Source organism: Arvicola amphibius, chromosome 4, assembly GCF_903992535.2.
Source record: "Arvicola amphibius chromosome 4, mArvAmp1.2, whole genome shotgun sequence".
Lineage (NCBI taxonomy): Eukaryota > Metazoa > Chordata > Mammalia > Rodentia > Cricetidae > Arvicola > Arvicola amphibius.
Window position 1 is genome coordinate 38,234,467 of NC_052050.1, and position 71,475 is coordinate 38,305,941.

General features: G+C 43.0%; 2 protein-coding genes, 1 non-coding gene and 1 pseudogene across 4 annotated transcripts; 1 reads left to right on the top strand and 3 right to left on the bottom strand.

Annotated features, from left to right (window-relative positions):
* Positions 1-8,014: 8,014 nt before the first annotated feature.
* LOC119811438 lies at positions 8,015-14,034 on the bottom strand (annotated as a pseudogene).
* Positions 14,035-24,941: 10,907 nt separating this feature from the next.
* On the bottom strand, positions 24,942-36,411 carry LOC119812728 (schlafen family member 9-like). Its single transcript, XM_038327597.1, has 5 exons — positions 36,255-36,411; positions 32,568-33,634; positions 28,035-28,187; positions 26,315-27,038; positions 24,942-26,145 (listed from the first exon to the last, which is right to left on the bottom strand). The coding sequence occupies exons 2-5, from the start codon at positions 33,625-33,627 to the stop codon at positions 25,347-25,349; spliced, it is 2,736 nt and encodes a 911-aa protein (XP_038183525.1). The 5' UTR covers positions 33,628-33,634; positions 36,255-36,411; the 3' UTR covers positions 24,942-25,346.
* A 22,361-nt stretch (positions 36,412-58,772) lies between these two features.
* Positions 58,773-71,183, top strand: LOC119812749 (schlafen family member 9-like). Of its 2 annotated transcripts, none has more exons than XM_038327639.1 (5): positions 58,773-58,876; positions 62,586-63,652; positions 67,949-68,101; positions 69,087-69,810; positions 69,980-71,183. In XM_038327639.1, the coding sequence occupies exons 2-5, from the start codon at positions 62,593-62,595 to the stop codon at positions 70,776-70,778; spliced, it is 2,736 nt and encodes a 911-aa protein (XP_038183567.1). In that variant the 5' UTR covers positions 58,773-58,876; positions 62,586-62,592; the 3' UTR covers positions 70,779-71,183. The 2 variants fall into 2 exon arrangements, with proteins under 2 accessions (XP_038183567.1, XP_038183568.1); XM_038327640.1 differs by lacking the exon at positions 58,773-58,876 and adding an exon at positions 59,386-59,478.
* LOC119813893 lies at positions 64,335-64,501 on the bottom strand. Its single transcript, XR_005285327.1, has one exon. It is a non-coding gene; the product is annotated as a U1 spliceosomal RNA (small nuclear RNA).
* Positions 71,184-71,475: the final 292 nt, after the last annotated feature.

Genomic DNA, 71,475 nt, shown 5'->3' on the forward strand with positions numbered 1-71,475 from the left:
GCCAGAAGCACCATTCCTTTCCCCTTGTGGATCAAGACAGAGAGGCTAGGCAGGTAGCTGTCAGCCCATCAGCTTTATTGTTATAGAGGTCTTTGAGAAAGTGGCTTATGTGTATAGCAGCAGTGAAATTTATGGGATGAATGGGGAATTAGCTAGGCTTCCCCCTCACTCTCTTAACTGGCAGTGCTAAATAACCAGACTTCTCTCCATAGAGACAGCTTTTATCCTTCAACTTACCATATGACTGAGAACTCAGAAAGAGCATGTGTTTAGTGCTGTGAGCTGGTTTCAGAGGAAGAGGCTGAGCAAGCATGCCCGATTTCTCTTTCCAAATCGGCCAGTCAGATAACTTTTCCCTGGCCTGGCCTCTTCAGAGGTTTTTCTTTTGCAAACCTGGCACACCGCAAGGTACTTTTCTCAACATAAACTCTAGGGCTCTGTGTTGTCTAATAATGTGACTGGAAGGGAGGACAGCTCAGGGAGAAGAGTCAATGGGAAAAGGTGGGGAGAGAAACAGCAAACCACCAAGGCACAGACTGCTCAAAGAAATGCCTACTGCCTGAAGTGGAGCTCAGGTGGCAGATGTTGCGCTGTCTTTACACAGGAGCAGAGGTGGCTGATGTAGTATCCAGAGTGAGAGGGATCTGTGCCCCAGGTAGGTGGCAGGAGCAGTTGAGACTTCAGCTCCACTGTCGATCACTGACTGTGTAAAGTCAGGTCTAATGATCTTGCCCCAAATACCAAAGAGATGCACCTTTGTATTTCCCTCTTAAGACACAAACACTTGCAATTCTCTTCTTTAAAACCATTTTTTTTGTTCTTAATTTTCATCCAAACCAGTGAACAGATAGATATCCTCCATCAGTGTTGGCAAATGCAGAAACTGTACAAGGGAGAATATCTTTAACCCATTGCAACAACTCGTTTCAAATAATTTACATGCAACATTTTTGGATTCTGTAAAGGAGAATGCACATTACTTTGGTTTAAAAAATCAACCAATTCTTGCCCGTGGAATTCTTCTTCTCGTGCCCGTGGAATTCTTCTTCTCGTGCCCGTGGAGTTCTTCTTCTTCGTGCCCGCCCGTGGAGTTCTTCTTCTTCGTGCCCGCCCGGGGAGTTCTTCTTCTTCGTGCCCTCCCGGGGAGTTCTTCTTCTTCGTGCCCTCCCGGGGAGTTCTTCTTCTTCGTGCCCGCCCGGGGAGTTCTTCTTCTTCGTGCCCGCCCGGGGAGTTCTTCTTCTTCGTGCCCGCCCGGGGAGTTCTTCTTCTTCGTGCCCGCCCGGGGAGTTCTTCTTCTTCGTGCCCGCCCGGGGAGTTCTTCTTCTTCGTGCCCGCCCGGGGAGTTCTTCTTCGTGCCTGCCCGGGGAGTTGTATTTCCTGCTCCAGGAGACTTTCGTGCACAACAGTTCTTTATATCTTTGAAGAATTGCAGCACAGTGCACAATTTGAACACAGGAGGTCCCTTTTCTCAAGTACAAATTGGCTTAATGGTTTCAGGATGCAAACCAGAGATATCCAGACTGCATGATTTCACAGAGATGAAAAATGTCCTTGCTAGTCATACTGTTGGTTCTGAACAAGCAGCAGAATGGCCTTGAAAGAGGTCCCCAAGTCTTCTATTTTGTGTTTGGGGAGACTATACTCTTGATTTTCCTTATGAGCCTTGACTACACCCCCTCAAGAATTCAGAGCACATACAGCTCTTAAAATGTTTTTATTCTGTTGCATCATAGAGAATAATTCATTTCCATCCTACACTCAACTCAGGAGCCAGCTCCTGCCTGTGGGGGCCGCCTTGGAAACCTTCTTTTACGTGGAATTCTTGCAAATCTTCACCAGGCCTTTTATCAAGCAATCTTGTTTGTATGGAGATCTTACTCCAGGGTTGTCTATGTCTTCAAAGAATTGTAGAGCAGTACACATGTCCATTTCAATGAAGGGGTCCCCATTTCTCGTGTATGAAATTGGTTTAATGTTGGCAGGCTGCACACCAGAGATAATTCAGACTCCATGATTTCACAGAGATGAAAAAGTAGCATCCTTTCAGCTTGAAGCCTAGGTGGTTCAGCACAAGTGGCAGAATAGCCTTGAAAGAGGTCTCCAAATCTTCCCCTATTCCGTGTTTGTTGAGATTATATTCTTCATTTTCAATGAACTTCGTCTCCTCTAGAATTCAGCAGAGCATACACAAGTCTTCAGATTCTTGTATTCTGTTTTTATCTTTAGCAGGAAATAAGATGGCATTCAGACAGATGCCCCTAGTTCTGCATGCATTGCAGGTTGGTAGGAAGGCATAGAATGGCAGGGGGCACAGGAGTGGCAGGAGCTGCCTCCTGGGAAACAACCCTGGAGCATTCTATGCTAGGATGATTTGCCTCTCACTTGGAAAAGCATGCTCTCATTCTAGATTGAAAAAAGAAAAAACCCTCCAGAGCTCTCAGGTTCTTAGATCTCTTTAGTTCTGGGATGCAGTTCCTCCCTGCCTAATGGCAAATTTCCCCTAACTTCCCATAGAGTAGGGTCTCCGAGAAGATGGAGCATCCTTGGAGGGACTTGGAGTCCTGTACAAGCCTGGTCTGTGCATAACCTCTTCTCCCTGCCTCACTGGCCCCTACTTGACCCTCTCAACCCAACCCAAGCAGCCCGAGGGACTTTGTTCTCATCCCATGCTCCCAAAGCTTCCAAGCGCTCTCAGCAGCTGTGAAGGAGGCTATGCAGGTGCCAAGGAGCTCAGGTTCTGGGAAAGAAGACAAAGCAACCTGGCTCTTTAGGATCTCTGGGTTGCACTGGAAGCCCCACACCTCACTCCAGAGCCATCAGAAGGAATTCTAGGTAAAAAGAATGGCCGGGCGGTGGTGGCGCACGCCTTTAATCCCAGCACTCGGGAGGCAGAGGCAGGCAGATCTGAGTTCGAGGCCAGCCTGGTCTACAAGAGCTAGTTCCAGGACAGGCTCTAGAAACTACAGGGAAACACTGTCTCAAAAAAAACCAAAAAATGGCTAAAGATGGGGAAAGAGAGGGCTAACGATGTTGAGATGGAGGGTGCTTGTTGTGTGATATGTTTCATGCAAATAAGTCTTGCCTGGAGATCAGAGGGCAGAGCTGGCCACTAGTTGACCAAAATGGCCAGGAAGTGGGAGGCACATGCCTTTAATCCCAGCACTAGGGAGCTGGAGACAGGAAGTGATACGGCTGGGTAGAGAGAATATGAGGCAGGAGGAGACAGGAGCCTGGCCCATTCATTCTCAGGATTCATAGAGGTAAGAAGTCTCTCTAGTGGCTGCTGCTCTGCTTCTCTGATCTTTCAGCTTTCACCCTTAATATCTGACTCCCAGGTTTTCATTGTTAAGACTAATTTGGACCGCACCTCCTATGGTGTTCTAATGGTCGATTACTACAGAGAGGGATAGCATCAACTTGATAAAATTATCTGAAATAATTTGTGCTGTTGAATCTAACTATCGAAATCTGTTGAAAAGTTATGAAATGTCCAAAGATAAGACATTATCTTTACAAGTTTCATACTTTGGAATCCTCAGTGAGGACATTAGAACAGAACACTGGACAGGAGGTTCAAACTTTTAAAAAAGACAGTAGTAAAAAGATTTGAAGAGATTGAGGAATTTATTGAAATTGATGAGCATGGACAGAAGGTAAAAGGACAGGATCTAGCCTCATCAGTATGTGCCAGACCCCTGGATGACTTGCACAGAGTTTCAACTGCATCTCCGGTAATTTCCTCAGACTATCTGGCACAAAGTACCCTAAGGTCGTCAAAGAATATGCATTGGAACCCATATGTACAAGTGATTAAACAAATAAAACAAGCAATAGTTTCTTATGGGCTGCATTCACCATTTGTCAGGGAAATGGTGAAAATGTGGGCTTTCAAGCACTAAGGCAATGCTACACGATTGGCTTTAATTAATCTCAGTGGTCCTAGAAAACAAACCTCACCTGCTTTGAAGTGTTATTGGAGAGAAGAGGCAAAATTTTTAGAGCAATGAGGGAAAGCAAAAGGATTTGAGCCCTCCCAAGATGAAATTCTTGGCAAGGGCCATTACTCTGATCCTCAGGACCAAGCTCACTACAATGAACACACCTTGTTGCTATGTAGCACAGCAGCTTTAAATGCTTGGGACAGGATTCAGGAATCAAGAAAGATGATTGAATCATATATTAGGGTTAAACAGGGTCAGAGAACCCTTTACTGACTTCTTACAAAGATTAAGGCTGTACAATTAGAAGTGACAGGCCCTGAAGCTAGACGTGGGCTAATTGAATTCTTGGATTTTGAAAATGCCAACTTAGAATGTAAGATCATTGGTCCTTTAGAGGTTAGATCAGCACCCATAGATGAATGGATCTTGCATACAATGAATATTGAAACATTTGAATCTAGTACTGAAGCTTGGGTAGGAGAAGCGATTTCAAATTTTCATTATTTTAAGTGTTGAAGAATAGGACATCTAAGAAGGGACTGAAGACATGGAATTCCTAGGAATGTCTCCTCTAGGAATGGTAAGAATACTAGGACTAAGACTTTTGGTATATGTAGAAGGTGTGGCAAAGGCCAACATTGGACTATTTAATGTAGGTCAACAAGAGACAAGGCAACCTGATACCACTGGGAAACTCCTTGGGGGACTCTCACAGGCCCTGATGTCAAACGAGGTCCAGTCATTCCCAATCCCTGTGGAGAACATGTCTCACCAGTGCCTACTGTTAAAAAAAAAAAACAAAACAAAACCAAAAAAACCCATACTGTTCTAGATGATGAAATAGACCTGGAGGATGAGTCAAAAACTCCAGTAGGAAATAGGAAACATGTATTTTGGCAGACTTCTATAAATGATCAAAGACTAAAGTTCAGAGTGTATATAAATGATATTGTAATTGAGGTATTACTAGACACAAGTGGGGACATGACTATCATTACTCCAGAATCTTGGCATCCAGATTGGCCTTTTCAAGAGGCAGATATTCAATTCCTAGGAATTGAAATCCTATCTAAAGTAAAACAAAGCATGAGGTAGGTTGAATGCATAGGGGCAGAAGTACAGAAAGGAAGGCTGAGGCCATATGTAGCTAATATTGCAGTGAATTTATGGGGTCATGACCTATTGCAGCAATGGAATACCCAGGTTAACATTCCTGCAGTCCCAAAAACTCATGTTTCTGGGAAGGCTATTATAAACAAAGGTCACCAACCATTCAGAGGTACTAACAGCCTTGCCTTTAAAATGGTTAACCGAGAAACTCATACGAGTTAAACAATGCCTTTAAGTTAAACTGCAGTCTTAGAACAGCCGGTACAGGAGCAACTCGACACCATATTGAATCAACTAGCCCCTGGAATTCTCCTGTATTAAAAAGGAATCTGGAAAATAGAGAATGGTGACAGATCTAAGCTGTCAACAAGGTTATTCAACTTATGGGCTCTTTACAATCTAAAATTCCTCTACCTTTTCTATTACCAAAAGGATAACCTCTTATAGTTATTGATTTAAAGGACTGTTTCTTCACTATACCTTTACAAGAAAAGGATACAGAAAATTTGCCTTCACAGTGCTTATAGTAATTCTCAGCCTACTAGGAGATACCAATGGACCATCCTCCCACAGAATGCTCACTAGTCCCACCCTGTGCCAATACTTTGTAAATCAGCCATTGGAAATAATATGCAAGCAATTTCCTAAGACTAAAATTTACCATTACATGGATGATAATTTGATCTGATTCATATATAATTTAGAAAAAATGTTTGAAGAAAGTTTTGCCTAACTGGCGATTATAAATTGCTCCTGAAAATATACAAAGAGATTCTGTCAGTTATCTAGGTTACAAAATAGGTTTATAGAAAATTAGAACACAAAAGGCACGAATTAGGAGAGACCAATTGCAGACTCTTAATGACATTCAAAGATTGTTAGACATTTTCTATGACTGGCTGTTATAACACCTGATCTAATAGATCATTTAAACAAAAATGTAGATGGTGGCAAATACTTAAACAGTCCCAGAGAATTAACAGCTGAAGCAGAAAAAGTTGATGGTCGTAAAAGAGAAATTAAGGAGGTACATATAGTGTGAATCCAATTCTTAACTAGTCATCTTGCCTTCCATAATTTCCCCTATGGGAATTTTAATGCAGAGAGAAGATATTATCTTAGGATGGTTATTTTAACACATAAATGAAGTAAAAAATTAAAACCTTATGTGGAAAACGTCTCCAAATTAATTATAAAAGGGAAATTGAGACTTAATCAACTAGCAGGTATAGACCCAGCAGAGATTATAGTTCCATTTACTGGTGATGAAATTACAAAATTATGGGAAGAAAATAAACCGTGGCAAAGAACTTGTGCTAATTTTTAAGGAGAAATTAATAATTATCCCCAAAATGATACTTACCCTTATAAAGAGAACTACTTAGTCATATTTACCATCCTCTTATGATCTAGTCATGCCTTTTCCAATACAAGACTTAGACTCCTTAGAATAGAATGTTTATTAAAACATTAGGATATGTTCCTTAATATTGTTTATGCTAGTTGTAAATCTAACTTTATAATTGATATCTGTTCCTAGTGTACATAGTTTTGTATTGGGTTTAGAACTCTCTTATTTAAACAAAAGGGGGAGGTGCTGTGAGAACTCGTTCAGCTCCTTCAGCCAATTCAGCTCCTTCAGCCAATAACCTTGTAAGATATTAGCCCACTTGGGTGTGGTCTCTTTTACTATAAATGCAGCTGTAAAGCTTGTGCTCACTCTTACTTTCGGCTCTTGCTTCTGGCTGCTTGATTCTGTTCCTTTTCCCCATTTGTACAGAGGATTGTGATCTAGGACAGTGATCTGAGTCTTCCCTAAATAAGTAACCCTTTATTATACATAATTCTGAGCTGCTGTGAGAGTGTTTTGTATCTTCAGCCATCTACTGAGAAGTCAAGTGTAATTCTGAAAGGTCTGCCTTTATTTGTCACTTGGTCCTTATTCTTCACAGGTATTAATAGTCTTTATTTTCTGTTTAGTGTGTTGATTATGTGGTGAGGGGACTTTTTTTTTGATCCAGTCCATTTGGTGTTCTGTAAGCTTCTTGTATCTTATGTATATCTCTTTTTATGTTAGGAAAGTTTTCTTCTATGATTTTGAATATATTTTTGTGCTTTTGAGTTGGACTTCTCCTTCTATCCCTATTATCCTTGGGTTTGGTCTTTTCATGGTGTCCCATATTTCCTGGGTATTTTGTGTTAAGCTTATGTTAGATTTAATGTTTTCGTTGACTGAGTCTATTTCATCTATTGTATCTTAGTGCTAGAAATTCTCTCCCATCACTTGTATTCTGCTGTTTATGCTTGCATTTGTGGTTCATGATCATTTTCTCATAATTTCCATTTCTATAATTCCCTCAGTTTCTGTATCCTTTATTTCTATTTTGGTTTTCAAGTCTTTCTTTAATCTGTTTCATTGCTTTTTCTTGGTTGTCTTTAAGGGCTTTGTTATATTCTTCCAATTTTGTATTTTCCTCTATTTCTTTGAGGGAATTTTTCATTTCCTCTTTAAGGGCAGCAAATATTCTCAAGTCATTTTTTAGGTCATTTTATTCTGCTTCATCCATATTTGGGTGTTCAAGTCTTGCTGTTATAGGGTCACTAGCTTTTGTTGGTGTTGTGTTGCTCTTTGTGGTATTGAGTGTTTTTATCTTCCCTACCCATCTTTTCCTCTGATTGGTGTAGTTGGGGCTGTGTCTCTGGTGACCAGTTTTCCAGGTGCGAGTGGATGCAAGGCTCAGATGATTTCTCCTGCTAGTGTAGTCAGGGCCATGGACTAGTCACCCCAGAAGTCACTCCATGTTACCAGAGGTCACTCAGCAATCCTGGGGTTTGCTTTGCAATCCCGGGGTCATTTGAGCCTGCTCCCATGGAGGTTGCTTACTTGAGGCTGCTCTCCCTGACATCACCACCTTGGGCCTACTCTGGCAGATGTTGCAGGTTTGGGCATGCTCTAGCTAAGGTCACTGGCTCAGGCCTATTCCAGAAGAGGCCACTGGTTCAAGCCTGTTCCCCCAGATGTCCCTGACTGGGGTCTGCCCCCATGGAGGTCTCTGGCTTGGGCCTTGTTGGGGACTGCAGACCACCAGATACTGTGACATAAAGTCGTGAATCCATGTGTCAGTGTCTGGCAGTGATGTTTCTACTGGATAGACCACTACTTTCCAGTCCCAAGGGTTAATGTGTTCAATAACTTTCTGTACCAATGCCACCAGGGGTTTCTTCCCCACGTGATTTTGAACACCATCGAAGCCTCCTCAGACCACTGGCTGCACTTCACTCCTGCAAGCTGAGCAGTCACCGCCTGGAATGGCAGCTTCCGGAACACATCCACTAGGGGGCTGCACTTTCCTTATGTTGACTAGCTTGCCATATGCTTGCCATAGTCCAGCTCATACACAGACACCAGTCCATTGGTCAGGATTCCTTTTACTAGCACCCTGTACCAAGTATTGTCCACTTTGGCAGCATGCACTTGGTTTCTCTCCACCGCTATGTGGTGCTCCTCAGACACGCTGTAGTGCAGGATCATCTCTTCCATCAACACCTACAGCTTATAGGTCCCCTGCCAAGGCTGGATGACAAAATGGCCTGGGTGACAGGCCACGGGCACATCCACATCCACGTGCTCCCCTGACTTTCACAAGTGGACTGGAGCGGGCAGTTCCTCCAAGGAGAACGCGCTGGTGTGGTCCAGCACAGACATCCTGATGACTACTGGGTAGCTCTTTCTGAGACCCTCTCCAGGGTTGCCCGGTGCAGGCGTGCTGCCGTTCCTGCTGCCAGGTGAGCTGACTGCACGAGACATGGCACTCAGAAACATCTTTCTGATGCTTCCATAGGTCTGCATTTGTGATCTGCTGGTTAATGCTGCGGCGAGGGTCCGGGAAGTTCTTAGGAGTAAATAAGTACACATATGCGACCCTTTGGTTTCATCCACTTTGAAACCTTAATGCTACAGTCCACACAATTCAAAACAATCTCTTAACCAAAGAACAGCCTCTAGAGTCCACATGCCAATGGACTGCAGAAGATCAGCCAAGCAGCACTTTATAGCCTGAGGAGGTATGGCAAGCATTTCCTGCAGGTCTGAGCGGTGATTTCTCTGAGTTCCAATACTTTGTGGATGTCACATTGCCAGTGTCCAGAAACTGAACATCGAGTGCCTGGCTGCTGTGAACGTTCATGATCTCCATTCATAACCATTTTCCTTTGCAATCAAAGAGGCAGATCTTCCCAGAGAAGGCTAGCAAGATGAAGTACTCCGAGGTGCAGAGCTTGCAGTGGAAGTAGTCATTATGCAGAAGGTCATTGAGCTTGGTCAGACCCTTGCATGGCATCTGGCAGTAGAGTGTCCGTCGGAGCAAATGTTAGTCACTTTGATATTTGTGTACATGGCATCCGCCTGGAGATGAACGTCTAGAGATTTGTCACAGATGGCCTTCAGGCAGGTGGCGTTGATATTGATATCATCTCCTGAGGTGTCATACAGAACCACCAGGGGGATGTCTGACTTGTCGAGTATCTCCACGGCGAAGATCTTCCCACACGTTAATGATTCGACCAGCATCACAAGGTCAGGGTCATCATTCAGAATCTCCAGCCCTGCTAGTTTGCACGTCGTAGCTTGGAAGGACCGAGCACGGAAGTGTGGGTTCAGTCCGTATGCTTAGCTCTTTCACCCTCAATATCTGACTCCAGGCTTTCATTAAGACTAATTAGGATTACAATTATACTTCAGATCCTACCATGGAGCATGGCTCACTTTCCTAGAAGCTGCTCCGGTGAAGCCTACTGTGAGTTGGCTGTGCTGTGGACACCTGCTGGATGGAGCAGGAAAACTCAAGGTTGGGAGAGAATTCCATAGCAAGGGCTTGGTGGTCATCACCAATTTCCTCAGCAACTGGATTTGAGAATGCCAAGCTTCAGTGCTTGTGGTCGCTCTAAACTTTCCTCTTTGTGGGCCTTTGCAGTGTGGGCGGATTTCTCCTCTCTCAATACTGAGTTCAGTTTTAGAGAACCTGTGATTCATCGGTTAGCGTCAAACCAGGAAGTGTGAGGACTCTTTCTAAGCTTTGATCCCTTTCTGTGATTGTCACTCAGCCTGTCAAAATCGAAGAACTGGGCTCCTAGACTTGAACTCAGCCTTCACTATTTCACCAGAATCCTCAGGATAAAGATGCTGTCTCTGCCCTCAGACAGAGCAGGTGACACTAGGGACAGGCAAGTTCCTACCTGTCAGAGCCTTGCAGGGAAGGAGTATGGGGAGGGAGACTGAGCCAGGGGAGGAAGTGTGGGATGCTAGCTCATAAGGTGCAAGCTGTATCTCCTAGGTCTTTGGGAAGATGAGGGATCTGTGGGAGTCTCCAAGAACTACCCTAGGCAGACAATCATCTACCACTTTTTCTTTGTGCCCTGTCTTTAATTATGGTAATAAAAAGTCTCTAACTCGCAACATTTAAGAACCACAAACCAGGTGTGAGGATAAAGGAAAGGCTGTAGAGTTGAGAGAGGTGAGAAAGAAAATAGAGGGAGTGAGGAGGAGGCAAGAGCTTAGGCAAAGGTGAGAGGAGAGGGGAGGCCAGGGGGCAGGAGAGAGGGTCTTCAGACACCCCAGCTGTGGGTGCCTCTCCACCAGGAACCTCAGGCAGGTAAAAGAGCCAGTGGGTGACTTGAGCACCCTTGCTCAGAACACCCCAGTTGAAGGTGAAGGGAGCAGAATCGAGGCTTCTGCATCCTGCCCTGTGCTCCTCCTCCACCTTGACACCTGTAGGTAGAGAAACTGTTAATTTCATAGGCTGCGGTTGGATCACTTGTTACACACCTGTATAACTGCTGCAATGCTGCCTGAATCCTGTTGTCTTCTGGCCTTTCCCTCACTGGGATGTTCCTGCGCCTCTGGGCCCTCAAGGAAATGTTGCCCAAGGCCTTGAATCTAAGCTTGATCTACCAACGCAAAGTTGTGTCCAGGTGCCCATGTGCACCTGATGAACAGGCTTCCAACGCTTGACATTTTCTTTTTTCTAAATCACTGAAATGTCAGTTGGTATCTCACATGTTGCTAAATATGTATTCGTATGTTATATATCTGTATTATACATATGCTTATACATACATTATGGAATGCCATTCAGGTGTAATAAAAATATGTCATTTGTAGGAAGGGAAAAAAAGAACTGGAAAAATCATCATGGTGAATAAAACACTTCAGACCCAGACCTGTAAATAGTGCTTATTTTCTCAACAACATGGAACTTTGTTGAATGAGGGTGGTGTCTAAATGTGGGAGGAAGGGAAGCCCATAGGGTTTCTCACTAAGAAGACCCACAGATACAACAGGGATAGAATATGCCTGCCTTAGGACAGTGGTGGTGACACATGCCTTTCATCTCTGTACTTGGGTAGCATTGACTGACTCCCACTTGCTGGCTCAACAGTTAACGCCCAACAGAAATGGGTCAGGGGAAGCAACAGACACCTGGCATCCAGCTCTTGAAAGTTCAAGACCAGCCTGGACCAAGTGAGAAGGTCTAAAAAATTGTCCTAAACCTCACCAGGTTTTTTTGTTATTCGTGTTATTGCTGTTTTTTCTGGGATTATTAGTGTATATAATCTGTTTTTTTTTTCTTTTGATATAGGGTTTCTCTGTGTATCCCTAGCTGCCCTGGAACTCACTTTGTAGATAAGGCTGGCCTCAAACTCACAGATTTGCCTTCCTCTACCTCCTAAGTGTTAGAATTAAATGTGTGTGCCACCATGCTAGGGTAATAATTGCTTCTTCCTTTGGTGGGAGTCAGTTTGAGACAGGATCTCTTATGTAGCCCTGGATTCCTACAACTCATTATATAGACCAGGTTAACATCAACTCACAGATGTGCCTACCTCTGCCTCCCATGTGCTGGGACAGTTGGAACGACACAGAGGAGCATCTCCCTCCCCCTCCCCCAACTCCTGCCAAAAGTTTCTCTTTGGGCATGCGCTAAATATATTCTGGATTTCTCAGAGCCATTCTACATCCTAAACTAATTTTTTACCACCTCTGCTTATTGAGAAAGCAAAGGTCATCAACTGCCAAGAAGCTTGACTCTCCCCTATGCTGCTGGCTTACGTTCTCCATGGGTCAGCCTCCGCATCACTGACACGGGAGTAACACCCCCTCCATGAAGGGGTTTCCTAGGACTGAAATGAAAAGCACAAACAGCCTTAAACACACCTATGTTGGTGCTTTGCTCCGTCATTTTGAAGAGTGCGTTTGTGAGAACTTGATTAAATAGTAGGGAATTGCAGAGAAAAATGTTCTTGTTGTGATTATAGATTCTAGAAAATTAATACAGTGAGCAGAGACACACTGAAAATGTGTTGACTGTGTAAAAATACCCAATTAGTCATTTGTATAAGCTGCTTAATATTTAAGGCCTAATTATCACACAGCTCCATAGCAATTGCACATATCATTAATATGCATAGGGTTAGCCGGGCTGCGGTGGTGAACGCCTTTAATCCCAGCACTCAGGAGGCAGAGGCAGGCGGATCTCTGTGAGTTCGAGACCAGCCTGGTCTACAAGAGCTAGTTCCAGGACAGGCTCCAAAGCTACAGAGAAACCCTGTCTCGAAAAACAAAAAACAAAAAAAAAAAAACAAAAAAAATATGCATAGGGTTAACCTTTTCTGGGCTCCTCCTCCTCGTCCTTTTTAATCTGAGACAGGATTTCTCTGTGTACCTTTGGAGACTGTCCTGGAACTCTCTCTGTAGGTCAGGCTGACCTCAAACTCACAGAGATCCTCCTGCCTCTGCCCCCTAGTGCTGGGATTAAAGGCAAATGCTCCACCATTGCCTTCCATTTGATTGCAATAGGAAAGTACACACTTCCCCCAAAGAACAGTCTTCAGCTAATGATTCCCATTACACAAGTCTGTTCACTATCACAGCCATGACATAGGACAGACTGCAGCTCATCTCCACTGGAGCCTACCGTTCTCATCCGAGTGCAACTACATTTGCCCATGACCTTGGCATACCCAACTCTCCACTTTGTGTAAAGTGTGACAAAGAAGCTATTTACCTGCCCCTTGTTCTAGAACCCTATAGGTTTCAGGAAATAGGAGTCACTGATTCAAATAATAGAAATGTCCTAGTGCCCAGGACTAAATAACAGAACCTTGAACAACTTCTGTTTGTCTAGACAGGGTTTCTCTATGTAGCCTTGCCTGTCCTGAAACTTGTTCTAAGGACAAGGCTGCCCTTGAACTCACAGAGATCCACTTGCCTCTGCCTAAAGAGTGCTGGGATTAAAGGCATGACCACCACTGGTCAGTGAGGAATGCCTGGATTTGTGGTTCTCATGTCCTCTTTTTATAAAGGATTTTTATCCCAGATACATGCCTAAAAGAAGCGAATTTTGAACCATTGAAAATTGAACATAATCTCAGGTTTAGGAATGAGATGGTCAGTGTCCCAGGCTAGCCCACAATTCCTTTAAATGTGACTGCTTTAAATCCCCCTTGAGGTCCAAATTTCCTGGGGACATGAGTACTGTGCTTTGGGACTTTAGTGTGAGATGTGACTTCTGTCCCTGTTGCAAGTGTTGACTGAACCACGGGTGCTGGCTTAGGCATGATAACGGGGGTGGGGGACAGGAGGGACTGGGAAGAATTGAGGAATACTTTAGATACTGTTTAGTTTGGTTGAGGTTCTGTTTTAGTATTTTAGAGAGGAGGAAGGCAGACAGGGTCTGGGTGTGTATCCAGGCTGGCCTGCAATTTGCTGTGTCTTTTCTGCATGTCTCAAGCTCACAATCCCTACATCAGCATCCAAGGGCCAACACTAAGCTAGGTTCCTTGAAGCCTTTGGGTGGAGATGGAATCTCTGGCAGGGTGTTAGGAAAGTGGGCTCACATTTGGGTGGCTCAATCACACCTCCCTGCTCTTTCTGTGATTTCTTAACAACCTGCAATTGTGACTGATAAGGATACCCGAATGTCATCCTTTTGCCTGCCAAAGAAAGCTGATGAGACACCCTGAACCCCAAGATCCCTTCTGCTGCAGCAGGTGGGTTCAGGTGCCAACGAGGATGTGTGGAGTCAGCAGAGGATGGGGAGGAAGAGATGGATATGATATGAGGTTAAATCTGTGTGGCTGACAGCAGTGTTTAATTGAGAAAAGATTGCTCCTTTTATATGGTATAGTTGCATATAGGATTAAAGGAGGGACAAGGGGCTGCGAACTGGGGTGCGTCTTGAGATCAGGGTTTGAGGAATCTAGCATTGACCTTGTCAATGCGCATCAGTCATATGTTAATGGAAGTGCCACAAGTTCCTCTTGCTAGGGATAAGAATGAGAGCTTTATCAAGCAGGAACTTTCCTCAAACTCCCAAGGAATGGAGACCCAGATCCAAATGCCTGACTTTGGGAAAAGAGCATCTAGGGAGCAGACACAGTTTCTTAGTCTCACTGTATGGGCCAGTTCTCCTCTTAGCACTCCCCAAAGGGATGTCTTACTCTTTTTCCACTATACTGGACCATCCTGATTTCTCTGTATTTATTAACTGAACTCTTGCCTTTAATCGTGGCTTCAGTCTCTGGATCTGAATTGTAGGCATTTCACCCTTGGGATCATGTGTGTCTGGTATGGGGCCCAATACATTTCTGCCACATGGGTGGGTTCAGAACAGCTTGGCCACACTACTGCCAAGATGTACACAGAGACTACTCTTTTGGTCCGGTCATCCAGACTCGAATAATCACACAGAAACTATATTAATTACAACACTGCGTGGCCCATCTACACATTAGAGTGCTACTCAGTGGTAAAAAAACAAAGACATTTTGAATTTTGCATGCAAATGGATGGAAATAGAAAACACTGCCCTGAGTGAGATAACCGAGACCCAAAAATATGAAATTGGTATGTACTCACTCATTAGTGGATTCTAGCCATAAACAAAGGAGATTGAGCCTATAGTTCATGATTCTAGAGAAGCTAAGTAATAAGGTGAACCCAAAGAAAAACATATATAGATCCTCCTGGAAATTGGAAGCAGACAAGATCACCAGGCAAAAGTTGGGAGTATGGGTGTGGGGGAGGTAGAGGGAAGGGGAGAAGGGGATAGACAGGGAAGAAGGGGAGGTTTGGGGAGAGCTTGGGGGAGTGGGATGGTTGAGATGGAGGAAGAATGGATATGGGAGCAGGGAAGGAGATATCTTAATTAAGGGAGCCATTTTGGAGTTGGCAAGAGACTTGGCTCTGGAGAGGTTCCCAGGAGTCCACAAGGATGACCCCAGCTAGGACCCTGGGCAGTGGAGGAGAGGGTACCTGAACTGGCTTTGCCCCATAGTCAGACTGATGACTATCTTGAATATCACCTTTGTTTGGCAACGGATGGAGACAGAGACAGAGACCCACATTGGAGCACTGGACTGAGCTCCCAAGGTCTAGTTGAAGAGCAGAAGGAGGGAGAATATGAACAAGGAAGTCAGGACCGTGAGGGGTTGGTCCACTCACTGAGACAGTGTGCCTGAGCAAATGGGAACTCACTAACTCCAGCTGGACTGGGAATAAATGAGCATGGGATCAAACTGGACCCTCTGAAAGTGGTTGACAATTGGGGCAGACTGAGGGGCCAATGATAATGGCGCTGGGATTTGTCCCTACTACATGTACTTGCTTTTTGGGATCCTATTCTCTTTTAATGCATACCTTCCTAAGCCTGGATGTAGAGGGGAGGGCCTTGGACTTCCCACAGGGCAGGGTGCCTTGCCCTCTCTTAGGACTGGAGGGGGTGAAGAGAGGGTGTGTGAGAGAGCAGGAGGGAAGTAGGAGGAGGGAAGAAGTGGGAATTTTGATTGGGATTATTTATAACATAATAAAAAAGAAAAAAGTATAAGTGAAACCAGCCATACCAAAAGAAGAAGAGGAAGAAGAGGAGGAAGAAGAAGAGGAAGAACAGGAAGAAGAAAAATTACAACACTGCATGGCCAATGGCTTAGGCGTATTCCTATCTAGCTCTTATATCTTGAATTAACCCATTTCTATTCATCTGTGTATTACCACTAGGCTGTAGCTTACCAGTCAAGGTTTTGGTGTCTTTCCCCTTCAGCAGCTACATGGTGCTTCTTGACTCTGCCTTCTTTCTCCCTGCATTCAATTTGGTTTTCCCTGCCTTGCTCTATTCTGCACTGCCATAGGCCAAAGCAGCTTCTTTATTATCCAGTGGTCATACAGAGGGGAATCCCATGTCACCAAAAACCTTAATAAAACCAGTTAATAGTAAGCCTAAGTGTCTAAGATCAGCCTCAACTAGATTCACACATTCCAGGGTAGGAGCATGAGGGTTAGAATTATAAAGCAAAAAGGAACAGAGAAAAGAGAGAAATAAGAGACAAGACACAGAACAGAACAGCCTGGGCAGGGAAACTCAATGAGCACTTGGAGGCAGAAGCTGCCTGTTCATTGTCGGCCATCCAAACCCAAAATAATCACCGAAATTATACTAATTAAAGCACTGTTCGGCCTATAGTTTAAGCATCTTACATCTTTAATTAACCCATTCCTATTATTTTTATTTTACCATGAGGCTCGCGGTTTACTGGTAAGGTTCCAACTGGCGGGTGTCTTTTTCCTTTCGGCTACACAGTGTCCCCCTCCCACTGCCTTTTTTTCTCCTCAATCTACTTGGAATTCCCACCTTGTTCTCTTCTGCCCCTGTCATGGGTCAAAGCAGCTTTGCTCATTAACCAATAAAAGCAACACATATACAGAAGCACTTCCCACACCATTTCCCCTTACCTGTCCAAATAAAAAGGAAGGTTTTAACTTTAAAATTTCAAAAAAATTACAGCTACAATATTTATATCTATTTTATATATTTATATATTTTACAATATTTATATCTATTTTACTTTTCATCATAACTAAGGAAAACTATAGCTATCTATTCTTCAACTCCATCAAAGTCCTCAGAAGGATATAATATTACCTAAGTTAACAGGAAGTGCATTGCAAGCAACTTCTAAAACTCTAGAATTGACAGAGACATCTCACTGCTTGGACAGTCACCCAAAGTTCTTTTGTAACACTGGGGCATCCATCTCCAGCCTACAGTCCCAGCAGACATTCCCATGAAACAGATAATTTTTTGGTGTTTTAAAGATAATTTTTTGGTGTTTTAAAGACAGGGTTTCTCTGCAGCTTTTTAGAGCCTGTCCTGGAACTAGCTCTTGTAGACTAGGCTGGTCTCGAACTCACAGAGATCCGTCTGCCTCTGCCTCCCGAGTGCTGGGATTAAAGGCGTGCGCCATCACCGCCTGGCTTGAAACAGATAATTTGAAGATCTGTTTTGCCTCGTAATGGCAAAGTTCATCAGATGCTTTTTTCTGTATCCTGCAAAATTTCTCACTGTTTTTTCATGAAGTAGGATTTCTGAAGGACTGTCTCACCTTTAGACAAGTTTACCAGGAATTTTTTTGTGGGTCCTGCATGTCCTGTTCATACAACATACCATCAAGGAGTCCAGGCCAGAGCAGTTTCTTGCCTAAATGGTGACCAAACTCTATAAGGAGCCTCTTCAATGCCCATCAACCTCTCTGAAGTAATTGGTGCTGCCAGAGCAGACATGACTGACTGTTGAGGAAAAATCTAAGTTCTTAAAACATTTTTAATGCCATAATCTATATGTTTTTAAAAGATTTGAAGAATACCTATTCACCTCTAATATATCTCTACATATGGAGAAAACCTAACATGAATATAAGCTTGATTATTATAGATGACTATCTATTAACCTGTATTTCTTAATTATACATTACATTTTTAAATGAGCTGTACAAACACAATACCCTATTCAAAAGCAAAAATATAATACAACAAAATTGTCCTTAAATCTGTATCAATAGACCAAGATTCATACCAATGTAAAGTATTCATCTCTTTAAATAAAAACAAACATTTATAGACAATATTTGGGAATTTGGACATAGTTCTCTCCAAACTGCTTCCTGCTTTGTTGGGCAAAGTATTTTGGGGGCGTCACAGAGACCTCTCAGGGAATCTTGATTCATCAAACCACACTAGTCTGGAACGAATCCACAGGTTTTCATCCTCTGTGGAAATAAAAGCAGAACTTTTCCAAAGCAACATATCCTTAGATCCAAAAGTCAATATACCTTTAAAATATTAGGTTGGTTTAGCTTAGCAGTCTCCAGAATCAAATATCTCTCCGTACTTATTCACAGTCAAAAAATTCAAAGAAAACACAATATACATAATTCAGACTCTGTGTGTATTCCATCTTTACGTGGCTTTTTTTACTTTATTATTTTTTCTACAAGTTTAATATTTATCTTATTATCTTTACTCCTTTAATCTATGACTGTCTGTACTTTTTATATTAGAATTGTATATACACTTTTTCCTCTCTCTCTCAAGCCTATGTACATTTATTAAACACTGTGACCCATTTAGAGGTATTTTTCATCTGAATTTGTCTTTATTGCATGTGTATCTGTAATTTTTTCTTTTTTTACCAGAAGTGCTTTTTTTCTTTTAAATGCTAAGCAGCCCTGCCTTTTGGCTCCATCCAGTACAATATGTTTGAGGCATGTTCACTGCCTCAGAGAGCCATGCACACCACACCAGCTCCAGGGTCGCGGGCGGGTCTATGTCACCATTAAGCAAGTTGCACCACACTGCTCACAGAACCCATTTAAGTGCTCAGCTTCCTAAAAGAGGCAGAGCTGTTCATGCAACTATCACAAACCAGGAAGCCCTCCCCTAAAGAAGCTGCACAGCCTTCACTGCTATTGCTGAGGCAGGGAGACCTCCCTTAAAGGAGCTGCAGTTCCCCTACTTGCCGTGAGCAAATAAGCCCTCTGAAAGAAATATGTGACTGCCAAGAAGCTGTGCTAAACTTTTTTTGTGTCTATAATTTTTTAAGGCTCTCTCAGGTTTATATGAATGTAGCTGAACACATTAGTGCCACTCTGTTGGTAGAGACTACTTGTTCATTCCTGGCCATCCGGACCTGAAATAATCACACAGAAACTATATTCATTAAAACACTGTTTGGCCAATAGCTTAAGTGTGTTTGTAGCTAGCTCTTACATATTAAATTAACCCATTCCTATTATTTTGTATTTTACCATGAGGCTCGTGGTTAACAGGTAAGGTTCCAGCAGGCAGGTGTGTTTCTCCTTTGGGGGCTACATGCCATCTCCCCGACCCTGCCTTCTTTTCTCCTCAATGTACCTGGAATTCCCACCGTGCTGTATTCTGCCCATCATAGGCTAAAGCAGCTTTATTCATTAACCAATAAAAGCAACGCATATAGAGAAGGACTTCCCACACCCACTGCCTTTATTTTCCACATTTATAAAACTCTACTCCAAAAGGGGAAGGGGGAAGGCAACAGACTTCATTAGCATGATAAAAGGAATAGACAGAGCATCTCCGACCTTTGGTCCTGGTGGAGCTGATACACCTCTGTATACTATACATATATACTCAAAATACTAATTAACCACCCTATGTCAGGACCTCTTGTTCTGTAGTCACTTGCTGTCAACAACTTGAAAGAACAAAATAAGCTCAAACTCTCTGACCTCTGGACAAGTTGGAGTGGACTCGCATCAAGGCCCTCACAGTTCCTCCCTTGCAATCTATTTTAATAAAGCCCGTGCTTCTGCTAGAAGACAGATGACTGTGCCTGGCTTCAGAGCCTTCTCCCCACTTTCCAGACTCACCTGTCACCGGTACATACATTCTATCATGTACAGTCTGTCTTAGATTGCATGGGGGAAAGATCATACCCATCACTGACTACCAGCCTCTGTAAATAAAGTGTTGAGGGAGAGTGCATCTCTGGGCTCTGTGTACCTTTGAGCCAATTTTCTGTCAAGAGAGTTCACCAGCCATTAGATAATGATATGCAAGCAAATAATTCTTTGTGATACTCCTATGGCTACAATAACGTCTCCTAATAAAGGAGTGTAGAATGACCAAAGGTGGGGATCACCTTCTTAAACCGGTCTAGGATATTGTGCCAGTGTCACAACACCCCCAAACAAACCACCACAGAGCCAGAATTCGAAGCAAGCACAGAGAGATTTATTACAACCCCGAGCTTGGTCCACTGTCCATCACTCCAGTGCAGTGGGTGGAGAAGAGCGGTCCTGAGCATTTACAGGTCAGCATATATATAGGAAAAACCACAAATTGACTGTTACAGGGAGCGGGGGGGGGGCCTTGTTCCGGCAGCCCAGCTAGCTTACACCTGAAATAATCACACAGAAACTGTATTAATTAAAACACTGCTTGGCCATTAGCTCAAGCCTCCTATTGGCTAACTCTCACATCAGATTCTATTAATCTGTGTTCACCATGAGGTCGTGGTTTACTGGGAAAGATTTAGCATGTCTGACCTGGCATCTCCATGGTGGCTCTGTCTCTGCTTTTTTCCTCCCAGAATTCAGTTCTGTCACCCGCCTATCTAAGTTCTGCCCTATCACCAGGTCCAAAACAGTTTCTTTACTAACCAATGAAAGCAACACAAATTCAGAAGGACCTCCTACACCATTTCCCCTTTTCTGTTTAAACAAAAAGGAAGGCTTCAATTTTAACATAGTAAAATTACATACAACAAAAGTTATCAAGCAAGAATTACAGTTACAATATTTATATCTAATTTATCTTTTATCATAACTAAGGAAAACTATAATAATAACTATCCATTATTTTTTTGTTTTTTTGAGACAGGGTTTCCCTGTAGTTTCTAGAGCCTGTCCTGGAACTAGCTCTTGTAGACCAGGCTGGCCTCGAACTCAGAGATCCGCCTGCCTCTGCCTCCCGAGTGCTGGGATTAAAGGCGTGTGCCACCACCGCCTGGCCTTAATTATCCATTCTTTAACTCCATCAAAGACTCCAGAAGGATATAATATTACCTAAGTAAATAGGAAGTGAATCATAAGCAACTTCCAAATGACAAATGTCTAGAAATGACAGAGACATCTCACTGCATGGACAGGTTACCCAAAGTTCTTCTGTACTGTTGGGGCATCCATCTTCAGCCTACAGGCCCATAGTATCCAGCAGACTTTTCCATGAAGCAGGAAAATTTTCAAGACAGTTCAGTCACTTTCTTCTGTGTCCTGCAGAATGTCTCGCAGACTCTTTCATGAAGCAGGAACACCGAAGGACTATCTCACCTTTAGGCAAGTTCAGCAGTCCTCTCTCTGTGGGTACTACATGTCCAGTGAAGCAGCCCAGGCAAGAGCAGTTTCTTGCCCAAATGGACAGCAAACTCCATAAGGAGCCTCTTCGATGCCCATCTTCCTCTTGAAGTAGCTGGTGCTGCCAGGAGCAGATGTGTCTCATTGTCATAAAAAGCAAAAAGCCCTAAGTAATTAAAACATCTTAAATGCCTTATTCTGTAGTCTTTGAAAGATATGAAGAATGCCTATCTGAAATAGACCTATGCACATCTAGAAAATCTAACATGACTATAAACTTGACTATTATAGATGATTATCCATTAACAACCTATATTTCCTAATTATACATTATATTTCTAAGTAAGCTACACAATCACAATACCTTAATCAAGATCAGAAATATACATATAACAAAATTGATCTTAAATTAGTATCAGTAAACCAAGATTCATATAAATGCAAATTATTCATATCCATATCATATCCCTCTACAAATGTAAACAAAGAGTTGTAAACAATATTTGGGAATATGGATGTAGTTATTTCTCTCCAAACTTCTTCCTGCTGTGTGGGGGCGCTGTTAATCCGGTCCTTCATGGTATATCTTGTGTGCTAGGTTCATCTCAGTCAGCAGTTGAGTGAAGTAATTTTTAGGGTGTTTACAGCGACCTTTCAGGAGGGCGTGTTCTATCATACAATATTGGTCTAGAAGCAATCCACAGGTTCTTATCTGTGAAAACAAAAGAAGAACTTCTTTTCCAAAGCATCATATCCTTAGGTCCAAATTCTAAAGTAATAATACCTTTATAATATACATGCTGGTTTACCTTAGCAGCCCATATAATGACATATTTTTACGTACTTAGCTCCTTCAGAGTCAAAAAATTCAAAAATAACACAATAACATACATAATTCAGACTCTGTGAATTTTCCATTTTTATGTGGCTTATTTCTTTTTACTTCTTTTAATCTATGACTATGTCTCTTTAAAGACTTTACCCTTTTTTTAAAGCATTAACTTTATTTTATGACTCTCTAAACTTTTTTTCTTCTCTCTCCCAAGCCTATGTACATCCATCCAACACTGTGACCCATTTAGAGGTTGTTTATGTCTGAATCTGTCCTATTGTGAATCTGTAATTCTTTGCTATCTAGAAGAGTTTTTATGTACTGGGAGCTGAGGGCTGCGTTCCCACCACTCTGTAGTGTTGAGGCGGTGGGCTGCTTCCCGCCACCCGGCTAGCTTTACCCAAAATAATTACACAGAAACTGTATTCATTTAAACACTGCCTGGCCCATTAGTTTCAGCCTCTTATTGGTTAATTCTCACATCTTGCTTTAACCCCATATTTAGTAATCTGTGTAGCACCATGAGGTGGTGGTTTACCAGGAAAGATCTTAACCTGCATCCATCTCGGAGAGGAGAGCTATGGCATCTGCCTGAGGCATCTGCTTCACTGCCTTCTTCCTCCCAGCATTCTGCTCTGTCTACTCCACCTACCTAATTTTCTGTCCTATCAAAGGGCCAAGGCAGTTTCTTTATTAACCAATGAAAGTAACACATAGACAGATGACCCTCCTCCATCAATTTTAAAATGCTAAGCAGCTTGGTTGCAGCTGCTCTGAATGTTGGCTCCACCTCTCTACAATTTTAAAACGGTGGAAGCACCACCAGTGATAGCTCGGGGGCCACCAGGCAGGAGCTGCACTCAGCACTCCAATCCCGAGAATGAGTATGCAGTACATAACCCCTTTTTATCTGAGTTACAACCAAATCTGTCATGCAGAGCACTGTGCAGCCTAGAAGCATCTCCCTGTATGGCAGTGGGAATCCGCCATGCTCTCCTGCCTGCCCAAGCCCAGTAGACGTGACTCCACCTCCTGCCTAGGCAGGAAGAGCTGATCCACAAAGCATGGTCTCAGCTACTTTCCTCCTGACCCCAACAGGGCATAAAACACCCAGGCCCACAAATGCTCCATAGCTGGAGTTTGCACCCATGGCAGGGCCTAGGAAGCCTCGTTTTAAAATGGCACAGCTTTTTTTCTGCTGCTATTGCTGAGTCAGGAAAATCTCTCTGCGCCACCCCACCAGTAAACAGCAAAAAGCTGTGTTAAACTCTATATTTGTGTCTAGAATTCCTTTTCAAGCCCTCTCAGGTTTTATGTGGAGTTAGTTGGCCACATTGGGCAGCCAATTGTTGATGGAGAGAGCATCCCTTTGTTTCGGCTGCCTGGCTAGCTTATACCCAAAATAATCACAAGAAACTGTATTAATTAAAACACTGCTTGGCCATTAGCTCCCTATTGGCTAACTCTCACATCTTGATTTAACCCATTTCTATTAATCTGTGCTCACAAGGTCGTAGCTTACCGGAAAAGATTTAGCATGTCTGACCTGGCGTCTCCATGGCGACTCTCTCTCTCTCTCTCTCTCTCTCTCTCTCTCTCTCTCTCTCTCTCTCTCTCTGCTTTCTTCCTCCCAGAATTCAGTTCTGTCACCCTGTCTACCTAAGTTCTGCCCTATCACCAGGCCCAAAGCAGTTTCTTTATTAACCAGTGATAGCAACACAAATATAGAAGGACCTCCTACACCAGTAGGCAACAGCCTTGTCAGAGGGTGTTGGGGTAGCTGACATTTAAGCTGATTGGCTATGGCAAGAAAAAGCACAGACTTGAAGAGTAAAATAGTTAAAAATACATAAGGTGTGGTTGAGGTATGTGGCTAGTAGCTGTCATTAGCCATGCGGTTGTCAGTGACGGCTATCAATCGTACCCTCATCAGTCATACCCAGGGTGTTCAACTCATTCCGGGAACTTGGGGGAACTTGTGATCATGGAGAGGGCATAAGAGGGGTGGTCTCAATTTACTTCAGATCACCCTCACTATATCTTTATCAGTTTGTAGCTACAATCAAAATCCAAATTTGTTCTTTTAAACACATCAAATCTAAGGACTTATCATATCAAAATTTTCTCATACAAGCTCTAATCTTTTTCTAATCAGTAGCATCTTCATAATAAACTACAAACATTAATAGGTCAATACCATAACTCTAGCATAAACAGTTTGTCAAATCACAATTCTCTTAAATCCATTCTAATCAAAAGACAGTTTCTGTGATGGGTGAGCTATGAGTCCTTTTCTCTACTACAGCTCCTACTGTGCTCTGTTTACACTCTTAGGGGGTTTTCCTGAGAGTCTACACAGGGACATTCCCTAAAAACCCTACAACACCTAATTAGCATCTCTGTAAGGAAGAGACCCTTATGGTGTCAAAGTCTGAGTGATACTGCTGGACATCCCACTGCTGCCCTGTGCTGTGGAGATCCTGCAGCTTTGGGTCTGTGGGTCAGGTCCCCGCACTGTGCTCCAGCAGATCATGGATGTTGGAGCAGGCCAGGTATAACTCAGGGCCCATGATGGGCCCGCCAGATGGGAAATGGGGACATTCTCCCATAGTAACAATTTCAGGGTTGGCTCTCTTACACCTGTGCTGCTGGTGCTGCAAAGTACTGGGTGGAGCCGGGTGGTGGTGGCGCACGCCTTTAATCCCAGGACTCGGGAGGCAGAGGCAGGCGGATCTCTGAGTTCGAGGCCAGCCTGGTCTACAAGAGCTAGTTCCAGGACAGGCTCTAGAAACTACAGGGAAACCCTGTCTCGAAAAAAAAAAAAGTACTGGGTGGGCCTAGGTTTTCTCTTTGGAGACCGGTTGTTTTAGTCTTTACCTTTAAACTTGTAAATGCATTAAATTTTCATAAATATATTTGTCAATTTAAAGTCTAAGCCTGTTTTAAAAATCAGATATGGCTTACTATATTGGTTTTATCTAGTTTCGAACCTTGTGGTTTCAATATTTTCACAGCATATATAAAATGTACATTATTTTTCCAAGTCTTTTCTTCAACTTTGTTGTCAGCCTCAGATCCACAGTGAGTTTTGGTGCCCAATGAATGTTTTTGCCAACATTTTCTGAAACTGTAGGACAAGAGTTTTGTTGTATCTTTATCTTTCTTCTTGTACTGAAAAGCCTCAACTAGGTTTTGCCTAGAGAATGAACCTAGGACCTCATGCATCCCATTCAGCTACTGAGTTACATCCTGATAGAGGTAGAATAATCAGGAAACATCAGAATAGACAGATGTTTCCTTGCTCTGGAAGCCAAGCAGAGCAATAGGTTGCAGGAAATGCCCCGTTCAACTGAATGGGGGTTAATGCCAAACACAATGCTTCTTTCCAGGCCTGAGAATCGACGGATGCTGTCAAACATATCAAGAGGATAGACAAACACATCCTCCATCTGAGACACTCTCCTCTTCCTCATTTCTTTCAGGAACTGATGTTTATATTTATTCATTTCCTCTTCCGTGCTGAAAAGCACAGCGATATCGTGGGGAGAGTAGCCATTCCTCAAGAAAGAATTGCACTTGTTTGCTACATAGTTCACCATATCTCTCAAGCTCAAGTGTTTGAGCTCAAAGGTGCCTGGTACACCATGAGCCCAGGTAAATTCATTGAGCATCTCCAGGGACTCGGGAGGGATCCTGAATGGAGGGTTATTTCTGATTTCCTGTAACTTCTCTTGTAAGAACTCAGCTATTTTATCTGCATTGCGTACTACTCTTGTGAGCTCTTCCTTTGGATACTGGCGTGAGAAATGTGGGAGGCCACTCTCTTGCATGTGGCTGGTCTGAAAATAGTCCAGAAAGATCCAGAGAATTCCAGGACAATCTTTCTTTCTCTGAGTGATGAGCTTTGCCTTCTCATACCAGTCCCCATCTTCAGTGCGGAAATTCTGGGCTTCATCAACAATGATGTGTTGGATCATGTCTGTCTCAAACTCAATTTTCATGAAAGTTTTCCTGGTCACTGCCTGGCAAATATTTTTTGCCCTGTAACAGTGAAAAGGACATTAGGTGTTTCTCTAACTGCATCAATGCCCCGTGACACATCACTGCTGTCACAGGTCTTTGTACTGTCTAATTCCCAAGAATCAGGGTCATTTAAGAGAAATATTCAAGACCAGACTGAAAACACATAGATGTAAGATCCAACACTTACCTGATCAAGTCCCTCAGGCGCTGATTCTCGCAGATGTAGAGAATTCTGTCTGTGTCACAGTGAAATGTGTTTCTGATCTTTTCCATGATCTTGATGGCCATCACTGTCTTGCCCGACCCTGGTAAGCCGTGCACAAACAGTTCCTTGTTTTTACGGAGATTTTTTGAGAATATCTCATACTGTTGGGCTGTGAGAAGATTCAAAATTTCACAGCCAAGCTCGTCACTCAAGAAAGATCTGAAGTTGAGCAAGACAATCACAAGCGCCTGCAGCAAGGCTTCCATTTCCTGGGTGTTTGCAAGGTTGTAGGAGCGTGGATAATCTATAGGAGAGGGTGACCCCACACTGGTCTCTACACTGCTCTTGGATTCCAGGCAGAGAACCTTGGTCATGACGCACACCCTCCCAGTGTAGCCACCAGTGTTCACTAGCTTCTTCTTGAGAGTGTAGGCAGTGTGGGCACAGTAGTCCTGTGCCCCCTCATCCTGCTGCCCAAGGATGGTGTAGAGGGTGGGACGGCTATCCTCTGCAATCAGCAGGGCATCACAGATGACTCCCTGCCTCTCTTCCAAGTTCAGGTCCACAGCCCAGCTTCTAGAGAGGATCAGCAGACCACAGGGGACAGAGTGCATTTGCTGGCTTAATAAGTCCTCCAGTCCCTTATTCTGTGAGCACAGCTCCTTCCAGAGGGATTCAGGAGTATATTTCAAACATCCTGGTGACACTGGACATGGGAAGAATAAACAAGATTTCAAATAAGTGTTTGTATAGTTTTGTACAACTCACTTATTATGTTTAAAACAGAGAATTACATAAATGACCAACACAAAATAAACTCAATAGTATTTCTTGAGTTTTTTTTTCCCTCAAATGCTTTGTCTGGGTATATTTCTTACCTTACAGGTCTTTTGCTTATTTATTATGCTTTCCAATTTTGTGTTCTTATGGTTTATATTTGTGTGTGTGTGTGTGTTTCTTATTCTTTTTCTTTGTTTCTTATTTTCTGTTTGTTTTACCCTATTCTGCTTTGTTTGTTTCAGTTGCCTATTTGTTTACAATGGGAGAGAGAGGGAAAAGAATGTGGATTTGATGGTAGTGAGGTGTTGAGGAGCTGGGAGGAGCCGGGGGTTAAAAAATGTGGTCAGGATATATTGTATATAAAAAAAATCTGTTTCAACAAAAATTAAAGTTATAAAACATTTGGAATCAAAAGGGAACTAAGCTCCTATGTGCAATACAACTTAAGGGAAATTCTGTCTGTCTACATCCCCTGCAACTCATATTCCATCAAGCTGATGGAATTATGTGGCCCTTCCATTATCATACAGAAAAGTCTGTGCCAACCAAAGTGGAAGTTACTGAGCCTAAGGCTGTGCAGAAAAGAAATCTGTGCAGTTATTGTTACATTAGATTCTTCTGCTATGGTTGTACTGGTTCAGTGAGCTCTGAACCCCTGAGAAGCTGACTCAAATGCATATGTTCAAGCCCTGGAAATGCTGTTTAAATTCCTGGTGGGGACCTTGATCTCTGCATATTTAGCTATTAGATTTTGCTAGTACCATGCTCGATGACTTCATTGTACATGGATCTCATTCCCAAGAGGTTTGTAGTGTTGTTACATCATTAACTTGGTGCTGCACAAGGCATTCTCTTTGATTTCTTTTTTAGCAAAGGTGTTAAATGCTCTCTTTCTCTTAATGGAAAAACTAGCTGTTCATACCTGGAAATAAATGCTTTTGGAGGTCAACTTTATGCTCCAGTCCTTTCTTAGAATACACTGGCCTGCAGCGTGGAGGACTGTTGGAGAGACTCAGCTGACACTCAAAATCTTCACACAGGTTACCAAGGGAAGATGACTGATTGGAAGCTGCCTCTGTGTGACATAGTGAATGAAACCCGTCAGAATAACAAAGCACAGGCTCTATTCCAAAGGGGAAGAACTGGAAGAAGACCAGAACCACACAGAAGGGAAGCTGAAGCTTGATCCAGAAGGTTATATAAACAACCCTGGTGTAGAGACCACTAGTACCAACCACATGACAAAATCAGAATCCTCAAAAGCTACAAGTCCAATGGAAGGTTCTGGGAGGCAGTGACTTCTCTGACATCATGGGTAAACAGTGGACAGGAGGCCCACTTTGTCACTTCACTGGGTGCCAGCTGGGTAGAGAACCCACTGGTTAGTACCGAGCTACCCTGGGATCCTGATAGCAAGAAATAATCTCAGAAAAGGGATCCTGGTGTCGGCCTGCCACAGTTCCGGGGTAGGAGACAGCTGTGGAAGGTAGGCATGGGGCAATAAAGGCCTGAGCACTGACATGCCAAAAAGTTCAGGAAGTAGGAGGCTTGACTCAGAAAAGGAAGCCTGAGACTGGAGAGACGGCTCAGAGGTCAAGAGCACAAGCTGGGAGGCAGAGGCAGGCAGATCTTTGTGAGTTCGAGGTCAGCCTGGTCTACAGAACAGGATCCAGGACAGCAGGGATGTTGCTCAGAGAAACCCTGTCTCAAAAAGGCCAAAAAACAAAAAGAAAAGAAATAATAAGCTCTTGTTTCTCATTACCAAAATTAATTAAAACCATAAACAACCAGCAAGAAGATCTACAAAACTTTAAGACACAGTGAGATTAGACAATAAATGACCAGCATGTCATTGATGAAACCAGTGTAATGGTTTGCTCTGTCCCTTTAAGAGACAAGCCACACCTACTTACTCCCCCATCATTTGCCAAAGCAAGCTGATCTTAAGCTTCCAGCCTGACTTCCTTCCATTCTCCCTCTCTCTCTCTTTCTCTCTCTCTCTCTCTCTCTCTCTCTCTCTCTCTCTCTCTCTCTCTCTCTCTCTCTCTCTCTCTCTCTCTCTCTCTCTCTCTCTGTCTCTCTCTCTCTCAGAGGCAGCCTCTATCTCTCCCTTCTCCCTCCCTCTCTCTCCCTCCTCCTCCCTCCATCCCCCTCCCTCTGTCCCTCCCCTGTCTGCTCTGCTCCTCTCCCCTTTTCCCCTCCAAAATGCACTAAATAAACACCCAACCTCACTCTGCATGGCATGCCTATCCATGTCTCTGTCTTTCTCCCACCGTGTGGCTCCCTGCCCGGGATAAGATGTCTTTGACGTGGACTCGTGGTGTGCCCCTCCATATGTGTCTGCCCTTGGGACTAGCTGCCCCTCATGTCCCACTGCAGCCACTTGGGGAATTGCACTGTCCCTGCCTGGGACTAGTTGCTCTTGGGATCCACTGCCCACTGCTGCCGTTTTTTGGAGCTGCAGCCGCTGCAGCCACTTGGGGATCCACAGCATTTTTACTTAATCCATTACAACCAGGAAATTAAAACATTCACAAACCAAATGAAAATAAAGCAGCAGTTATAGGAACATTTGGAATGTATCAGAGGCACATCTAATAGTGGAGTTTATAGCTATGAATGATTACATGGAAAAACCAGAGCCACCTCAAGTAAGAAGCATCATGGAATTTCAACGCAGAGAAACAATTCAACTAACAAGAACCATCCAAGCCCCGGATTAGTAGATAGAAAGAAATAATAATTACCAGGGTAGAATTTAATGAAAAGAAATGATCAAATGAATGAGTAAAACAGACCTTTTAAAAATAGATAAGAATGATAAACCCTTACCTAACCAACTAGAAAAAGAGAAGAGATAATATTACCACAGGTATCACTAAAATCCAGAGGATCATTAGGGAATACTTGAAACTCTATATTCTAAAGAGGTGAAGAAGCTAGGGTTTGGGATCAAAGGAGAAATCCCTGGACACACATCACCTCCCCAAACTGAGTCAAGATCACAGAAGCGGCAGCCGCCAAAATGAAGCTAAATCCCTTTCATTTCATTGCAGTCTCTCACATTTCCAGGAAGACTGTGCTGTCTCTTTGCAGAGAGCTGAGGCAGAAGCACAGTCCCATCTGTGCCTACCCAAAAGGAAGATGAAGAGAATCCTAGCGAAGAAAACCCAGAACTGGATGGATTCATTGTCGACTTCTAACAGATCATCACCGATGAATTAATAAGTGTTCCTCAAACTAGTCTGTGAAATACACGGGAAGAGACACTATTAATTCACCCCATAAAGCTGTATTGTTTTGGCAGCACAACCTTAAAAAGACAAACCAAAAAAATCAGCCACTCAATTTCCATGAGAAACTCAAACCTGCAAACCAAACCTAACACTGAAAAGATCAAGTTGGTTTCATTCCACAGAGGCAAGGGTGTCTTAACAAAGGCAAATTAATAAATGCAATGGGTCACAAAAGTAGAATCAGGAACAAAAATTACAGATCATCTTATTAGATGCAAAATATGCCGGTGTCAAAATTTTACATCCATCCATGCTAAAAACTCTGAGGAAACCAGGGACAGAAAGAATAGACGTCAACACGATACAGGCCGCATATGACAAACCTAAGCCTAACATTATACCAGGTGAGAAAAGCTAAAAGTTCTGCCTCCAAAATCAAGAGCTCACTCTCATTCAAGGCAAGCGTACAAATAGAAAAGAAGTCAGTCGTGCCCATTTGCAGATGACCTGACCCTAAACATAAAGACCTTAAAGACATCCAGTGAGCTCTTATATTTGATAACTTTCAGCAAAGTAGCAGGATATTAAAACCCACAGAAAACCCAGCAGCTTTTCTATATACCAGTAACAAACTTGCCGAGAAACAGATCTAGAAAATCTCATTAATAACTACATCAGAAAAATTCCTGGGAACCTACCTAACAAAGGAGGCAAGAGGCCTCTACAATGAAAACTTTCAAACACTGAGGCGGAAACCAGAAGAAAAAGCTTCCTATGGAAATGGTGGTCACTAAACTCAGTCTATCGAGTCAATACAAACCCTATCAAATTCCAATAATGCTTTATACAGAACTAAGAAAAAAATTCTGATATTCATATGGAAGCACAAAAGACTGGTTAGCCAAAAAAGACTTAGCAAAAAAGAGCAATTAGGTCCAAACAAAATCTGCCACATCTGGTGCGGGTTCCTGACTCCCAGAGTTGGTAACATGCTAAACTTTGGCACCAGGTGATCATTGTTATGAGGGCCCAGCAAATCGCAGTGTGAGGAGTTTAAATAACATGCGCACAAATACGAACTCCCTTCTTCATGGTGCTGGTGAGTTGGCTCAGTGGGTAAAGGTGCTGTGGTGGTTTAAAGAAAATGATCCCCAAAGGGAGTGGCACTTCTGGGAAGGTGGCCTTGTTGGAGTAGGTGTAATCTTGATGGGGGAAGTGAGTCACTGTGGAGGCAGGCTTTGAGGTCTCATATATGCTCAAGATACTGCCAAGTCTCTCAGATCATTTCCTGTTGCCTGCAAGCTGCAGGACTCTCAGTTATTTCTCCAGCACAATATCTGCCTGCATGTTGCTATGTCCCACCATGATGATAACGGACTGAACCTCTGAAACTGTAAGCCAGCCACCACAATTAAATGTTTTCCTTTATAAGAGTTGTCACGGTCCAAGGCTTATCTACTGCATTCCAGTTGTGTTGACCCCTGGGATTTCCCCAAATGTGGGACACTCAACTGCATAATTTGAAGGGGACCACACTCGCACTCTCCTCTAAATAAAAAAAAAGAGTTGCTGTGGTCATGGTGTCTCTTCACAACAATGGAAACCCTAACTAAACAGGTGCCTGCCTCCAGGCCTGATGACCTGAGTTTCCACGCACTTGGTGGAAGGAGAAGTGTCTCATGTTGGTCTCTGACCTCCATGTTTGAACTGTGGCATCTGCATGTGTGCCCCAAAAGAAGTCCATATTCAGCGGGGTGGTGGTGGCACACATCTTTAATCCCAGCACTTGGGAGGCAACAGCCTGGTCTACAAAGTGAGGTCTAGGATAGCCAGGACTATTAGACAAAGAAACCCTTTCTCAAAAAACAAACAAAAAAGAAATCGATACTCAATTTTTAAAAAAGATTAATTCATTTACTATATATACAGTGCTCTGCCTACATGTATGCATGCAGGCCAGAAGAGGGGCACCAGATCTCATTACAGATGATTGTAAGCCATCATGTGGTTGTTGGGAAGCGAACTAAGGCCTTCTAAAAGAGCAGCCAGTGCTCTTAACCTCTGAGCCATCTCTCCAGACCTACAAATTTCTTGCATCTGAAAAAGCATAAAGAACCAACCTCAGTGGTGTAACAAACTCAGATTTTCAGAGTGTGAAGAATACAGAGGAACTCAAAAGAGGCAGAAAGCACAGAAAAGGAAGAATTCTCCCTTCTTACCTGGATCAGCAGCCATCAGCATGCCTACCCATTCCTTAGTAGTCAGTCTGTAGATGACATCGTTCTCCTTGTCTGCCATCCATGAAGTGGGAGCTTCTGAGAACACTGCACAGCAGAAAGCCTCCACTTTGATCGCACAGAGATAACCACACAAATTCCCTTCATGAAACACGTCTATGACTCTGGTCTTGTAAGACACCTTTTCTTCAGATGATGAAAAATGGAAAACTGGCAACTTAGATATTGCTTCATTTGCTGCTCTTTCCAAAGACTCACGGGAAACATTGTCTTTTGGGCATCCCAGGACCTTCCTAGTCTCGTTCTCCACACCAATGAAAAGGTAGCCTCCGCAGGTGTTTGCAAATGCGGAGACATACTCTGGAATTATTTTTTTAATTTTGTTTGGAACCTTTTTTTCAGAGAATTGTTTAAACTCTACTTGTGTAGATTCAGGAAAAGGCAAGATTTGACCATATTCGAGTTTCTCACTTTGGAAAATTTCAAAAGCAGGATCTGATTCAAGGCTGTTTTGATGCATAACTCTGGGAATTTTAACAGGTGGCACTCCTCCATCAGTCAGGCCACACCCAACACTCTTCTTCCCCTTTAGAAATGCAAATGCTTCTGTTGAATTCATGAGAATCACTGAAGTTTCAGATCTACGGTGCAAGGAAGAGTTTTGGGTACAAATGCGAGGTTTAGCAGAACTGTCTTCAAGGCCACAATTCCAAGATTTAACAAAAATGTAAAAATGGTCCCCTCGTTGCTGGGTCTCAAAAAAAGTGTGCAGATCAGAAGACTGGATAATCTTTCTCAAAGAGTCTTCCAAATCCAGTCCCATCTCCACAGGCTGCTCACTCTTGTTGGCCATTTGTATCTCAATCACTCCTCCTCCGGAGTTTAACAGAGCATAGACAGCCTCTGTAACTCTTGTCTTCTCCAGCTCTTTCTTCTCCAGGTTCATATTATTTCGGTTTTTTTCACCGAGAGTCACATCTTTTACACGGATGACCAAGTCTGGGTGAGACTTTATCACTTCTAAGGAGAGATTTCTTTTCATGTTGGTCCTGCAGTCAAACAATCCAGACACTTGTTTTACCTTTATTAAGAGTAATTCTCTCATACACACAATTCATTCATCTACTTACTGAAAATATTTAGTCTATGTCAAACATATCCTGTCAAAGCAGTAAAATATCAAGTAAGATAAAAACAGTCCTTTCTCTTCAGAAATTGTTTTGAGGGGAAATAAAAGTAGAACTTAACATCACATGAGATACTGGCTATAGGAGGAAAAACACACTAAAGGGGTGTCTGAACTACTTTGGCGATTACTCTGTAGTTTAATAATTCTCCCAGGAGGAGCTAATGTCACCCACTCACTGGAATTGTCAGGGTGAAGCCATCAACCTTGAGGTACAGGAGCAGGAGAGATCATGCAGGAGGAGAGGTAAAAGCCATGAGTCACATGGCAGCATCAGAGTAATAGAAATAGGTTAAATTAAGTTGTAAGAGCTAGTTAGAAATAAGACTAAGTCCAGGCCAAGCATTCATAATTAATAAGAATTCTCCATATTGTTATTTTGGAGCTACCTTGTGGGACAGAGATTCTTTAAGAGAAAGATTCTTTACAACATACTACTATTATATTTATCTGGATGCTTAAAATACCTAAGAGAAGTGCAGATGTGATGGAAGAAGAGAGGTTGAAGGTTGTTTTTTCTTTAAGATGGGAAAGGCTTGACAATATTTACCATAGGTGAGAGAAAGGCAGTAGGGAGCTGAGAACTTAAAGAAGGAGGAGGAGACTGAGTGACTGAAACAACAGGATCCTGAGAGTCAAGGTCTGGACAGGATCGTGGGTCAGAATCTGGAAGAAGAAAAGAGGAGAAGAGCAAACCACTGGCGGTGAGGTTAGGTTTATAGCTGTGGGGGAGGCAGGAGGGAGAGTCTTGCAATGCCCCCCTTTTCCCCCTTCAGCTAACGTCACCCGTCTGGAAAGAGCCCTTTGCGGAAAAGGCAGGAGGAGAAATGTAGGCGACCGAGTGGGAGAAGTGTGAAGAGACATCACAGAGATATGGGGACGAAGGGTGTGCACACAGGGAGATAATATAGAGAAAACGAGAAGCCCTGTGTCTTGTTACTCCCCTGCCGCGGTGATAAAAATGCCCAGACAAAGGCCACGTCAGGAAGGCAGGGTTCCAAGTAGGCATCACCAGAGCCAGGAAGTCAAGGCAGCTGGAGTTCACAGGGCTCAGACACAGTATAGCCACCCATGGTCAGGAAGACCAAGGAATGCATGTGCTCAGCCAGCGGGCTCCTCTAGGAACCATAGTCTGGAAATGGTGTCACCCTCCTTTAGAATGGGTCTTCTCAATTAACTCAGTCAACAGATATGCCTACAGATTAAATAATCCAGCTCCAGATAGCAGAGTTTTTAGGAATTAAAATCTTAAAAATGTTATATGACACAAAATAAAGCTTATACTGGTACTGGCTATCTTGGGGGAACCAGAACAGAAAGGAAATAGAGCTGTACAGCAAGTGGCATTCAGGAAACTGAAATCACAGGGTCCTTGGCTCTTTTCCAATAGCTTCTAGATGATAAACTCTGGGTTAGATAATAACGGTTCTGTTTCTGCCTCTTAGCGCCTAAATTAATTAAGGACAGTATCTTACAGGGGCCGCTTAGTCGCATCTGCAGAATCTTTCAACACAATTTCCAAAACTGCAACTGGGGGCCTGAGTCACTTGCATTAACTTACACCTGTTAACAGTGACAGGCTCTGCCTACACAGAAACCTGCTGCAGAGCCCCACGTGTGCATGTGAGTGTGAGTGCATGCCTGCCTGTGGTCCCGACCCACCCCCACCCTCTCCCCACCCTGTCCCACTCTCCTCTGCCCTCTCCCCCTCCCCTGTGATGACCTGGCCAGGCTTGCACCCACCAGGATCTTCCCCTATCACTCTCACGCTTTTTACTGAACTCGCTGCTGAGCCTGATAAAATATCTGGACCTTCAGGCAGGAGAGACACACAGAAATCACCTTGGCTTCTGGGCTGCTCAGGCCACCCAGGTCCCGGATTTGGCGGGCTAGACCACGGTGGTGGAGGTGCAGAGCTGCAGGGCTCTAAGCACCGGGAACCTGGCCTTACAATTGCAGGTCCCGCCCTTTGGCCCTGCTGGCACTGAGTTCCCGCCTTTTTCAATGGTTGGCTCCGCTTCCCGCCAAAACCATAGAAAAGAAGAGACCTATAGAAGTCTACTAAATACCGGGAAACTTGAAACTCAGGATGTATTTAATGAACTAAGCTTTATCATCCTAAACTTTAGACATATTGAGCTTTCGGATTGTTCCTGGTGTTTTGGGTTCCTATTTTGATCTCTGCCGCCATTCTGCCTCCTCCCTGGTCTTCCTCCCTCCCAGCGCTCTGTCACCTGCCCAGCAGTCTGCATCTACCAATCAGTCTATTTATCGAATCTAATGAAATGCTTTAAGAGTGACACAAGACGGAAGGAACTCATTCAAGAGGAGAAAAGCTCTTCCCAGGCCCTTTCCTCTGCCTCCGGCTTCCCTCCGACCCTGTCCCAGGCCCTTGCCGATTCCGATCTGCGGAAAGGACTCAGTCCTCTGGCTCTGCTTCCCTTGGCAGCCTCGGAAAAGAGAACTTGGAAACAGGCACGAACCTTTTCCTTCTAGAACGCGGCCTCTGGCACAAATCCTGCTTGTGGGGTGGCGTTCCAGTGGTAGATTGGGTAGCTGCCTGTAAGGTCAGTGGAGCAGCGCTGGTTCTGGCGTGGGTTTGGCGGTGGTCCTACTCAACTACTTAAAGCAATCCTTCTACCTTCCAAGATCTTGCTTTGTGGGAAAACGAAACTGTAAGACTCTTTCTAGTGGGGGGGGGGGAGGACTTTGGCACGCTGCCAGGTTGAGCTCACTGTTGGATTGGACTGTCCAGCTGCTCTTCTCTCTTCAGCTAATCCCTCCTCCTGGGCCCTGGATGGAACACCTCACTGCCTGCCTGCCCGCCTGGCCCAGGGGATTGCAGCCCTGATACTGCCTCTGCCTGACGACTGAGTTCGCTGCTGTGGAAAACCCAGAACAGGAGCGCAGATTCACGCTGGTCTAGAAGGAGATTGAGAGTGGAGTTTTTTTTATCAGGATCTCAGCCCCCGCCTCAGGGGAAAACAAACCATCATTAACCCTTCATACTTGCGGATCTTTATATGTTGTGTGTTACTAATGCGTGTACACTTATTACACATGGTTAACACAGCGGCATCATGATATGCATTGTAGTTCATAACCTGTTTTGCCACGGTTCTGAACTTTCCATTTCAGTACATCTTCCTACCAACTTATTCAAGGTTTTCTTTAAATGCTTATTTTCCAGAATGTTTGTATAAACAAGGACCATGAATCTACAGTGTAGAGTATATATTATATTTGTCTTTCTGGGTCTGGGTTACTTCACTCAATATGATGTCTTCTAGATTCACCCATTTGCCTGCAAATTTCAAGATGGCATTTTTTTTTTCTGCTGGCATTTTTTTCTGCTGTGTAGTACTCCACTGGGTAAATGTATCACATACTTCTTATCCATTCTTCAGTCGAGGGGCATTTAGGTTGTTTCCAGGTTTTGGCTATGATAAATAATGCTGCTATGAACATAGTTGAGCACATGTCCTTGTGGTATTATTGAGCATCCTTTAAGTATATACCCAAAAGTGGTATTGCTGAATCTTGAGGTAGATTTTTTTCTAATATTCTGGGAAATCACCATATTAATACCCAGTTTGTACCAGTTTGCATTCCCACCAGCAATGCAGGAGTGTTCCCTTTTCCCCACATCCTCTCCAGCACAAGCTGTCATCAGTGTTTTTTATCTTGGCCATTCTTACAGTTGTAATATGGAATCTCGGAGTTGTTTTGATTTGCATTTCTCCAATGGTTAAGGATGTTGAGCATTTCCTTAAAAGTGTCTTTCAGCCATTTTAGATTCCTCTGTTGAGAGTTCTCTGTTTAGATCTATACCTCATTTTTTAATGCATTATTAGTTCTTTTGATGACCAATTTCTTGAGTTCCTTGTATATTTGGAAATCAGCCAGTGTCCGATTTAGGGTTGGTGAAGATCTTTTCCCATTCTGTAGGTTATCGTTTTGTGTTGTTGACCATGTCCTTTGCTTACAGAAGCTTCTCAGTTTCAGGAGTTCTATTTATTAATTATTTCTGTACTACCGTGGTTATATTTAGGAAGTGGTCTCCTGTGCCAATGCGTTCGAGCATACTTCTCACTTTCTCTTTAATATGTTCAGTGTGGTTGGTTTTATGTTGTCTTTGGACTTTGTGCATGGCAATAGATATGTACCAATTTCCCTTCTACATGTTGATATCCAGTATGATATCAATTGTTAAATATGCCTTCTTTTTTCCATTTTATATTTTTTGCTTCTTTGTCAATAATCAGGTGTTTGTAGGTATGTGGACTGATTCCTTTGGTGCTCCTGTCTCTTTTTCTGCCAGTACCAGACTGTTTTCAGTACTGTAGCTCTGTAAGTAGAGTTTGAAGTCAGGGATTGTGATGCCTCCAGAAGTTCCTTTATTGTACAGGATTGTTTTGGCTATTCTGGGTGTTTTGCTTTTCCATATGAAGTTGAGTATTGTTCTTTCGAGGTATGTGAAGAATTTTGCTGGGATGATAGGCATTGCATTGATAATAGTGAGAGTAGATTGCTTTTGGTAAGATTGTCATTTTTAATATGTTAATTCTACCTACCCAAGAGCATGGGAGATCTTTCCATTTCTGGTGTCTTCTTCAAATTCATTCTTCAAATATTTGAAGTTCTTATCATACAAGTCTTCCACTTGTTTGGTTAGTGTTACTCCAAAATATTTTATGCTATTTGTGGCTATTGTGAAGGGTGATGTTTCTCTAATTTCTTTCTCAGTTCATTTATAATCTGTATAAAGAAGAGCTACTGATTTTTTTGAGTTAATTTTGTATCCTGTTGTATTACTGAAGGTGTTTATGAGTTGTAGAAGTTCCTTCGTAGAATTTTTGGGGTCATTTATTTAAACTATCATATCATCAGCAAATAGTGAGAGTTTGACTTCTTTTCTGATTTGTATCCCCTTGATCTCCTTTTGTTGTCTTATTGCTCTAGCTAGAACCTCAAGTACTATATGGAATAGATACGGAGAGAGTGGACAATCTTGTCTTGCTCCTGGTTTCAGTGGGATCACTTTGATTTTTTCTCTCCATTTAGTCTGATGTTCACTAGTGACTTGCTGTATATTGCCTTTATTATGTTTGGTTTTTGTCCCTTTTATCCCCGCTCTCTCCAAGACCTTTAACATGAAAAGACGTTGTAAAAAAAAAAAAAAGGCTTTTTTCAGCATCTGATGAGATGATCATGTGGGTTTTATTTTCTCAGTTTATATGGTGGATTTCATTGACAGACTTTTGTGTGTTGAACCATCCTTGCAACTCTGGGATGAAGCCGAGTTGATCATTGTGGGTGATTTTTCTGATGTGTTTACCAGTACTTTATTGAGTATTTTTGTGTTAATGTTCATGAGTAAGATTGGTCTGTAATTCTATTTATTAGTAATGTCTTTGTGTGGTTTGGGTATCAGGGTAATTGTAGCCTCATAAAAAGAGTTTGGCGATGTTCTTTCTGTTTCCATTGTGTGGAACAATTTGAGGAGTATTGATAATAATTCTTCTTTGAAAATCTTGTAGAATTCTGTACTGAAACCATCTAGTCCTGGGCTTTTTGGGGGGTGGGGGTTGAGAGACTTTTGATGACTGTTGCTGTTTCCTTAGCAGTTATAGGCAGTTATATTTATAGTTATATAGGTCTATTCAATGTCTTAACTGATCTTGGTATAATTTTGGTAAGTGATATTTATCCAGAAAATTGTCCATTTCCTTTAAGGTTTTCAATTTTGTGAAGTACTGTTTTTTGAAGTAGGACCTGATGATTCTCTGGATTTCCTCTGTGTTTGTTGTTATGTCCCTTTTTTCATTTCTGAATTTATTAATTTGAATATTCTCCCTTCATTTTGGTTAGTTTGATAAGGGTTTGTCTATTTTGTTGATTTTTTTCGAAGAACCAACTCTGTCTCATTGATTCTTCATACTGTTTTCTTTGTTTCTATTTTGTTGATTTCAGCTCTCAATTTGTTTATATCCTGCCATCTAGTCCTCGTTGGTGAGTTTGCTTCTTTTTGTTCTACAGTTCAAGAGTTCTGTTAACTCACTGGTGTTGGGTACTTTTTTACAGGTTTTATATGTAGGCATTTAATGCTATGAACTTTCCTTATAACACTGCTTTCATTGTGTCCCATAAATGTGGGTATGTTGTGTGATAATTTTCATCGCGTTTTAGGAAGTCTTTAATTTCTTCATTTATTTATTCCTCAATCCATTGATAATTCAAGTGAGCATTATTTAATTCCCATGTGTTTTGGGGTTTTCTGGAATTAGTGTTGCTGTTGAATTCTAATTTTAAGCCATGATGATCTGATAAGATACTTGGGGTTATTCCAAATTTTTGTATCTGTTGAGGTTTATTTTGTTACTTAGAATGTGATCAATTTTTGAGAAGGTTCTGTGAGGTGCTGAGAAGAAGATATATTCCTTTATGTTTGGATGGAATGTTCTATAGATGTTTGTTAAGTCCATTTGAGTCATAACATATGTTAGTTCCCTTATGTCTCTGTTAAGTTTCTATCTGGCAGACCTATCCAGTGGTGAGAATGGGGTATTGAAGTCTCCCACTATTAGTGTGTGGGGTTTAATATGTGAGTTAAGCTTTAGTAGTGTTTTTTTTTTAACATATGAAGGTGCCCTTGTATTTGTGACATAGATGTTCAATATTGAGATTTCCTCTTGATGGACTTTTTCCTGTGACTAATATAAAATTTCCTTCTTAATCTCTTTTGTTTGAGTTCAGTTTGAAGTCTGTTTTGTTAGATATTAGGATAGATAAACCACCTTATTTCTTAGGTCCATTTGATGGGAATATTTTTTCCTAACTCTTTACTCTGTGGCGATGTCTGTCTTTGAGGTTGAGGTTTGTTTCTTGTATTCAGCAGAATGATGGATTCTGTTTTGTATCCAATCTGTTAGCCCGTGTCTTTTTATAGGTGAGATGAATCTATTTATAATAAGGGATATTAATGACCAGTGATTGTTAGTTCCTGTTATTTTAGTTTTCATTGTTGGTGATGTTATTGTGTGTGTGTGTGTGTGTGTGTGTGTGTGTGTGTGTGTGTGTGTTTCCCTTCTTTTGAATTTGCTACTGTGAGATCATCTATTGTCTGTGTTTTTGTGAATGTAGCTAACTTCCTTGAGTTGAAGTTTTCCTTCTAGCACCTTGTGTAGGGCTGGGTTTGTGGCTAAATATTAATTAAATCTGGTTCTGTCATAGAATATCTTATTTTGTCCTTCTATGGTAATTGAAAGTTTTGCTGGGCTCGCATCATAGTCTTTTAATGTCTATATAACACTTGACCAGGACCTTCTGGCTTTCATTGTTTCCATTGGGAAGTCCGGTGTAATTATGATAGTTCTTCCTTTAGATATTATTTGGCCTTTTTTCCTTTGCAGCTCTTAATATTTTTTTCTTTATTCTGTATGTTTAGTGCTTTGAGGAGACTTTTTTTTATCCAATCTATTTGGTGTTCTGTAAGCTTCTTGTATCTTCATAGGCATATCTTTCTTTAGGTTGGGAAAGTTTTCTTCTATGATTTTGTTGAATATATTTTCTGTGCTTTTGAGTTGGACTTCTTCTCTATCTTCTACCCTATTATTCTTAGGTCTGGTCTTTTCCTGGTGTCCCATATTTCCTCAATATTTTGTATTAAGCTTTTGTTAGATTTAATGTTTTCTTTGACCAATGACTTTATTTCCTCTATCTTTAGCACTTGAATTCTTTCATCTCTTGTATTCTGCTGTTTATGCTTGCTGATAGTTTTTCTCATAGTTTCCATTTCTATAATTCCCTTGGTTTATGTTATCTTTATTGTCTCTATTTTGAATTTCACATCTTGAATCATTTCTTTCATCTGTTTGATTGCTTTTCCTTGGATTTCTTTAAGGGATTTGTTGATTTCTTCCATTTTTTTGTTTGTATTTTCCTCCATTGAGGAAAATTTGAGGGAATTTTTCATTTCCTCTTTAAGGCCCTCAAATATTATCCTAAAGTTATTTTTTAGGTCATTTTCTTCTGCTTCATCTATATTTGGGTGTTCAAGTCTTCCTGCTGTAGGGCTACTAGGTTTTGTTGGTGTCATGTTGCTCTTTGTGGAGTTGAGTGTGTTCTTACCTTGTCTAATCATCTTTTCCTCTGATTTGTGTAATTGGGACTGTGTCTCTGGTGATCAGTCTTCTAGGTGCAAGTGGATCCAAGACACAGATGGTTGTTGCTCCTCCTGGTGCAGTCAAGGGCCACAGATCCAGTCACACCAGAGTTCACTCAGTGTTCTCGAAGGTGGCTCAGCATTTCTATGGTTTGCTCTGCAATCCTAGGGGTCATTTGGGCCTGTACACATGGATACACATGGATGATGCTTGCTTGGGGCTGCTCCCATTGAGATTGTTGCCTTGGACCTGCTTCAGCTGTGGTTGAGGTTTCTGGCTCAGACCTGTTCCCACAGATGTCCTAACCTTGAGACAGCTCCCACAGAGGTCCTTAACTTGGGCCCTGTGCCACAGAGGTCTTTGGCTAGGGCCCACTCCCTTGTGGTCACTCCCTTGTACCTACTATGGCTGAGCAAAGGGCGGCAAGCTACTCAATGGCAGCATGGACTCAGAAACTTCCCAAAGTCGGGGTGGTAAACATGGCTCCAGCCAATAACTCCACCATGAAACTAGGCACTCATGGAACAAAGGAGTGGGTGGAGCCAGCTACAACTGCCAATACTTAGCAGTTTAAAGATTCATGTGGTTAGCAAAAGATAAAGATATGCAGTAAAGACAGATTAAAAAAAAACTCCAAATGAGTTACAATGTGTTTAAAAATATACATAGGCTTGGGAAAGAAAGAGAAAAGGTGTAGAGAACCTCTTCAAAAAAGAAATAGAGTAAGATGGAAGATTAAGAGTCTGGATACTGTATGTTATTGTGTTGTCTTTGAGTTATTTGACTGCTGAAGAAGGTGCAACAGTTGCTAAGAAACATTTGATTGTAAATGTTGCTGGATTAACCCAGCCTATATATTTTAAAAATGTCTTGACTTCAAAATTTAAGTCTAAAGATGTTACTTTGGGGGAGAGGTTTTGTTTAATTCCACAGAAAATGAGACGCTGTAAATCCATTCTGGGTTAAGACAAGTTAAGTTTGATCAGGGAAGACCCCCTGAAAAATCTCTGAAGGGAACAGATGGCCCAAATGATCTAATGTCTCAGAGCACCTCTGTTGCAGTTTCTATTGAGTTCTAATCCAGAACGGCTTCAAGGCTGCTAGCTGAGGTGATACAGCTTCACAGAATTCTTCAGTCATATTTGGCCATATCCTGAATTTTCTCAGGGTCCCCCAGACCTCAACCAGCAGGAAATCATCTAGAAAACTACTCCCACATCCCCCCCCCAAAAAACAGGTTGTTGATCTTTGTCATTCTTTAGGGGGAATGGTTATCAGTAACGATCAGGAAAAAAAACTGAAAAAAAAAGGATTCAGGGATTGTGTTCTGAAAAGAAGAAAAGGGGGAAATGTCTTATATTTTGTTTGTTTCTGACAAATAAAGCTTGGCTGTAGGTCAGAGAGCAGAGCTGGCCACTAGTTGAGCATAAAGGCCAGGAAGTGGGAGGCACATGCCTTTAATCCCAGCACTAGGGAGCTGGAGACAGGAAGTGATACGGCTGGGTAGAGAGAATATGAGGCAGGAGGAGACAGGAGCCTGGCCCATTCATTCTGAGGATTCATAGAGGTAAGAACTCTATCTAGTGGCTGCTGCTCTGCTTCTCTGATCTTTCAGCTTTCACCCTCAATATCTGACTCCAGGTTTTCATTGTTAAGACTAATTAGGATTACAATTATACTTCGGATCCTACCATGGAGTATGGCTTACTTTCCTAGAAGCTGCTCCAGTGAAGCCTACTGTGAGCTGGCTGTGCTGTAGACACCTGCTGGATGGAGCAGGAAAATTGAGATAGAGTTCCATAGTAAGGGCTTGGTGGCTATCATCAGGTTCCACAGCAACTGGATTTGAGAATGCCAAGCTACAGGGCTTGTGGTGGTTCTAACCTTTCCTCTTTGAGGACCTTTGCAGTGTGGGCCGATTCCTCCACTCTTGGTACCAATTTCAGTTTTGGAGAACCCGTGTTTCATTGGTCAGCCTCAAACCAGCAAGTGTGAGGACTCTCTCTAAGCTCTTTGATCCTTTTCTGTGATTGCCACTCAACTTGTCAAAATTGAAGAACTAGGCTCCTAGACTTGGTAACTCAGCCTTTACAACTTCACCCAAATCCTCAGGGTAAAGGTGCTGTCTCTGCCCTCAGACAGAGCAGGTGACACAGGACAGGCAAGAACACCTGTCAGAGCCTTGCAGGGAAGGAGCATGGAGAGGGAGACTGAGCCAGGGGAGGAAGTGTGGGATGCTGGCTCATAAGGTGCAAGCTGCATCTCCTAGCTCTTCGGAAAGATGGGGTTCTGTGGGAGTCTCCAAGTACTACCCTTGACAAGAATCATCTACCACCTTTTCTTTGTCATTAATTATGGTAATACAAGTCTCTGACTCACAACATTTAAGAACCACAAATCAGGTGTGAGGATAAAGGAAAGGCTGTAGAGTTGAGAGGAAAGAAAGAAAATACAGGGAGTGAGGAGGAGGCAAGAGCTTAGGAAAAAATGAGAAGAGAGGGGAGGCCAGGGGGCAGGAGAGAGGGTCTTCAGACACCCCAGCTGTGGGTGCCTCTCCACCAGGAACCTCAGGCAGGTAAAAGAGCCTGGGGGTGACTCGAGCAACCTTGCTCAGGACACCCCAGTTGAAGGTGAAGGGAGCAGAATCGAGGCTTCTGCATCCTGCCCTGTGCTCCTCCCCCACCTTGACACCTGTAGGTAGAGTAACTTAATTTCATAGGCTGGGGTTGGATCACTTGCTACACACCTGTAGTGACTGCAGCAATGATGCCTGCATCCTGTCGTCTTCTGGCCTTTTCCTCACTGGGATGTTCCTGCACTGCTGGGTCTTCAAGAAAATGTTGCCCAAGGCCTTGAATCCCAGCTTGATCTAACAACGCAAACTTGTGTCCAGGTGCCCATGTGTACCTGATGGACAGGTTTCCAACACTTGACATTTCAGAATTAATCATTTTCCTGAATCACTGAAATGCCAGTTGGCATCTCACATGTTGCCAAATATGTATTGGTATATATGTTATATATCTGTAATATATGTATACTTATAAATACATTATAGAATATCATTTAGATGTAAAGAAAAATGAAATGTCATTTGCAGGGAGGGAAAAAAGAACTGGAAAAAATCAACATGGTGAATAAAATAATTCAGACCCAGAACTATAAATATTGCTTATTTTCTCAACAATATGGAACTTTTTAAATATTTATTTATTATGTATACAGTATTCTGTCTGTGTGTATGCCTGCAGGCCAGAAGAGGGCACCAGACCCCATTACAGATGGTTGTGAGCCACCATGTGGTTGCTGGGAGTTGAACTCAGGACCTTTGGAAGAGCAGGCAATGCTCTTAACCTCTGAGCCATATCTCCAGCCCCGGAACTTTATGTTGAATGAGGATGGTGTCTAAATATGGGAGGAAGGGAACGAGAGAAGATGGAGATGGCAAAAAAATGACAAACTTTACATGTTTTCTCTCATTTGCAAAATCCACTTCTGTGGATACACACACACACACACACACACACACACACACACATATATCAGACATAAGTTCTCTCCAGGGTTGGGGAGGGGGGTGTGATGTGACCTTAAATCCAATTGGAAAATGATTGAACCCTTTCTCCTCATGCCATTATCACACCAGAGGCCACATGATTATTTCTATGGTAACTGGAAGTATAATAGGTGGCCTTGATTTTTATTTCTATATCTGATTTTACATTTAATGCTTCTTCACCTATTCTGAGTAATACTGACCTTGAGCCCATAATGTCTTTCACTAAGAAGACCCACAAATACAACCGTGATAAGATATGCCTTCCTTAGGACAGTGGTTGTGACACATGCCTTTTATCTCTGTACTCAGGTGGCAGAGGCAGGAAGATCTCTGAGTTTGAGGCCATCCTAGACTATAGAGTGAGTTCCAGGACAGATAGGGCTACAAAAAGAAAACCACCCCTCTCTGTCTCTGTCTCTGTCTCTGTCTCTGTCTCTGTCTCTCTCTCTCTCTCTCTCTCTCTCTCTCTCACACACACACACACACACACTTCTCCTGTCAATTTGTCCCACATCCCTACGCTTGTGGCCTCACCCACCCCATATTACCACCTTCCTCACCCCCATCACTGAGAGCACAGCCAATGGCTACAGTAAGAATTTCTCACAGACTTTCCACTAAGCAGGTGTCTTAGTTAGGGTTCCTATTGCTGCACTGACACCATGGCCATAAGGCAGGAGTTGGAGGGAACGGTGTATTTGGCTTACACTTCCACAGTGTCATCGGCCTTGAAGGAAGCCTGGATGAGAACTCAAACAGTGCAGGAGCCTGGAGGCAGGAGCCGATGTAGAGGCTGGACTCTATCACAACAATCACTAAGTTAAGAAATATCCTATGCAGCTCTCCTTGCCAGCACAGTCTGAAAGCGAGTCCCACCCCTTGCAGGCTGTGACACTCAGGTTATCTGAATCTATCACTCACAGGGGCAGTGTGGAGAGCTGGCTGTGGTGGCTCAGGTGCAGGAGAGTAGGCAGCCTGACCAACTCAGCTACCACCCATGCCAAGATCCAGGGTTTTGAGTTGGCTCACCCCAACATCTACCTCATCTGAAACATGTGAAGGGGCCAGTCCTGCAGAACCTTAGCTGCAGGATCTCCATGACACAGGAGGACAATAGGATACCTGGAAGGCTTCAGGGGAGGATCCAGTATTGATACCTGCTCTGGACTCCTCCAGAAGCCCCTGGCTGTTTTTTTCTCCCTCGATAAAACCCTTAACCACATTACAGAGAGGTCATGTAGGCAATGTCTTTATTGTGGCCCCTTGAATACATCTGGGGCCAAGTCCCTTGGTTATATAGAACTAGAGATTGCCCCCTCTTTTCTATGAATATTAGACCCAAAGGCTACACTGTATCTCTACGTATGTTAGCATTTACCAACACATTACTGTCTACTTTCTCCCATTTCATAAAAGAGAAGACTTGTAAAAATGAGTTTGTAAGCCTCACTAAAGGGAGGGTGCAAGATGTTGGGGAGGTTATTTTGAACACGTTTTCTTTTACCATTTTCAATTGCAGTATGTAAGCATGTCCTAACAATTTAATATGACACTGTGTGTGCATGCCGTGGAGGCGGCCCACGTGTGAGCAGGTGCTAATGCACATGAGGGCCTGTGGGGTCCAGAGTACGATACCAGGTGTTACCCTTTCACTGGCCTGGAGCTCGCCAATCAGCCTAAGCTGGTTGGTCAGCTCCTGTCTCCTCCTCCCCAGCACTGAGATTGCAATCGTGGCATTTTATGCGGGTTTGGGGTATCCAGCTCAGGTCCTCCTGTGTACAAGGCAAGAACTTTATGGACTGAGCAATCTTTCTCCACTCCTAAGATGACTCTCATGAAACAAAATTCTTTCCGATAATAACGTGAGCCCTGCTCCTCCAGGGAGAATCAGATTGAACTGGCATCCGAAGTGTAATTGTTTACTTTTGCATTTTGTTGTTACTGCTGGTAAGCAGATGCCTGGTTTATTGATTCATTATTTTAAGTTAGTTTACAAAATAACAGGACTTTTGACATTTTACACATATTAGCTTTAGCTGGTCTTCTACACCTCTCCCTAGCTCACTGCTCCTCCTCCATCTCCCTCCCCATCTCCCTCCCCATCTCCCTCTCCTTTCCCCTCCCCATGCTCTTCAACCCTGTTATTCCCTTTCCACTCACACATCACACTGGAACTCTTATCCTCCTGCCCCTCCTTTCCCAGCCTTTTTCCTGCTTCTCAAGGGCCTCTTTCTGCTCCTCTCACCTCCACCCAGTTATCTATAATAAACTCTCAGATGTCATTCAAGATATGAAGGAAAATCCTTCTGCATTTTTGGAATGCCTCATTAAAGCTCTGTCACAATATACTAACTTAAATCCAGAAACCACGAAAGGCAGACAGTTACTCATGATTCATTTTTTTTTCCTCAGTGCTACCCTGACATTAAGGCTAAACTTAGATATTTGGAGAAAGGCCCCTTGGCCCCTCAGGCAGAAGTCTTAGAGCTGGATTTTAAGGTGTACCATTCAAGTAGTGACAAAGCCTGCAACCACCACTGTCACCTGTTAGCCACAGCCCTCCAACCAGCCGAGGCAACAGACCACTGAATCAATGCTGTCCGCCCTACTCCCTAGTCCCCTGGGGCTTGAGAACCACCAGGCCCGTGTTTCAAATGTGGTAAAACTGGTTACTGGGCCTGAGCATGCCCTAATTCTCATCTTGGTCCTGTTAGGCCTTGTGCAAGTTGCCATAGGGAAGGACATTGGGCAGTTGATTGTCCTCATGCACATTGTGGCATGGAGATATCAAACCCCCAAAATTTCCAAGTTGACCTTTTAGGTCTGGCAATGGACAAGTGAGGCTACTTGTGTTCCTTTGACCCAACCACAACCATCATCTGTAACAGGGAGCCATGGGTAAACATCACAGTATCAGAATGGCCCATCTCCTTTCTCTTGGACACTGGAGCCACATTCTCGGTACTAAGGGAATTCTGGGGTCTTCCTCTCCTTCTAGTTTCCCTATTGTTGGGATGGGGGACAGCCTTATCTACCTCAGCAGACCCCACCACTTAACTGTGTTTTTAGGGGTCTTTATCTCATTCATTCATTCTTAGTCATGCCAACCTGCCTAGTACCTCTTATGGCAAGAGATCTTTTGGTAAAAGTAGGAGCTTCCATTTCGTTTGCTCCTTCCATTCACCTTACCCCAGACTCGCCAACAACTCCCCTCCTCCTCCTTTTAGCCTCCCAACCTCCCAGCTCCAATGTGTCTTTTCCTCTACCAGCCTTTCAGGTGGACCCCCAAATCTGGGACACCCAAAACCCCTCTGTTGCTAAACACCATTTCCCCATCATTATCCAATTACAAGATCCTCCTCAGTACATTACCCAAGCCCAGTACCCCCTCTCTCTTCAGAGCCTTAGGGGACTTAAGCCTATTATCTCTGACCTTCTAAGAAAAAAGCTACTTTGCCCCACCTCTTCTCCCTTTAACACCCCTCTACTTGCTGTTTAAAAACCTAACAAAACCTATTGCCTGGTTCAAGACCTCCAGCTCATTAACTCTGCAGTGGTCCCTCTTCATCCTGTAGTAACTAATTCTAACACACTTCTTTTCACTATTCCTCCAGGAACCTTTGACTTCTCAGTTCTAGATCTTAAGGATGATTTTTTTCTCTATTCTTCTCACCTCCCAATCTCAAAATATCTTTGCCTTCACCTGGACTGACCCTGACACTCCCCTCTCCACACAGCTCACCTGGACCGTCCTTCCCCAGGGATTCTGGGACAGCCCACACCTGTTTGGCCAGGCTTTAGCTTCTGATCTACTTTCACTGTCTCTCCCTAAGTCTAAACTCATACAGTATATGGATGATATTTTACTTTGCAATCCATCCTTGGAGATCAGCAAAACTGATATCTCTGCTCTTTTAAATTTTCTGTCCAAAAAGGGCTATAGAATCTCACCTTCTAAGGTCCAACTGTCTTAGTAAGGTCATTTACTTGGGACTATTTCCCCAACCCAAAAAGCTATTACTCTAGAGAGAAAAAAACTAATTCAGTCCCTTGCAGTTCCTTCTACAAAAGAAGAGGTTTTATCATTCCTAGGAATAGCTGGCTTCCTGTGTTCCTGGATCCCCTCTTTTTCTCTTCTTGCCTGCCCCTTATATGAGGCAGCTCTTGGCTCTCTGCATGAGCTCCTTCTCCATCCCATTACTAAACCCTTCCAGAAACACAAGAAAGCCCTTATCCAGGCCCCAGCTCTTCATCTTCCAGATTTGGCTCGTCCCTTCTCTCTCTATGTAGCAGAATTCCAGAGCCCAAACCTAACTCATTCACCTTAGGGGTTCATACAGTACAGCCCGCATTCTCACAGATACTCCCTGACACCCAGCAAATTCTGTTCTACCTACATCAGCTCTTTCATCCTAATAGCAAAGCTCTGTTTTATTTTGTCAAGGCTCACCTCCAACCCACCCCTGATGACTTAGAGTTCTTAAAAGCTATCACTGCCTCTTGTAAAATCTGTCAAAACTCAGGTCCCAAAACCAAATATCATAGCTTCCCTTTTCCCACCCACCAGGCCTGGGGCTCCGTTCCAGGAACTGACCAGCAGCTTGATTTTACTCATATGCCCACAGTCAGATGAGTTAAATATCTCCTGGTTTTGGTGGACACCGTGTCTGGGTGGATTGAAGCGTTTCCCACCACTAACAAGAGGGCCTAGACAGTTTCCGATGTTCTTCTCCAAGAAATTATCCCCCAGTTTGGAATCCCAACCTCTTTTCAGTTGGATAATGGCCCAGAGTTTACCTCCCAGATTTCTCAAACTTTATCTAAGGCTCTTAACATTCCCTGGCATTTTCATATCCCATACCACCCTCAGTCTTCAGGGAAGGTAGAACGAACTAACCATTCTTTTAAAAATGTTCTTGTTAAGATGTTAAAGGAACTTTACTTCGACTGGGTAAAACTTTTGCCTCTGGCCCATCTTAGACTTAGGGCTCTCCCCAAAAGCCCCCTTTCCATCTTGCTTTTTGAACTCGTGCATGGGTGGCCGGTTTTAACCCCAAGCCTCTCACCTAAAACCTCTCTCCTTCTTGATCACCTGCTTACTCCACTGTTATCTCATCTTCGCTCACTATTATGGGGTTTTACCAACTACTCATTACCTCAACCATGTGCCAATTCATGCCCACCGCTGATTAAAATAGGAGATCGGGCACTATTCTCTCCTCCATACCAATGCCCCTCACCCCTTTTCCCTAAATGGCAGGGCCCCTTTAAAGTAATTCTTGTAACTCCCACAGCTGTCAAGCTCAAGGGCCTCTCATTGGATCCACCTGTCCCACCTTAAACCTTTTACTCTTCCGGCTCAAGATTCCCCCTCATGTATGGTAACTCAGAGCCCTGCTCCCTTAAGTTCCACAGGACACCATGATCAGCCACTTTTTCTCCAGTTCCAGAAAAATAAAAGTCTCATCACTGTACTCAACTCTCCTGTGCCAAAAACTCCATATACTCTCTCTCTTCCTCTTTCTCCTATCTGCTTTACCGACTTCTCGGTATCTTCAATGTATACTTGAATTTCCAGTTAGCCACTCAGCTGTTATTACAGGGGCCATCATTAAACATAGGGCCAGAGATACAAGGATTGCCAAAAGCCCAGGTGGTAAGAAACAATAACAAGTTTGGGGACATTCACAGCCCCAGACTCCAAAGACTCACAAAACAGACTTTAACATAACAGGTTTATCGCTGACTGCAGCAGTGTCTCCTGGATGTTAAGGTAATACCGTGATGCTAAAGAGAACAAGTGCCTTAAGATTTGCTTCAGGTAAAACGTTGAGGGGTCTAATAATTCCCCCCTTCTTATCCTCCCTCCTCCCCACCGTCCTCTATTCCAACACTCTACCATCATAATCATAAGCTTTTAATATGTCTAAAATTTATTTCTTTTCAAACTTTTTTTTTCATAAGCTCCAGGAGCCATTTGGACCTATATAAACGGACCAGACTCATCCAGAATAAGTATCATTAAATTCTTCCCTTATCATTCCTGGTCTCGGGGACTCCTGGGAATTTCCTTCCTCCAGCCCTCTCAAAAAAAAAAAAAACCCTCTATCTTCCATCTTGGGACTCTCCTCCCTTAATCACCAGGATCTTAAATTTTTTTCAGACATAATTTTCTTTCCAGCATCTTGCAAGGTCCATGCTGCCAGCCAGCCAGTTCCACAGAGCCCAGAAAAAAAACACAAAAGTAATCAGCCACCCCAGGATGTGGTCAAGCATCTCAACTCTCCGATGCCCACAAAATCAGCAAAAAGCAGTCTTGAGAGACCTGACAATTCCCACAAAATCAGCAGGAAGCCGTCATAAGAGACCTTACAAGGCCCCATTCCCACCCATTAAAGACCCCAAACTTCCCAAATTTTTGCCCCATTCCTACCCATTAAAGACTTTGGGTTCTGCCTCATCTGCCTCACTCCTGGACTCACTGAAGCGATGCCCCATGCATCCTGCTGTCTTCTAGTGTTTTCCATCACTGCTGTGCTCCTGAGCTGCTCAGTCCTCAGTAGGAGATGGTGCCTGAGGCCTTGAACCTTGCTTGATCCAGCAAACCCAAACTTGTGTCCGGGTGCACAGGTCCACAAGTGCACCTGCTCGACTCATTTCCCAGTGCTGCACATTTTCAGCTTTTTAAGATATGAGTTAGCTAGAAATACACTTAAGCTATTGGCCAAACAGTATTGCAAATAATATGGCTCTGTGTAATTATTTCAGGGCTGAGCAGCTGGGAACAAACAAGCATCCTCCTGCAACATATGAGAGCTGTCTGTAAGCACCCATGCTTATTTAGCGGCACAATGTCACCTGATATGGTGTCAAGGAATTAAGCCAGGGTAGTTGGAGGGGCCACAGAAAGACTGCGACTGTGACAATTTTACTGAGACACCCTTATCAGTAGCAGAATTTGGTGACAAGTGCCAGGATCAAAATCAGTGGTAGTTGTCAGGATACATGGTGTTGGCAAACGTTATAGGTAGACAAGATTAATGTCTAAGACCAATCATCCTGTCAAGCTTCCATGCTTCCTTGACTTCTAAGGGAACATAGAGAAAAGTACCAAGCAGCATGAATGCTTCATAGTCCAAGGGAGTGCCTTGGTCTCTCAGGAACTGGAAGGGACATTGTGCAACCAGGAGCCATGCACTCCAACATGAAAAACCTACGACGTATGCCTCTCAAGGCAGCTAGGCCAGGCCAACTCCATGGTTCCTTATATTTCCTCCTTTTTATTTTGTAATTTTAGGTTACGCACATCAGTCTTCAAAGCAGATGAGGAGTAACAAATTATTCTTTAGGCTTAATGCTTCCCAGTACAACCAACAAAAAAATTCCCAGAGACATTCCTATGGACCATAGTTTAGAAATTTAATTAAAGACAGACAAATAATGACTAAAAACCTTTGTCAGGTTTTGTGCAGCAATGGAAGAGGGTAATTCTTCTAAGTCTGAATGGTGAATGGTTCATATTTTTTCATGTAAGGCCTGAATATCAACACTTGAATTATCATATGACCAACTTTGCCCAGGGAGCAATATGGTTAGCAGTGGGGACATCCATGATCTGGGAGTCTTTTATAGTTATTCTCTTTCCAGTTAACAAGTGAAGCACAGAAGCATCAGACACATAAGCCCAAACATGCTCCAGCAGTGACAGATGCATTCAACAGAGACAGCTGAGCAGAAAACAGCAGCTAAGCAGGCACACCAGAGATTTCATCAATTCTTTCCCCTCAGTCACCACCAGTCCCTTCATCCGAGTCACTGTTGGTAGGGACACTCTATTCTTCATGGCATGGCAACTCCGTCTCCCTGTTGGCTACCTTTTCTTCCAGTGTCTCTTCTGTAGACACTTTAGAAGTTCTCTGTCCATCTTCACAGGTCTAGTCAGTCTTTCAGATACCCACACTGACTTTTCAGTATACAATGAGAAAAATCACAAACAGAGCTTTGGTTCCAGTGAGTTGCTAGAGCCGGGCCATTCAATTGGCCAGACACAACATCTCTTCCAAGGACCATGACCCTGAATTATTTTGGAGGGGCACAAAAATATTCTGCAGCAGTAAGGCCATCCTTGCACAAACTTTAAAATTTTAAAGTATATATAGCAGAATATAAAATATTGTAACAAGCAGTCATTTTTCCTTTCTCCCCCTCCTTTATTTTTAAATAATGTTTAAAATAAAATGTTTAAGATTAGCTCTTTTGTTAAAGGATTGACCCTGAGGGTTGTATAGGATGCTTGTGATATGAATTATATCAAACTCGTGGCAAAAATTTTGAAAAGGCTTGGCAATGTTTGCAGGAGTGTGGTAGTTTGAAAGTACCCAACCCCCATAAGCTCATAGGAAGTGACACTATTGGAAGGTGTGGCTTTGTTGCAGTGGGTGTGGCCTTGTTGGAGAAAATGTGTTACCACAGGAGGTGGGCTTTGAGGTGTCTTATGTTCAACTGCACTGTAGTGATGGAACGGCGGGCTGCGTCCCACCACCTGGCTAGCTTTACACCTGAAATAATTACACGGAAACTGTATTCTTTTAAACACTGCTTGGCCCATTAGTTTCACCCCTCTTATTAGCTAATTCTCACATCTTGACTAACCCATATTTAGTAATCTGTGTAGCACCATGAGGTGGTGTCTTACCAGGAAAGATCCAGAATGTCTGACCTGGCGGCTGGCTCCATGGCGTCTGTCACGGGTCAGAGAATCATAGCAACTGCCTCACCTCCCTTCTTCCCAGCATTCTGTTCTGTCTACTCCACCCACCTATGTTCTGACCTATCAGGCCAAGAAGTTTCTTTATTAATTAACCAATGAAACAACAGATAGATAGAAACACTCCTATATCACTGCACTCTATGCAGACTGTTCACTTCCTGTTGCCTGTGGATTAAGATGTAGAACTCTCAGCTCCTTCTCCAGCATGTCGTCAGCTTGCACACCATCATGTCTTGCCATGATGATAATGAACGAAACCTCTGAAACTGAAAGCCACCCAAATTAAAAGTTTTCCTTATAAGAGTCGCTGTGGTCATGGAGTTTCTTCACAGAAATAGAAACCCTAACTGACCAAAGAACATTTTCAGTTTTAAATATTTTGCAGGGGCCTAAAACAGGAAAAGCTAGAATAAAAAATTAATAGTAAGCAGAGAATGCTCTTTCATTCCTGGCTGCCCAGAATCCAATAATCACACAGAAACTATATTAGTTACAACACTGGCCAATGTTTCAGGCATATTTCTAGCTAGCTCTTACGTCTTAAATTAACCCATTTCTATTATTCTGTATTTTATTATAAGGCTCGTGGTTTACCCATAGGGCTCTGACTTATGTCTCCTTCAGCAGCTACATGGCATCTCCTTGACTTCCCCTACACTCTCTATATATCTCTGTTCAGATTTCCTGCCTGGTTCTACTCTGTTAACTCATTGGTCAAAACAGTTTTATTCATTAGCCAATATAAGCAACAAATATACAGAAGGACATTCCAGATCATCTCCCATTTTCTGTCTAAATAAGAAGGAAGGTTTTAACTTTAACATTGTAAAATTACATATAACAACAGCTATCAAGCAAGAATTATAGTTACAATATTTAGTCCATTTATATTTGACAAATTAAGGAAAACACTCTTATCATTTTTCCTATCTTTGTGAGTCTAAAGTTTTATAACTAATTTATCTTATATAAAACTAAGGAAAACTATAACTATCTGTCTTCAATTCTTCAACGATCCCAAAAGGATATAATATTTCCTAAGTTAACAGGAAGTGCATTGTAAGCAACTTCCAAAGCTCTAGAATTGACAGAGACATCTCACTGCTTGGACAGTCACCCAAAGTTATTCTGTAATGTTGGGGCATCCATCTTCAGCCTACAGGCCCATAATATCTTGCGACTTTTGCATGAAGCAAGAAATGTCAAAGACTGTTTAGCCTATATTGGCAGTTTGTCAGTCACTTTCTTCCGTGTCCTGCAGAATGTCTGGCAGTTTCTTCCATGAAGCAGGAACCCTGGAGAATCGCTCCATCTTTTGGAAAGTTCAGAAGTCACTTTTCTGTGAGTCCTGCATATCCAGTTAATACAGCATACCATCAAGAAGTCCAGGCAAGGCAGTTTGTTGCCCAAATGACAAGCAAACTCCATAAGGAGACTCTTCCATGCCCATCTTCCTCTTGAAGTAATTGGTTCTGCCAGAATCAGACCTGTCTCGCTGTTGAAAAAAGTCTAAGTTCTTAAAACATTTTAAATACCATATTCTGTAGGTCTTTGAAGTGTTGAAGAATATCTGTCTGACTGAAATATATCTCAATATATCTCTGTATATCTAGAAAACCTAACTAACATAACTAAAAGTTTGGTTATTATAGATAACTATCTATTAATCTGTATTTCTTAACTATACATTTTTAAATGAGCTGCACAAACACAACACATTAAACAAGCAGAAATACATATATACAGTGTAACAAAATTGACCTTAAATTTGTATTAATAGACCAAGATCCATACTAATACAAAGTATCCATCTCTATATCATATCCCCCTTAGAAATTGACTGTGATTTTTAATCACCTAAAATCAGCCCCCTTTAAATAAAAACAAACATTTATAAACAATCATTTTGGAAATTTGGGTGTTGTTTTTTTCAAAGTGCTTCCTGCTGTTTCTTGGGCAAAGTATTTTAGGGTTCCCAGAGACCTTTTGGGGGGTTGAAAAAATTCAAAGAAAATACAATAATATGCATAATCCAGGTTCTCTGTGTGTATTCAATCTTTACGTGGCTTATTTTACTCTATTACTTTTTAATATTTATTTTATTATCTTTATTCCTTTAATCAATGATTGTTTGTACTTTTATCTGTACTCTTTTTCCTCTCTCTCCCAAGCCCATGCTCTTGGGTAGGCAGAATTAACATAGTAAAAATGGCAATCTTACTAAAAGTAATCTACAGATTCAGTGCAATGCCCAGCAAAATTCTTCACAGACCTCGAAAGAAAAATACTGAACTTCATATAGAAAAAGCAAAAAACCCAGGATAGCCAAAACAATCCTGTATAATAAAGGAACTTCTGGAAGCATCACAATCCCTGGCTTCAAGCTCTATTACAGAGCTACAGTACTGAAAACAATCTGGTATTGGCATAAAAACACACAGGATGACCAGTGGAACCGAGTCAAAGACCCGACTATTAATCTACACATCTATGAACACCTGATTTTTGACAAACAAAGAAGCAAAAAATATAAAATTAAAAAAGAAAGCATCTTCAACAAATGCTCCTGGCATAACTGGAAATCAAACTGTAGAAGAAATAAAATAGATCCATATCTATCACCATGCACAAAACTCAAGTCCAAAGACCTCAACATAAAACCAGCCACACTGAACCTCATAGAAGAGAAAGTGGGAAGTATAGTTGAGTGCATTGGCACAGGAGACCACTTCCTAAATACTACCTCAGTAGTACAGACACTGAGAGAAATAATTAATAAATGGGACCTCCTGAAACTGAGAAACTTCTGTACAGCAAAGGACATGGTCAACAAGACAAAACGGCAACGTACAGAATGGGGAAAGATCTTCACCAACTCCCCATTGGACTGAGGTCTGATCTTCAAAATATACAAAGAACTCAAGAAGTTGGTCATCAAAAGAACAAATAATCCAATAAAAATAAATGGGGTATAGACCTAAACAGAGAACTCTTAACAGAGGAATCTAAAATGGCTGAAAGACACTTAAGGAAATGCTCAACATCCTTAGCCATCAGAGAAATGCAAATAAAAACAACTCTGAGATTCCATCTTACACCTGTAAGAATGGCCAAGATCAAAAACACTGATGACAGCTTGTGCTGGAGAGGATGTGGGGTCAAGGGAACACTCCTGCATTGCTAGTGGGAGTGCAAACTGGTACAGCCGCTTTTGGTATCAATATGGCGATTTCTGAGAAATTTAGGGAAAAAACTACCTCAAGATTCAGCAATACCACTTTTGGGTATATGCCAAAGGATGCTGAATCATACCACAAGGATATATGTTCAACTATGTTCATAGCAGCATTATTTGTCATAGCCAGAACCTGGAAACAACCTAAATGTCCCTTGACCAAAGAATGGATAAGAAATATGTGATACATTTACACAGGAGCGAACTTCGGAGGGACAGAGTCTGAGGGAAGCAGGAAGAAGAGGGAAGAACCTAGGAAGAGCTTTTCTCCTCTTGAATGAGTTCTATCCCGTCTTGTGTCACTCTTATAGCATTTGATTAGATTCAATAAGTAGATTGATTGGTAGATGTGCCTGCTGGTCAGGTAGGTGACTGAGCGCTGTGAGAGAGGAAGAGCAGGGAGAAGCACTACACAGCAGAAAAAAATGCCATCTTGAAATTTGCAGGCAAATGGGTGACTCTAGAAGGCATCATATTGAGTGAAGTAACCCAGACCCAGAAAGACAAATATAATATGTACTCTACACTGTAGATTCATGGTCCTTGATTATACAAACATTCTGGAAAATAAGCATTTAAAGAAAACCTTGAATAAGTTGGAAGGAAGATGTACTGAAATGGAAAGTTCAGAACCGTGGCAAAACAGGTTATGAACTACAATGCATATCATGATGCGGCTGTGTTAACCATGTGTAATAAGTGTGTGGGCATTAATAACACACAACATATAAAGATCCGCAAGTATGAAGGGTTAATGATGGTTTGTTTTCCCCTGAGGCCGGGACTGAGATCCTGATAAAAAGCTCCACTCACTCTCCTTCTAGACCAGCGTGAATCTGCATTCCAGCTCGGGCTTTCCATGGCAGAGAACCAGGCCTTCAAGCAGGGCTGCAATCCCCTGGGCCAGGCGGGCAGGCAGGCAGTGAGGTGTTCCATCCAGGGCCCAGGAGGAGGGATTAGCTGAAGAGAGAAGAGCAGCTGAACAATCCAATCCAATAGTGAGCTCAACCTGGCAGGGTGCCAAAGACCTGCCCCCCCCCCTCCCCCCCCCCCCCCCTTCCCCCCCCCCCCCCCCCCGACTAGAAAGAGTCCTACAGTTTCGTTTTCCCACAAAGCAAGGTATTGGAAGATAAAAGGGCTGCTTTAAACACTTGGCTGCGACCACCACCAAACCCACGCGGGAACAAGCGCTGCTCCACTGGCCTTACAGGCAGCTGCTCAATCTACGACTGGAACACCACCCGACAAGCAGGGCTTGTGCCAGAGGCCGAGTTCTGGAGGGAAAAGGTTCGTGCCTGTTTCCAAGTTCTCCTTTCCGAGGCGGCCAGGGGAAAAGGAGCAAGAGAACTGAGACCTTTCCCGAAGATCAGAAGCCGGTGAGGGCTGGTGAGACCTTCGCGGGGACAGGGTCAGAGGGAAGCGGGAGGCAGAGGAAAGGGCCTGGGAAAAGCTCTTCTCCTCTTGAATGAGTTCTATCCTGTTTTGTGTAACTCATAGCATTTGATTAGATTCGATAGATTGATTGGCAGATTGGACCGTTGGGCAGCTGACAGAGCGCTGGGAGGGAGAAAAAGCAACGAGGAGGAAGAATGGCGACTGAGACCAAAAGGGGAACCAAAACGCCAGGAACAATTCGAAAGCTCTATGTGTCTAAAGTTTAGGATGGTTAAAGTTTAGTTCATTAAACACATTCTGAGTTTCAAGTTTCCCGGTATTTAGTAGACTTCCTATTGGTCTCTTCGTTTCCGCGCCTTTGGCAGGAGCTGAGCCAACCATTGGAAAGGAAAGGCGGGACCTTAGTGACAGAGTGGCCAATGCGCTAGACCTGCAATTGTAAGGCCAGGTTCCCGGTGCTTAGAGCCCGGTTGATCTGCGCCGCCAGCACTGAGGTCTAGCCCGCCAAATGCAGGACCTGGGTGGCCTGAGCAGCCCAGAAGCCAAGGTGACATCCGTATGTCTCTCCTGCCTGAAGGTCCAGGTATTTTATCAGGCTCAGCAGCAAGCTCGGTAAAAATCATGAGAGTGATAGGGATGACTGGGGTGGGTGTGAGCCTGGCCAGGCTATCGCAGGGGAGGGGGAGAGGGCAGAGGAATAGGAGTGGGTTCTGGGGAGGGCAGGAAAAAATGCACTAAGGCACGCTAGGGCACAGGTGCAACACTCCGCAGCAGGTTTCTGTGCTGGCAGAGCCTGTCACTGTTAGCAGGTGTAAGTTAGTGCAAGTGCCTCAGCACCTCCCCCCAAGTTGCAGGGTTTTTTTAATTATTGTGTTGAAAGACTCTGCAGACGCGACTGAGCCACCCCTGTAAGATACTGTCCTTAACTGAGGCACTAAGAGGCAGAAACGGAACCATTGCTATCTAACCCAGAGTTTCTCATCTAGAAGCTATTGGAAAAGAGTCAAGGACCCTGTGATTTCAGTTTCCTGAATGCCACTTGCTTTACAGCCCTATTTCCTTTCTGTTCTGGTTCCCCCAAGATAGCCAGTACCAGTAAAGCTTTATTTTGTGTCATATAACATTTTTAAGATTTTACTTCCTAAAAACTCTGTTATCTAGAGCTGAATTATTCAGTCTTTAGGCATATCTGTGAGTGACTATGATGAATGAGTTAATTGAGAAGTCCCATTCTAAAGGAGGGCTTAGACCATTTCCAGACTATGGTTCCTAGAGGAGCCTGCTGGCTGAGCACACGCATTCCTTGGTCTTCCTGACCATGGGTGGCTATACTGTGTCTGAGCCCTGTGAACTCCGGCTACCTTGGCTTCCTGGCTCTGGTGATGCCTACTTGGAACCCTGCCTTCCTGAAGTGGCCTTTGTCTGGGCATTTTTATCACCGCGGCAGGGGAGTAACAAGACACAGGGCTTCTCGTTTTCTCTGGTGATGCCTACTTGGAACCCTGCCTTCCTGAAGTGGCCTTTGTCTGGGCATTTTTATCACCGCGGCAGGGGAGTAACAAGACACAGGGCTTCTCGTTTTCTCTGTAGTATCTCCCTGTGTGCACACCCTTCGTCCCCATATCTCTGTGATGTCTCTTCACACTTCTCCCACTCTGTCGCCTACATTTCTCCTCCTGTCTTTTCCGCAAAGGGCTCTTTCCAGACAGGTGACTTTGTTCCTTCGCTGAAGGGGAAAAGAGGGGCATTGCAAGACTCTCCCTCCTGCCTCCCCCACAGCTATAAACCTAACCTCACCGCCAGTGGTTTGCTCTTCTCCTCTTTTCTTCTTCCAGATTCTGACCCACGATCCTGTCCAGACCTTGACTCTCAGGATCCTGTTGTTTCAGTCACTCAGTCTCCTCCTCCTTCTTTAAGTTCTCAGCTCCCTACTGACTTTCTCTCATCTATGGTAAATATTGTCAAGCCTTTCCCATCTTAAAGAAAAACCAATCTTCAACCTCTCTTCTTCCATCCACATCTGGACCTCTCTTCTTTAGTAAGTTTATCTAATGACTGATTGTCTACATTTGATAACACTATTACTGTGCCTGGCATTCATTCCTCAGCCCATGTGACATTTTGCTTACTGAACATCTGTGAGCCAAAGCATAGTGTTCAGCACTTGGTGAATTATTTAATCCTTATACTAAGAGTCATAATAAGATAGATGATCCCTGGTCTGTTAACAAGCACACATGGTTAGGCATTTTAAGTATCCAGATAAATATAACAATAGTATGTTTAAAAAGACTTTCTCAGTCCCAAAAGGTAGCTCCCAAATAACAACATAGAGAATTCTTATTAATTATGAATGCTTGGCCTTTGCTTGTTTCTAACTAGCTTTTATAACTTAAATCAGCCCATTTCTATTAATCTGTGTGCTGCCATGTGGCTCATGGCTTTTACCTATCCTTCTACATGTTCTGCTTCCTCTGTATCTGCCTGGTGACTCCATCTTTCTTCTTCCCTCAGTCCTCTCTACCCCCAGAGTCCCACCTAACCTCTTCCTGCCTACCTATTGGCCATTCAGCTCTTTATTAAACCAATCACAGTGCACATTTTCACACAGTGTAAAGGGATGATACTCAACAGTATGGGATAGAGTTGACAGCCAAGCCATGTCTGGTGGCGCTCGTCTCTAAGACCTCAGCTTCTGCAGTCTTCAAAGTCAGCAGCTGGTGTCATGCATTAAATTTATTTTTGCAGGGGAGGATGGAGACAGGGCTTATCTGTGCAGCCTTGGTTGTCCTGGAACTCACTGTGTAGACCAGGCTGGGCTTGAACTCAGAGCCCCTCCTGCCAAGTGCTGGGACTAAAGACATGCACCACCAGCTCCTGGCAGTTCACTAAATTCTACAATAAGACTTTCCAGTCTCACTTGCAGCACCTGTCAGTAGCTTAGAGACCTGGAAAGTCAGCAGATGGCCTTGTTTTCCATTCCCTGATGCCATAATCCTTTGGTTTTCTCCCACCTCTCCAGGTTTTCATGAGCTTCTTGACATCTCCTTCCAATATATTCTCTATTTATCCCATAATTCATTGGGAATATGTTCCAAGCTGTGAAATCTCATACCGTGGCATACCCTCCTGTTAGGTGATCTCTCCTGCTTCTGTACCTCTATGCTGATGGCTTTACCCTGACAGTGCCATTAGCTCTTCCCGGGAGCATTGTTAAACTAAAGAGTAATAGCCAAAGTAGTTCAAACACCTCTTTAATGTGTTTTTCCTCCTATAGCCAGTATCTCATGTGATGGAAAGTTCTACGTTTTTTTAATATGTATTTTACGTATATGAGTGACTTGTCTTTGTATACACACCAGAAGAGGCTATCGGCTATTAGGACCTATTACACGTGGTTATGAGCCACCATGTGGGTGCTGAGAATTGAACTTAGGACCTCTGGAAGAGCAACCAGTGCTCTTAATCACTGAGCCATTTCTCCAGCCCCCAGTAAGTTCTACTTTTATTACCCCTCAAAAACAATTTCTAAAGAGAAAGGACGGTTTTTATATTACTTAATATTTTACTGCTTTGACAGGATATATTTGGCTTAGATTAATATTTTCAGTAAGTAGATGAATGAATTGTGTCCATGAGAGAATTAATCTTAATAAAGGTAAAACAAGTGTTTGGATTGTTTGACTGTAGGATCAACATGGAAAGAAATCTCTCCTTAGAGATGATAAAGTCTCACCCAGACTTGGTCATCCGTGTAAAAGATGTGACTCTCGGGGAAGAAAACCGAAATAAAATGGACTCAAAGAAGAGAAAGCTGGAGAAGACAAGAGTTACAGAGGCTGTCTGTGCTCTGTTAAACTCCGGAGGAGGAGTGATTGAGATACTAATGGCCAACAAGAGTGAGCAGCCTGTGGAGATGGGACTGGATTTGGAACATTCGTTGAGAGAGCTTATCCAGTCTTCTGATTGGCAGGATTTCTTTGAGACCCGACAACAAAGGAAACATTTTTACATTTTTGTTAAATCTTGGAGCTGTGGCCCTGAAAACAGTTCTGCTAAACCTTGCATTTGCAGCCAAAATTCTTCCTTGCACCGTAGATCTGGAACTTCGGTGATTGTCATGAGTTCAACAGATGCATTTGTGTATCTAAAACGTAAGAAGAGTGTCGGGTGTGACCAGAAAGATGGAAGAGCTCCCCCTGTTAAAATTCCCAGAGTTATGCATCAGAACATCCTTGAATCAGATCCTGCTTTTGAAATTTTCCAAAGTGAGCAACTCGAATATGGTCAAATCTTGCCTTTTCCTGAATCTATACAAGTAGAGTTTAAACAATTCGCTACAAAAAGTGTCCAAGATTACATTAAAAATATAATTCCAGAGTATGTCTCTGCATTTGCAAACACCTGCGGAGGCTACCTCTTCATTGGAGTGGAGGACAAGAGCAGGAAGGTCCTGGGATGCCCAAAAGACAATGTTTCCCGTGACTCTTTGGAAAGAGCAGCAAATGAAGCAATATCTAAGTTGCCAGTTTTCCATTTTTGTTCATGTGAACAAGAAGTGTCTCACGAGACCAGAGTCATAGATGTGTTTCGCGAGGGGAATTTGCATGGTTATCTCTGTGTGATCAAAGTGGAGGCTTTCTGCTGTGCAGTGTTCTCAGAAGCTCCCACTTCATGGATGGCAGACAAGGAGAATGATGTCATCTACAGACTGACTACTAAGGAATGGGTAGGCATGCTGATGGCTGCTGATCCAGGTAAGAGGGGAGAGTTCTTCCTTCTCTGTGCTTTCTGCCTCTTTTGAGTTCCTTCACGCTCCTAAAATCTGAGTTCATTATACCTACTGAAGCTGAATCTTTACGCTTTTTCAGATGCAAGAAATTTATAGGTCTGAAGAGATGGCTCAGAGGTTAAGAGCACTGGCTGCTCTTTTAGAGAGCCTTAGTTCAATTCCCAGCAACTACATGATGGCTTACAATCATCTATAATGAGACCTGGTGCCTCTCTTCTGGCCTGCATGCATACATGTAGGCAGAACACTGTACATATAGTAAATAAATAAATATTTTTAAAAATAGATATGGATTTCTTTTGTGTTTGTTTGTTTTTTGAGGCAGGGTTTCTTTGTCTAATAGTCCTGGCTATCCTAGACCTCACTTTGTAGACCAGGCTGTTGCCTCCCAAGTGCTGGGATTAAAGATGTGTGCCACCACGACCCCGCTGAATATGGACTTCTTTTGGGGCACACATGCTCAGATGCCACAGTTCACACATGGAGGTGAGAGACCAACATGAGACACTTCTCCTTCCACCAAGTGCGTGGAAACTCAGGTCATCAGGCCTGGAGGCAGGCACCTGTCTTTGTTAGGGTTTCCATTGTTGTGAAGAGACACCATGACCACAGCAACTCTTTTTTTTATTATTATTAATTTTTTATTTAGAGGAGAGTGCGAGTGTGGTCCCCACTACCACAAATTATGCAGTTGAGTGTCCCACATTTGGGGAAATCCCAGGGGTCAACACAACTGGAATGCAGTAGATAAGCCTTGGACCGTGACAACTCTTATAAAGGAAAACATTTAATTGTGGTGGCTGGCTTACAGTTTCAGAGGTTCAGTCCGTTATCATCATGGTGGGACATAGCAACATGCAGGCAGATATTGTGCTGGAGAAATAACTGAGAGTCCTGCATCTTGCAGGCAACAGGAAATCATCTGAGAGACTGGGCAGTATCTTGAGCATATATGAGACCTCAAAGCCTGCCTCCACAGTGACTCACTTCCCCCATCAAGATTACACCTACTCCAACAAGGCCACCTTCCCAGAAGTGCCACTCCCTTTGGGGATCATTTTCTTTAAACCACCACAGCACCTTTACCCACTGAGCCAACTCACCAGCACCATGAAGAAGGGAGTTCGTATTTGTGCGCATGTTATTTAAACTCCTCACACTGCGATTTGCTGGAACCTCATATAACAATGGCCACCTGGTGCCAAAGTTTAGCATGTTACCAACTCTGGGAGTCAGGAACCCGCACCAGATGTGGCATATTTTGTTTGGACCTAATTCCTCTCTTTTGCTAAGTCTTCTTTGGCTAACCAGTCGTTTGTGCTTCTATATGAATTTCAGGATTTTTATTCCTAGTTCTGTGAAAAGCATTATTGGAATTTGATAGGGTTTGTATTGACTCATTAGACTAAGTTTAGTGACTGCCATTTCCATAGGAGACTTTTTCTTCCGGTTTCTGCCTCAGTGTTTTGAAAGTTTTCATCGTAGAGGCCTCTTGCCTCCTTTGTTAGGTATGTTCTTAGGGATTTGTCTGATGTAGTCATTAAGGAGATTTTCCAGATCTGTTTCTCGGCAAGTTCTTTATTGGTATACAGAAAAGCTGCTGGGTTTTTCTGTGGGTTTTAATATCCTGCTACCTTGCCGAAAATTATCGAATATAAGAGCTCACTGGTAGAGTCTTTAAGGTCTTTATGTTTAGGGTCAGATCATCTGCAAATGGGCACGACTGACTTCTTTTCTATTTGTACGCTTGCCTTGAATGAGAGTGAGCCCTCGATTTTGGAGGCAAAATTTTAGCTTTTCTCACCTAGTATAATGTTGGGTTAGATTTGTCATATGCACCCTGTATTGTGTTGATATATGTTCTTTCTGTCCCTGGTTTCTCCGGTGTGTTTTAATCATGGAAGGATGTAAAATTTTGACACCGGCATTTTCTGCATCTAATGAGATGATCTGTAATTTTTGTTCCTGATTCTACTTTTGTGACCCATTGCATTTATTAATTTGCCTTTGTTAAGACACCCTTGCCTCTGTGGAATGAAACCAACTTGATCTTTTCAGTGTTAGGTTTGGTTTGCAGGTTTGAGTTTCTCATGGAAATTGAGTGGCTGATTTTTTTGGTTTGTCTTTTTAAGGTTGTGCTGCCAAAACAATACAGCTTTATGGGGTGAATTAATAGTGTCTCTTCCCTTGTATTTCACAGACTAGTTTGAGGAACACTTATTAATTCATCGGTGATGATCTGTTAGAAGTCGACAATGAATCCATCCAGTTCTGGGCTTTTCTTCGCTAGGATTCTCTTCATCTTTCTTTTGGGTAGGCACAGATGGGACTGTGCTTCTGCCTCAGCTCTCTGCAAAGAGACAGCACAGTCTTCCTGGAAATGTGAGAGACTGCATTGAAATGAAAGGGATTTAGCTTCATTTTGGCGGCTGCCGCTTCTGTGATCTTGACTCAGTTTGGGGAGGTGATGTGTGTCCAGGTATCTCTCCTTTGATCCAAACCCTATCTTCTTCACCTCTTTAGAATATAGAGTTTCAAGTATTCCCTAATGATCCTCTGGATTTTATTGATATCTATGGTAATGTTCTCTTCTCTTTCTCTAGTTGGTTAGCTAAGGGTTTATCAATCTTATCTATTTTGAAAATGTCTGTTTTACTCATTCTTTTTGTTAATTTCTACCCTGGTAATTATGATTTCTTTCTATCTACTAATTTTGTCTTGGATTGTTCTTGTTAGTTGGATTGCTTCTCTGAGGTGAAATTTTATGTGGTTTTTACTTGAAGTGGTTCTGGTTTCCTATGTAATCGCTCAAAGATATAAACTCCATTATTAGGTGTGCCTCTGATACATTCCAAATGTTCCTATAACTGCTGCTTTATTTTCATTTGGTTTGTGAATGTTTTAATTTCCTGGTTGTAATGGATTAAGTAAAAATGCTGTGGATCCCCAAGTGGCAGCAGAGGCTGCAGCTCCAAAAACAGCAGGAGTGGGCAGTGGATCCCAAGAGCAACTAGTCCCAGGCAGGGACAGCACAGTTCCCCAAGTGGCTGCAGTGGGCCATGAGAGTCAGCAAGTCTCATGAGGAGACACAGATGGGTGGGCACATCACGAGACCACACCACAGGTCTCAAAAGGCAGCTGGTCCCTGGCAGGGAGATATGTAGCAGCTGAAAGACAGAGACATGGATAGGCATGCCATGCAGGGTGAGATTGGATATTTGTTTAGTGGGTTATGGAGGGGAAAGAGGAGAAGGGGAGAAAAGCACAGAGAGAGAGAGAGAGAGAGAGAGAGAGAGAGAGAGAGAGAGAGAGAGAGAGAGAGAGAGAGAGAGAGAGAGGAAATAACTCAGGCTGGAAACTGAAGATCAGCTTGCATTGGCAAATGGGGGTGGGGGGAATGAGTGGGCATGGCTTGTCTCTTAAAGGGACAGAGCAGACCATTACACTGGTTACATCAATGGCATGCTGGTATTTATTGTTTAATCTCCATGTGTTTATAAAGTTTTATAGATTTTCTTGCTGGTGTTTTATAGTTGTATTTAATTTTGGTAATGAGAAACAAGAGATTATTATTTCTTTTTTTTCTTTTTCGAGACAGGGTTTCTCTGTGCAATAGCCCTGGCTGTCCTGGAACCTGCTCTGTAGACCAGGCTGACATCAAACTCACAAAGATCTGCCTGCCTCTGCCTCCCAGCTTGTGCTCTTGACCTCTGAGCTGTCTCTCCAGTCCCAGACTTCCTCTGTCACACAGAGGCAGCTTCCAATCAGTCATCTTCCCTCGGTAACCAGCCTCCTACTTCCTGAACTTTTTCGCATGTCAGTGCTCAGGCCTTCCTTGCCCTATGCTTACCTTCCACAGCTGTCTCCTACCCCGGAACTGTGGCAGGCCGACACCGGGATCCCTTATCTGAGATTGTTTCTTGTTATCAGGACCCCAGGGTAGCTCGGTACTAACCAGTGGATTCTCTACCCAGCTGGCACCCAGTGAAGTGACAAAGTGGGCTTTCTGTCCACTGTTTACCCATGATATCAGAGGAGTCACTGCCTCCCAGAACCTTCAACTGCACTTGAAGCTTTTGAGGATTCTGATTTTGTCATGTGGTTGGGACTAGCAGTCTCTTCACCAGGGTTATTTATATTACCTTCTGGATCAAGCTTCAGCTTTCCTTCTGTGTGGTTCTGGTCTTCTTCCAATTCTTCCCCTTTGGAATAGAGCCTGTGCTTTGTTATTCTGACGGGTTTTATTCACTGTGTCACACAGAGGCAGCTTCCAATCAGTCATCTTCCCTCGGTAACCTGTGTGAAGATTTTGAGTGTCAGCTGAGTCTCTCAGACAGCCCTCCACGCTGCAGACCAGTGTATTCTAAGAAAGGACTGGAGCATAAAGTCGACCTCCAAAAGTGTTTATTTCCGGGTATGAACAGCTAGTTTTTCCATTAGGAGAAAGAGACCAATCATTTAACACCTTTGCTAAAAAAGAAATCAAAGAGAATGCCTTGTGCAGCCCCAAGTTAATGATGTAACAACCCTACAAACCTCCTAGGAATGAGGTGCGGGTACCCGTGATGTCATCAAGCATGGTACTAGCAAACTCTGATAGCTAAATATGCAGAGATCAAGGTCCCCACCAGGAATTTAAAACAGAATTTCCAGGGCTTGAACATATGCATTTGAGTCAACTTCTCAGGGGTTCAGAACTCACTGAACCAGTGCAGCCATAGCAGAAGAATCTAATGTAACAATAACTGCACAGATTTCTTTTCTGCACAGCCTTAGGCTCAGTAACTTCCACTTTGGTTGGCACAGACTTTTCTGTATGATAATGGAAGGGCCACATAATTCCATCAGCTTGATGGAATATGAGTTGCAGGGGATGTAGACAGATGGAATTTCCCTTAAGTTGTATTGCACATAGGAGTTCCCTTTTGATTTCAAAATGTTTTATAACTTTAATTTTTGTTGAAACAGATTGTTTACATAATATATTCTGATCACATTTTTTTAATCCCTCTGCTCTTCCCAGCTCCTCAGCACCTCACTACCATCAAATCCACATTCTTTCCCCTCTCTCTCCCATTGTAAACAAATAGGCAACTGAAACAAACAAAGCAGAAAAGGGCAAAACAAACAGAAAATAAGAACCAAAGAAAAAGAATAAGAAACACATACAAACACAAACCATAAGAACACAAAATCAGAAACCATAATAAATAAGCAAAAGACCTGTAAGGTAAGAAATATACCCAGACAAAGCATTTGAGGGAAAAAAAACCCTCAAGAAATACTATTAAGTTTCTTTTGTGTTCGTTATTTACGTAATTCTCTGTTTTAAACATAATATGTGAGTTGTACAAAACTATACACTTATTTGAAATCTTGTTTATTCTTTCCATGTCCAGTGTCACCAGGATGTTTAAAATATATTCCTGAATCCCTCTGGAAGGAGCTGTGCTCACAGAATAAGGGACTGGAGGACTTATTAAGACAGCAAATGCACTCTGGCGCCTGTGGTCTGCTGATCCTCTCTAGAAGCTGGGCTGTGGACCTGAACTTGGAAGAGAGGCAGGGAGTCATCTGTGATGCCCTGCTGATTGCAGAGGATAGCCGTCCCACCCTCTACACCATCCTTGGGCAACAGGATGAGGGGGCACAGGACTACTGTACCCGCACTGCCTTCGCTCTCAAGCAGAAGCTAGTGAACACTGGTGGCTACACTGGGAGGGTGTGCGTCATGACCAAGGTTCTCTGCCTGGAATCCAAGAGCAATGTAGAGACCAGTGTGGGGTCACCCTCTCCTATAGATTACCCACGCTCCTACAACCTTGCAAACACCCAGGAAATGGAAGCCTTGCTGCAGGCGCTTGTAATTGTCTTGCTCAACTTCAGATCTTTCTTGAGTGACGAGCTTGGCTGTGAAATTTTGAATCTTCTCACAGCCCAACAGTATGAGATATTCTCAAAAAATCTCCGCAAAAACAAGGAACTGTTTGTGCACGGTTTACCAGGGTCGGGCAAGACAGTGATGGCCATCAAGATCATGGAAAAGATCAGAAACACATTTCACTGTGACACAGACAGAATTCTCTACATCTGCGAGAATCAGCGCCTGAGGGACTTGATCAGGTAAGTGTTGGATCTTACATCTATGTGTTTTCAGTCTGGTCTTGAATATTTCTCTTAAATGACCCTGATTCTTGGGAATTAGACAGTACAAAGACCTGTGACAGCAGTGATGTGTCACGGGGCATTGATGCAGTTAGAGAAACACCTAATGTCCTTTTCACTGTTACAGGGCAAAAAATATTTGCCAGGCAGTGACCAGGAAAACTTTCATGAAAATTGAGTTTGACACAGACATGATCCAACACATCATTGTTGATGAAGCCCAGAATTTCCGCACTGAAGATGGGGACTGGTATGAGAAGGCAAAGCTCATCACTCAGAGAAAGAAAGATTGTCCTGGAATTCTCTGGATCTTTCTGGACTATTTTCAGACCAGCCACATGCAACAGAGTGGCCTCCCACATTTCTCACGCCAGTATCCAAAGGAAGAGCTCACAAGAGTAGTACGCAATGCAGATAAAATAGCTGAGTTCTTACAAGAGAAGTTACAGGAAATCAGAAATAACCCTCCATTCAGGATCCCTCCCGAGTCCCTGGAGATGCTCAATGAATTTACCTGGGCTCATGGTGTACCAGGCACCTTTGAGCTCAAACACTTGAGCTTGAGAGATATGGTGAACTATGTAGCAAACAAGTGCAATTCTTTCTTGAGGAATGGCTACTCTCCCCACGATATCGCTGTGCTTTTCAGCACGGAAGAGGAAATGAATAAATATAAACATCAGTTCCTGAAAGAAATGAGGAAGAGGAGAGTGTCTCAGATGGAGGATGTGTTTGTCTATCCTCTTGATATGTTTGACAGCATCCGTCGATTCTCAGGCCTGGAAAGAAGCATTGTGTTTGGCATTAACCCCCATTCAGTTGAACGGGGCATTTCCTGCAACCTATTGCTCTGCTTGGCTTCCAGAGCAAGGAAACATCTGTCTATTCTGATGTTTCCTGATTATTCTACCTCTATCAGGATGTAACTCAGTAGCTGAATGGGATGCATGAGGTCCTAGGTTCATTCTCTAGGCAAAACCTAGTTGAGGCTTTTCAGTACAAGAAGAAAGATAAAGATACAACAAAACTCTTGTCCTACAGTTTCAGAAAATGTTGGCAAAAACATTCATTGGGCACCAAAACTCACTGTGGATCTGAGGCTGACAACAAAGTTGAAGAAAAGACTTGGAAAAATAATGTACATTTTATATATGCTGTGAAAATATTGAAACCACAAGGTTCGAAACTAGATAAAACCAATATAGTAAGCCATATCTGATTTTTAAAACAGGCTTAGACTTTAAATTGACAAATATATTTATGAAAATTTAATGCATTTACAAGTTTAAAGGTAAAGACTAAAACAACCGGTCTCCAAAGAGAAAACCTAGGCCCACCCAGTACTTTTTTTTTTTTCGAGACAGGGTTTCCCTGTAGTTTCTAGAGCCTGTCCTGGAACTAGCTCTTGTAGACCAGGCTGGCCTCGAACTCAGAGATCCGCCTGCCTCTGCCTCCCGAGTGCTGGGATTAAAGGCGTGCGCCACCACCACCCGGCTCCACCCAGTACTTTGCAGCACCAGCAGCACAGGTGTAAGAGAGCCAACCCTGAAATTGTTACTATGGGAGAATGTCCCCATTTCCCATCTGGCGGGCCCATCATGGGCCCTGAGTTATACCTGGCCT

Coding starts and splice junctions, on each gene's coding strand:
- LOC119812749 (XM_038327639.1), top strand. CDS start 62,593: ATGGAAAGAAATCTCTCCTTAGAGATGATAAAGTCTCACCCAGACTTG. Junction 63,653..67,948: donor GCTGATGGCTGCTGATCCAG/GTAAGAGGGGAG, acceptor TGTGTCACACAG/AGGCAGCTTCCAATCAGTCA. Junction 68,102..69,086: donor CCAAAAGTGTTTATTTCCGG/GTATGAACAGCT, acceptor TTCCATGTCCAG/TGTCACCAGGATGTTTAAAA.
- LOC119812728 (XM_038327597.1), bottom strand. CDS start 33,627: ATGAAAAGAAATCTCTCCTTAGAAGTGATAAAGTCTCACCCAGACTTG. Junction 27,039..28,034: donor CCAAAAGCATTTATTTCCAG/GTATGAACAGCT, acceptor TCCCATGTCCAG/TGTCACCAGGATGTTTGAAA. Junction 26,146..26,314: donor CGCCTGAGGGACTTGATCAG/GTAAGTGTTGGA, acceptor TCACTGTTACAG/GGCAAAAAATATTTGCCAGG.